The sequence below is a fragment of the Corylus avellana genome, chromosome ca7 (genome assembly GCF_901000735.1).
Source record: "Corylus avellana chromosome ca7, CavTom2PMs-1.0".
In the NCBI taxonomy this organism is placed as follows: domain Eukaryota; kingdom Viridiplantae; phylum Streptophyta; class Magnoliopsida; order Fagales; family Betulaceae; genus Corylus; species Corylus avellana.
In genome coordinates this window covers 15,825,968-15,898,056 of record NC_081547.1, presented here as the reverse complement: position 1 = coordinate 15,898,056, position 72,089 = coordinate 15,825,968, and the positions used below count along the sequence as shown (strand labels likewise).

At 38.9% G+C, this 72,089-nt stretch overlaps 3 protein-coding genes across 4 annotated transcripts; 2 read left to right on the top strand and 1 right to left on the bottom strand.

The window, feature by feature from the left end:
* The first annotated feature begins 7,196 nt into the window (after positions 1-7,196).
* LOC132188728 (uncharacterized) lies at positions 7,197-20,480 on the top strand. Its single transcript, XM_059603260.1, has 9 exons — positions 7,197-7,499; positions 8,913-9,122; positions 9,377-9,479; positions 9,819-9,898; positions 9,986-10,063; positions 10,570-10,661; positions 19,229-19,340; positions 19,779-19,904; positions 19,999-20,480. Exons 1-9 carry the CDS (start codon positions 7,248-7,250, stop codon positions 20,113-20,115), a joined length of 1,170 nt encoding a protein of 389 aa, XP_059459243.1. The 5' UTR covers positions 7,197-7,247; the 3' UTR covers positions 20,116-20,480.
* A 1,864-nt stretch (positions 20,481-22,344) lies between these two features.
* On the top strand, positions 22,345-30,585 carry LOC132186936 (F-box/kelch-repeat protein At1g51550). Its single transcript, XM_059601058.1, has 2 exons — positions 22,345-22,879; positions 29,396-30,585. Exons 1-2 carry the CDS (start codon positions 22,459-22,461, stop codon positions 30,367-30,369), a joined length of 1,395 nt encoding a protein of 464 aa, XP_059457041.1. The 5' UTR covers positions 22,345-22,458; the 3' UTR covers positions 30,370-30,585.
* Positions 30,586-31,582: 997 nt separating this feature from the next.
* On the bottom strand, positions 31,583-55,475 carry LOC132188502 (kelch repeat-containing protein At3g27220). 2 transcript variants are annotated; one of them, XR_009440892.1, is made up of 8 exons: positions 55,046-55,475; positions 48,836-49,021; positions 46,434-46,663; positions 44,848-45,018; positions 41,687-41,792; positions 33,281-33,487; positions 32,729-32,890; positions 31,937-32,028 (listed from the first exon to the last, which is right to left on the bottom strand). XR_009440892.1 is itself a non-coding variant. In XM_059602978.1 (7 exons), the coding sequence occupies exons 1-7, from the start codon at positions 55,271-55,273 to the stop codon at positions 31,858-31,860; spliced, it is 1,299 nt and encodes a 432-aa protein (XP_059458961.1). In that variant the 5' UTR covers positions 55,274-55,471; the 3' UTR covers positions 31,583-31,857. The 2 variants fall into 2 exon arrangements, 1 of the variants encoding a protein (XP_059458961.1); XM_059602978.1 differs by lacking the exon at positions 32,729-32,890 and having other exon boundaries at positions 31,583-32,028; positions 55,046-55,471.
* Between the last annotated feature and the right edge of the window lie 16,614 nt (positions 55,476-72,089).

Here is a 72,089-nt window from a genome sequence, read left to right as displayed (position 1 = left end):
GATGCCGGGCGAGAATGGAACACGCCAGAGGAAATCGAAAAGGCATTTACCGACTTCTATCAAACACTATTCACTACAGGCGGTGTGACCGACTTGAATGAATGTCTGATGGGGCTGGAGGGTCGGGTAACGGAAGAAATGAACTGTCAATTGCTTAAAGCCTTCTCCATGGCGGAAGTAGACGAGGCACTGAAGCAGATGCACCCGTTAAAGTCCCCCGGGCCTGATGGGATGTCTGCATGCTTTTATCAAAAATTTTGGGCATTGGTGCGGAATGAGGTATGTACGGCAATTTTTGATTTTTTGAATAATGGAGCATTTGATCAGTCTATTAATGCAACGTATATTACTCTGATCCCAAAAGTTAAGTCTCCTTCTAGAATCACTGAATACAGGCCTATCAGTCTCTACAATGTAATATACAAATTAATCGCAAAGGTGTTAGCCAATAGACTGAAAAAAGGTCCTACCCCACATTGTTTCGGCCAATCAAAGTGCGTTTATCCTGGGACGTCTACTAACGGATAATATTTTGGTAGCATTTGAGGCCCTACATACGATGGATGTGAGAATGAAGGGGAAAAATGGGTTCATGGGTGGTTCATGGCACTCAAACTCGACATGAGAAAGGCTTATGATCGAGTTGAGTGGGATTTCTTAGAGGCCATAATGGTGAAGTTGAGATTTGCAAGAAGCTGGGTAGACAAGGTGATGGTATGTGTTTGTACTATTTCCTATTCTATTTTGATTAATGGCCAACCGCATGGAAAAATTGTTCCATCAAGGGGAATCAGACAAGGAGATCTGCTGTCTCCCTATTTCTTCATTTTATGTGCGGAAGGGCTTAACACTCTATTGCGGAGGGCCGAACAAGAAGGGAGAATAACAGGTTTGCCCATCGCCAGGGGAGGTACAAAAATCAACCACTTATTTTTTGCGGATGATAGCTTGTTGTTTTGCAGAGTTAGCATACTGGAGTGGGTTAGATTCCAAGAGGCTCTGAAAATTTATAAGCGAGCTTCCGGGCAGAAAATTAATCGGGATAAAACGTCCATTTTCTTTAGCAAAAACACAAAGAGAGAAGCGAAGGAACTCATCTTGTCGGCAGCAGGGGTCTCCTCTACCACTAGGTATGAGAAATACCTAGGTCTCCCGGCTTTGGTTGGAAGAGCAAAGGTGAGTTCATTTTCCTCTTTGAAAGGCCGAGTTTGGGAACGTATGAATGGATGGAAAGAAAATTTTCTTTCACAAGCTGGGAAGGAAGTACTCTTGAAGGCGGTGGTACAGGCGATTCCAACTTACACGATGAGTGTGTTCCAGTTGCCCAAAATGCTTTGTCAAGAAATTAGCTCAATGATGTCCAAGTTTTGGTGGGGGCATAAGGGGAATGATGCTCGAATAGCTTGGATGAGTTGGAGCAAAATGGGGAGGGCTAAGGAGCGAGGAGGGTTGGGTTTTCGAGACCTTGAGATGTTTAACATGGCTCTCCTTGGGAAACAAGGGTGGCGGTTGTTACAAAGACCGGATACTTTGGCGGCAAAAATTTTCCGGGAAAAGTATTACCCGAATGGATCGTTTATGGACTCCAATTTAGGCCGGAAGCCGTCATATGTTTGGCGCAGCATTTGGAATGCGAAACCTCTACTCAAAGAAGGTCTTGTATGGAGAGTAGGGAATGGGGCATCCATAAGGATTTGGGAAGATAAATGGCTCCCAACGATGGTGTCACATTTAGTCCAATCACCGGTGAGAATTCTGCCACCGGAAGCTAAGGTATGTGAGCTACTTGACTTGGAAACAAATTGGTGGAATACGGCCTTGGTTAATGAAATTTTTGGCGAAGAGGAAGCACGGCTAATTTGTAGCATAGCTGTATGTCCTAGAAGCAGAATGGACCAGCTTGTATGGGCGGCTACTAAGCATGGCGATTACACTGTCGGGAGTGCATATCACCTGGGAAAGGAGAATTACCTTAGTAAGGAGGGCAGCAGCTCAAATTCTCACCAGCTAGCTGAAATCTGGAAGAGAATCTGGCGGATCAAAGGGGCTCGAGTGGTTAAAACCTTCCTCTGGCAAGCATGTAGCAATATCTTGCCCACTAAGGAGTTGCTGTTCACACGGCATGTTTCCTCTGACCCTCTATGCCCGGTGTGTGGTAGGGAGACCGAAACTGTTGGACATATTTTGTGGAGCTGTTTTTCAGCTAAAGATGTGTGGCTGGAGTGTGACCCCCGGATTTAGAAATGCACAAGTGATGAAACTGAGTTTATCAACATTCTGGAAAAATTGATGGACAAATTGAATGAGGATCAGATGCAACTAGTGGCTACTGTGGCGAGACAAATCTGGTTCAGGAGGAACTCACTTGTGCATGGGGGTGATGTGGTGGGGCCGTCGGTTCTGATTCGCAAGGCAAAGGAGCAGGTGGCAGCTTTTAACAATGCTACACAACGAAGCATCAGCATGGTCGTGGCTCCCCCCCTCAACTCCAGTACCTCTTGGGTCCCACCTCCAGTGGGATATGTCAAGATCAATTGGGACTCTTCGATAAAGCAAAGTTGAAACCAAATGGGGGTCGGAGTGATCGTACGTGACCACACAGGGAAGGTTTTTGCAATACAGTGTGCTACGAAGTGCTCCATTACTCACGCTCCCACTGCTGAGGCGATCGGTGCATGGACTGCGGTAAATTATGCTTGGCGTATGGACTACCAAAATGTAGTTTTTGAGGGGGATGCGCTGGAGATAGTTAGAGCTCTAAACAACGAAGGCGATTGCTGGACAACCTATGGGCAGATTGTGAATGCTGCTAAAGCAGAGATTGCCCAACATACGGGGTGGGTGGTTCAGTATGTTAGCAGATTAGCCAATGGGGTAGCGCACCATATAGCAAAAGCCGCATTTATGTATGGGGAGGGCAGAGAGTGGAAAGAGGATTTTCCTTTTAATGTGCAGGAGCCAAGTCCTAATAATGTATAATCTGTTTTGGCCAAAAAAATTAAAGCGTATATATTGACAACAAATATGTATTTATTTATTTATTTTATTTTTTATAGAAATTGTTTTATTATGATTTATTAATTGGAGCCTTTTTTTTTTTTTTTTTTTGGGAAGGAAAATCATTCTTATCTCATTAATAGAGGAATCAAGAGCATTAAAACTCTTATAATCACAGAACATAACGTTCTGAAAGATCCCAGCCGAAGCTAAAAGATCAGAGTCGTAACTAAAAGATTACACATCAAAGACGCCAAACATCCGCTAACCTATAACTAATCTTCAGTTGGAATAACAGATCTGCGCTAGGCAGACACAAACTAATGCATAGGTAGCTCTTATTCCTCGACCCTGGGATCAAAAGGACGCCATGCCGACACACATCCTCCTGAACCTGAAAGCCAGGATATCGTTCACATCCACAACCCCAGGGGTCTGGACCAAAATAACAAGCGAGGAGATCAAGAAAGAGGACATGGCCTTATTACAAGCAGCAAGAAAAACAAGAAAAATACAGGGAAAATCAAAGCAATACAACTAAAAATTTAAAAATAGGAGCACACTAGGCGGATGACAGCAATCGGAAGAAAAGCCGATCGCGTGCTTGCCGGAAACTGATGCGTAGATGGCGTTGGAAGCACATCGCGGTGGGGGACGCGTGAAAAGACCCAGCAGAAGACAGTAAACGGCAAAGCTGGCGCGGAGGAGATCGGCGGCACACTCAAAGAAATTGGGGGGAAGTTTGAGTGAATCCCCCATGAGCGGCACCCACAAAGTGTGCCCAAACAAACACCTAGCAAGAAAAAATAAACAAGCAAACAAAGAACAACAACAAGGAAAAGAAAGCGAAATCCAAAAACAAACACAAAATAGAAAAGAAACACAGATCGGGGAAGAGAGGGGGAAACAGATTAAGGAAAGAGAGGGGGAAAGAGAAGGGAAGGGGGGGGGGGGGGGAGAAACCCCCCCCCCCCAGCTGTACGGCACTTCCTTAAGCAATTGGAGCCTTATTAAATTGGAGGCATTTTCCATGATTAGGAGTCTTAATTAAAGAATATGGACTGTAAGAATGACATGAAATTTTTTTATTGAATATTTTTTAATTGGGGGCCCTAGGTGGCGGCCTAACCCGGCTAAGGGTTGGGCCGACCTTGAGGCTAGACATATAGTATTAATTTATGGATAAAGTTTTCTTTCAAATTGGGTTGAAAAAATTTTCTTTAACGTAATCTATAAAAGTGACATGTGTCCCTTGAACATGTGAGATGCACATAGTTTTTTAATAGCATGGACAAAGTTGAAATAAATTTTATTGAAAACTCATGTGTATATCACATGTTATTAGAAAAAAGTAACACACATCACTTTTATAGATAATGTTAAAATAGGGGTGTCAATACGGTTACGATTAGCGGTTACTGGCAATAAACGCTAACGATAACCGTCTTAGCGGTTAGTAGATTTTACTAACTGCAACCGGTTAGCGGTTAGTAAAATAGGTAATCGTCCGCTAACCGCTTTTTCAAAATTGAGCTTTTTTTTTTTTTTTGGCTTTTTGGGCTTTTTTATTACTATAGTATTTTTTATCCTCATTTGTTTTTTGTATTTTTAGTGTCTTCTTATACCCAATTTTTATAAAAAGAGTCCATATTGAAAAATCAAAAATATTTGACCTCAAATTTACATTAACTTGTACTTTTTTTAAAAAAATCCTTAAATATTAAGATCGTCTTTATTCTAGAGTATAAATTTCGGAGTATTACAAATTTAATTAGTGAATAATGACTTATATTATTACAAACTTGAATGTTAAACATATATGGAATTTAGGACACAATCCCCAACATAAGGAAAATCAAAATGAAGTTTTTGGATTAAAGGGTAGTTATATGGTCATCCAATGCATGAGCAAAATGGTAGAAATGTCTAATTTAATTGCATGTAAGTTATGTAACTGCCTATGGAAAGTTTCTTGCCTAGATTTGCATTTAATGAGCAATGGTGGCATCCATTGTTTGGTAATTAGAAAATTCTAGAAATTTTAAAGTCTTTTAACCATTTGTGTGAAACATATGAACATGGTACAATTGTATTCATAATTAACGATAATTTTTATTAAAACATATAAAAATATCCCTGTGTGGTAATCATGTAATTATTTTTAAAATAATTATCACATAAGTATGAGGAGTGTTACAAACCACCCCTTGGGATTGTTGGAATGCAACCTGTTTTAGGTTTTTTGTTTTATTTTATTTTTTAATTTTGGGTTTGAAAAAATGTAAAAAGGATTTTTTATTTTTTATAAAAACACAGTCTATTCCTCTTTGTAAGAGAAAAAATATTCTTTTGGAATAGCAATTCTTAAGAATAGGTCCATACCAAATAAAATAATAATTGTTTCATTAAACGGGTCTTTAGTGTGCAACTTAACAAAGAAATCATTATTCATAAATTATTCTAATTTAATTGCATTTAACTACCTGTTGAATGTCTGTTACCTTAGGATTTGCATCGAAGGAAGGATTGATGGTGGCATCCATCGTTCAGTCCTAAGAAAATTCTAAGAATTTTAAAGTCTTTTAACGCCATGTGTGAAGCATATTAACATGGTGTAATTGTATGCAGAGTGTTATAGACCACCCCTTGGGATGGTCAGCCACCCTCAGGATGCAACACGTTTTACTTTCTTTTTTTTGTTCTTTCTTTTGTTTTTTTTTGGGAAAACACAATCTATTCCTCAATTTAAGGTATGAAAATGACTATTCTAAAACTTCGGGTAGAATTGGTACGTGGAATGGTTATTCAATTAAAAAAATAATAATAATAATTTTTATTGAAAATGAAAGAAGATGAAATAGAATAACATTGAAATAACCATTTTTCATGGAATGATTATCCAGTACCAAACATACTCCAAACAAACTAGAGAAGTGTTACACATTCTAAATTTTTTTTTTCTAAAAGTTGATTCTCAAATGTTGTGTCATCATCTTATGAGATTTATTATTTTGGAAAATGTGTTATCAACTCATGGGATGGGAACACATTATTTAGGAATCAACTTTTTGAAGAAAAAAAATGGTTAATTACCTTTAGTACCTAGGTTTTAACTTTTTTGTTTTTCTCTACTTAGGTTTCAAATCGTATACAGATGGAACCTGACTTATGGGTAAAAATCAGTTTAATTCATCTGTCATATTCCGTTAGCCCAAATTAAGGGATTTCCACATCTCGTAATATAAAATGCTACGTGTCCTAACAAAATAAAATATATATATTAAAAAAAAACTAAACACTTAAAAAAACAAGGGTGGCCCTGCCACCCCATTTTTGCCAATGGGGGGATGCCGACCACCCCAATGGCCAAAAGAGAGTGGCCGAAACTACCCTCAAAGGCCTTGGGGGTGGCCAAGCCACTCCCATTGGCCAAAATGGGATAGCCGGGTCACCCTATTTTTTTTTTAAAGGGTTTAGTTTTTTTTTTTTTAATATTTTTAAATTTTTTTAGGACATGTGGCATATTTATATTACGACACGTGACAATCCGTTAATTTGGACTAACGGAATGTGATGGAGGTACTAAACTGGTTTTTATCCATAAGTTATGTATCATTTGTGATACGATTTGAAACTTAAATGAGAAAAAATAAAAAAGTCAAAACTTAAGTACTAAAAAAGTAATTAATCCGAAAAAAAATTTGGGATCTTCTAGCATTTCTCAACAAAAAAATCAATATTCAAAAAAAAAAAAAAAACTATTTTAAAATTGTAAACCCACACGACCCTAAATATGGGATTCATAAACTAAACCGGTTACCAAACATATCCCCCCTTGACTTTGGAGTGTGTGCGTGCAGGTCATTTTTAATTCCAAGTATTACCAAACCCGACGCACGAAGGGCATGTTTGCCAAAGGACCGGACTGGATTGAACCTATAAACTCAAAAAATTTATTTCAAAATTAATTCTAATATTCATATTTTTTACATCACATCATATAAATTACTTTTTATTACTATTTAAATAAAAAATTATTACAAAATAATTTTTTTTTACTTTTCTGTACAAAATATTTTTATTTTTTTCTTGTATCAATCAAATGTGCTAAATTTCCGGTCCAATGTAAATTTTGCCTCCACACGTCCATATCTCACTTCTCAAACAATTTATGATTAAAAGCTTCTTTTTGCTCCCAATTCTCTTTTTTCCACTCTCACTCTGTCTCTCTCTCTCTCCGACACACACACATGGAAGCCCTTGCGCGCCCTCTGTTCATCCCCAAGTTCTCAGAGACGTACCCGCCTCTCAGTAGCCCGTCGTCTTCGATCAGAGCACCGAATAAGCGAATTGGGTCTCTCAAAATCTGCGATAATCCTCAGTTTCCTGGGCTTCGTGCTCTCGCTCTCGCACGCGAGGTTTCTGGTGATGAAGGTGAAGATAGTAGGCCTTTGGATAATGGGTTTGGCTTTGTTTCTGAAGATAGTTTGTCTTTGTCTCAGGTAATTTATATAATAGCCCTGCGTGAATGACCGACCTATATGGTGTTTGCAGTCTGCGATTTTGGGTTTTCTGATGTGTTGATTTTCGGTTTTGTTGCCGAGGAAAAAATGGTCAGATATAAGTTTGAATATTATTCTTTTGATGTGACAACAATAGGCATTGCCGAGATATTAAGTAGCCATTGAAGTTATATGAAAAATAGGGAGTTACAGTGGACGATTTCATGTATGTTCGACCCCTTCTTTTTCGATGGCCTTTATAAAATAACAAATATTACGAGTGAAAAATAAACGAAAATTAGTGAATTTTTAAAACTTACTACAATTTGAATTTCATTGGATAATAGAGCATGCCCATATATGCATGTATTGCTTATACTACTACTTTTCCAGGCAGTTGCTGATAGGTATCAGATGATATGTTATACTCTATAGATATTGTATGTATGGCTATCATTTTGGAGCTACTTTTCTTTCTCTGATCAGGCACATACCCCCTTTTAGATATCACCAAGTGATATCGTGGCCTGTGATTCAAGTTTATTAAGATTATATGGATGAGGGAAATGTTGGACTGTCATATGTTAAATATTTCTGGTTCATGTTCATTCATATTATTTCAAAATGCATTTAAACTTCCAGTGTAGGCCAAGGTAGACTGCATATTTTTATTTTTATTTTTTCCCCTTTATGTTCTATTTTAATGTGGACAACAAGTGTAAGTTGCAGCATCAGCTATTTACATTTTTATTTGGGAAAGCATATAGTATATGAAAGTTTAAGTTTGAAATTTAGGCATTCTGAATGGTAGCATGAATTCTTTGTAATTCTTTATCTGCATTGCAGCCAAGATCACCTCATATTGCATACTTTATGACTATAACTCATTTCTTTGGAGTATTAACTTATGAAATATTGAGGAATTGCCTTTGATGTTACACTGTATTTCTTTGTACTTACTACTTATGAGCTAATTCTTTTGAACTATTCAGCAGGTATCTGTGTGACTGACCAACAGATATGGTATATTCTCATATAGCATGAAGGGATAAATAATACTACAACTTGATTTTATCTTTTTTTTTTTTTTTTTTTAAATTTCGAAATTTATATTTTTTCACCAGTTTTACTTTCAAAGACCACAGAAGAAATATACTTTCTTTAAACTTTATTTCCCTTCATTGTATGCTTGTCATTTGTGATTATAGGATATTATTTAGGAAATGTGGGAAGCTTGTTTTTCCATATTTCCCAAAATAGGGTAAAGGATTTTGGAGGATGTCTATCTATGATGAGCTTATAACTCTGCTATGTGTCTACATGATAGTTGAAGCATCTTATTAAACATAAAATTGACTTAGAATGAGATCATATGGGAATTGTAGTTGTAATGATCTTTCTTGGGTTGTGAAGGTTAATTTAGGTCACACTCAAAGTAGTGGGAAGGAGGCGGATGAGGCACTAAAAGTGGACATGCCTCTTCCAGCCCCAGGTGGAAGTGTAGCAGGAGGGGGAACCCGAGCTGGGCTTTTTAGGACCCCAATTTCTGGTGGAGTGCAGAGTGCAACCTCTGCTCATGGTTTACCTCGACCAGCCTTAGCAGTTCGCAACCTGATGGAGCAGGTAAATGCTGTTATTTTGTCGCAAGATATTATTAGTTCTTGTAATTTGTTTCTTACTCTTTTCAGTGTTTACTTTGGATCAAATGATAGCAGTGACTTCCCCCTGTTATTATTATTTCTAGTAATTTGTCTCTTACTCTTTTCAGTCTCAACTTTGGATCACGTAATAATAGTGACTCCCAATATTCTGGTTGTGTTGTTATTTGTCAACATCTGAATGCGTTTTTTTTTTTTTTTTTTTTTTTGTGATTAAAGGCCAGATTTGCTCATTTGTGCACTGTGATGTCTCGGATGCACCACAGACGAGAAGGGTATCCGTTTGGTTCTTTGGTAGATTTTGCACCTGATTCAATGGGTCGTAAGTCCTTTTTTTTGCTATAAAAGTTAGTCTACGGTTTTGCATCTATAGTTCAACTTTTTGTCTCCTACAAATGTTTGGCAGGAAAGTATAAAGTGACTCCCTATTTTATGTACTTGTCCATCATAAGGTTCAGCCTGTTTGATTTGAAGTTTCAGAACTGTTTAATGTATGGTCTTTGTTGTATTGGGATAGAAATGGCCTATAATTCTATATATTAGATCATTTAATTTCTTATGGTCCTTGTCTTGGACTGTTGATAGTCATATATTCATTTAATAATGATCATTCATGTGGTGATTGTGTTCATTTGTTTTTTGTGATGTATTTTGTTTGCAGATCCATTATTTTCATTTTCACCATTAGCCATCCACACACGGAATTTGTTAGCCGACCCAAGATGCACACTTGTTGTGCAGGTTAGTTAATTCTTCTTTTCTCTCGCTAGTTGTACTTGGGCTAGTTGTTTTCCATTTATGGATTTTATTGACAGTTAGGTTTCGTAGATACCTGGATGGAGTGGCTTGTCAAATGCAAGGGTAACTATTTTTGGTGATGTCTACCCACTTCCAGAGAATCAACAGGTGATTTCTCTAATTGAGACATTAAGAAGGGTGCATTGGGGTATATCTGAAAACAGTTGGAACTTCTTGTTTTTCTTCTTTGGCCATAAGAATGATGTGGAAAACTAAGCATGGGACCCATTGTGCATTTTGTCCTTACAGTTATTTCGCATTATAACCTGGCATGCAACTGATTTTTGGAATTTTTAGTTCACATGTTTTACATTTAATTTTTTGCTTTCTAATAGATTTAGTAGATAATATTTCTGTAGTTATTTTTTGTTGCAATATTTGAGGAATATTTTTTTTCTTATGAAGCACAGATATTCCTATCCCACAAGTCTTGTAATGAATAATTGCGAGTTTGAAAAATGAGACATCCCAAAAGTAGTACTTAAGTGATTACAGAATTATACATCTGCCCATTGATGCAGCAGCTACTGCTGTTCTCAATTTTTTTTTTTTTTTTTTCTAGAATGGAAGAAAATGCTGCTTTAGCACTGGACTGATTTTGATTGTGTTGCTAGGAATGGGCTCATAAGCAATACATAGCAAAGCATCAACAAGGGCCTTCTCAACAGTGGGGGAACTTCTACTATTTCAGGATGCAGAACATAAGGTTTGTCTTTAGTATATTGTGGCTTTCTTTATTTTTATTTTTTTCTGTGCACAGTATATTGTGGATTGATTTATGGATGCACTATATGCTTTTTCTGTAACTAGACAAGGTCTCTTTCTCAGATTCCCTTGTCTGGTGTTTTGTGACTGTAAGTTTTTGAAACCACAGAATTATCTTTGACTATGTAAGTTTAGCTTATGTTTTTTTATTATTTTTTTATTTTTTTTTTTATATAATAAACCAATCTCATTGAAAGCGTAAGGCGCCTTTAAGTACACAAGAAGTATACAAAATGAACCACATAACTAGAAATAACAAAATGAACAAGGAAGTCGCTATAACTAATCAACAAAGGAGACACAAATACCGATGTCCATAGATACAATGTTTCGTAGAACAAAGATAAAATTTCCTCCAGCGTACTCTCCCTGTCCTCAAAGTTTCTATCACTCATTTTCCCCTATAAGCACCAAAAGAGGCACGTAGCCACATTTTTCCACACCGCGGCACTCCTTGGCTTGCCAGAAGACCACCAACAGTCATACAAATCAACATGTCTAGGCATAACCCAGGACATCCCAAATGACTAAAAAAGAACTCCAAATGGCAGAAGCCACATCACAGTGAAGAAGAAGGTGGTCTACATACTCCCCATTCCTCTTGCACATGTAAGATCTGTCCATCACGATGACGTGCCTTCTCCTAAGATTATCGAAGGTGAGGATCCTGCCTAGAGCAGCTGACCACGCAAAAAAGGTCACCCTCAGAGGAGCATGAGTCCCCCAAAAACTCTTCTAGGGGAAGCAACTATCTTCAGAAGAAGGCAGAGAGCAATAGAAAGATTTGACCTTGAACAATCCTCTTTTGGAAGTTCACCAGAGCTAATCTTCACATCCTCTTCTAACTTTAACTGAATACAACACCTAGAGAAAAGAAGCAAAGACATCTACCTCCCAATCATGTGCTGCTTTAGCAAAACTCACATTCTACTGGTGGAGCCGCCCAAAAACTCCAAATTAGCCACAAGAGAGGCATCCTTCACACAAGCGAGACCATATAAAACTGATAAAAGCTACCTTTAGAGCCACTTCTCCACACTATTGGTCATGCCAAAACCTGATATTGGAACCCCACCTCAAAGGCTCCTGCAAGCTCAAGAGAACACCGCCCTCCTCATAAACTGCCATATTTAGAGTCCACTGCTACTGTCCACCATGTCTCTCTCTCAAGCCCATAGCGCCATAAGCATTTACCTAAGAGAGCGCGATTAAACACCATCAAATTCATGATACCCAGCCTTCCCTCAAAGATTGGTGAACAAACCTTGGACCTTTACCAGGTGATGTTTGAACTCTTCACCTAACGCACCTCACAAAAAATCACATTGGATCTTCTCAATGCGGTTAGCAACACTCGATGGAAGAGGGAAGAGAGACATGTAATTCATAGGCAGATTAGGAGGGTACTCTTGATGAGGGTAGCCCTACCACCTTTGGACAAATACATCATTTTTAAACTCGCCAACCGACATTCGAGCTTGTCAATAATGTCGTCCTAGATATGCTTAGCCTTGTAGGAGGCCCCTAACGTTAAACCAAGATACCTGACCAGCAGAGTGGAAACCCCACACCCTAGAATACGGGCCAACCTTCCCACTTATGTAACACTCCCCTTTGGAACCAATTCTGACAGGCCAAATTTACCTTTAAGCCCAACTCAGCTTCAAAGCACAGGAATGAGCTCCACAAATGACTCAAATGAATAGGAAGAGCATCACAAAATATCAGAGTATCATCAGCAAATAGAAGATGGGAGAAAGCAGCATTGCCCACTGAGAAACCATCCAGCGCTCCCCACTAATCACAGTAGATAACAGTCTACCTAGAGCCTCCATCACAGAAACAAACTGTAGGGGGGATAAGGGCTCTCCTTGTCTCAACCCACGGGAGCTACTAAAGAAGCTTGTAGGAGTACCGCTCACCAAGACCGAGAAGCACACTGAGGAAATACAATGGCTATCCACGAGCACCATTTTTCTCCAAAGCCACACCGCCTCTGCATATACAACAGAAAATCCCAATTCACATGAATCTGCCTACCTCTTATGAAGACACCCTGAGACTTGGAGATGATCTTCTCCATTACCAACCTAAGCATGTTAGCTAAGATCTTAGCAATAATGTTGTATATATCCCTCACAAGACTAATTGGTCAGAAGTCCTTGAGGTCAATAGCACCTGGAAGCTTTGGAATGAGTGTAATAAACGAAGCATTGAGGCTCTTCTCAAACTTACCTCTAGCATGGAAGTCATTAAAAACCTTCATGATATCCACATTCAGCACATCCCAACAAGCTTGAAAGAACGCTATAGAGAAATCGTAAGGGCTTGGTGCCTTGTCACCAACCATAGTCTAGCTTATGTTATAACATTCTATACACAGACAAACCACCATGTTGGCATGGGGAACTTGTCATTGATTAAGGTCTCTTAGAGCTTTCCACTTGGGGCCCCCAGCAGCGGTTAAATCTTAATATTCTTCAGGCTATTAGGGATGATGGATTGAAGGCAATGGAGAGGAAATTTCTTCTAAGAAGATGAACAAGATGAAGTGACAATGAAACTATGTGCAAGTCAAAATAGTGTATTTATAGAGGGTTTCTGACCATTCCAAAGGGAAATTATTTTTAGATGAAATATTCCAGCTTAGAAGCTCCTTGTATGGTGTAAGAAATTAGCCTCTAGGTATGCTTTTATAGGAGAGCTAGTTTTGTTGCAAGGAGACCAAGTTAGTCAGAGTCTTTATATTTAGCTCCCCTGGGTCTAAGAAGAGTGATTATATATAATTCATTACAACCACTTCAATCTAAAGGAATGAATGAAAATGGAAGCAATACTATTGGTGATGTCTCGTCATATATTTTTGTGTGTGTCGCACACACACATACATGACTATATCATTAACGAAAAGAAAAAAGAGGAAGGATCAAGCAGAGTACACAAGACAAAAGATATAGAATTTATAAAGTCCAAGGGTTCCTCTGGTATTGGTACTACTGGGTTTGTCGTGGGTGTTTTGGGAGATTGCAGTTGACGATGTCCTAGGGTGGTTGATGCATGGTTCCCTGGCCCTCGAAGACTGCTAGTGTATTGAAGGCATTGTGTGCAGGTTTTTCTTTGTTGAATTGAAATCTTTTGAGTTTGTTATCAACTTAGGGGGTAAATCACTCTGTATACGAATTGTCGAGTGTGGAAAGGACTATCTCCGGTCGGTTCCTTTGGGAAGAGGAGTTTTTTTTTGGCTATTGTCGACGGTGGATGAGGTTGTTTGGCTGGATAACAGTTTGGGGTTTATTCAAAATGTTAGAGACTCACAAAGAGCGTTCCTTTGCCTAAGATGCTTCAATTCCTATGGTACATGTTTTGCTATTGAGTTATGTGGTGGCGTGCGACGCTGTCATTTTCCTCCTTGAAGGTAAGCAAAAGTGGGGTTGGAGTGGCTTTGTAGAGGTGTTGCGTTTTCTGTTGTTGCCATTCATCTCCATGAACCATGCATCTCAGGCCGCTGCTCTCCCACCGCCGGCTCAGCTCTGTGCAACTGTTTGTCAATTGTTCGTTCAGGTAGTCTCTGAAGAAAGAGTTTTGACCATTTCAAAATCATACAGTAGCGCTCAAGGAACCTATGCTCCATTGTGCTCGTCTCCCTCTCTCCCCCTACGGTAGTGTAGTACTCCAGGATAGCCCGTGGTATTGTAGCAAAATCGTATTGAGCTGACGTGGTTGTCCTTCCTAACGAACATAAAGGGACAAAATGAGCCACTCTTGTGTTGATTAAGCCAGTATCTTGGGTCTTTTCTTGATAGCAAAGAAGGTGCTCTCTGTTTGGCTTCTATGGCCTTTGTCTTCTCAAACCCCTAAATGAGTCAGGTGGTGATTTCAGACTGGGTTTAAACGACCCTTTAGTCTAGAAAAATTCTTGTGGGTTTCTTATGAAGGTTTTGTGCAGGAGGTTTCAAAGTTATTTTCCACTATTGAATCTAGTGGCAAAGACCACTTCGTTCCTTTGAGACCTCTCAAAAAGAATCAAGGAGCAGGGTAAAAAGGGTAAGAGAACTCATCAACTTTTCAAGCTCAGTGAACTGTGACTCTAATAGAAACCTGCCGAAAACCTGTCCTCTTCGGTTCCATGGTGAGGCTTCCACCCCACTATGAATTTAAAAATAATTTGCTGGAATGTTAAGAGGTCTTAACAATGCAGAGAAAAGACTCAGTATCAGCAATTTTTTGAAAATTTGGAAGCATGATGTATTGTGTCTTCAAGAAACGAAGATGGAGAGAATTATAGTTGGAATTGTTCAGAGCTTGTGGGGTGGCTCTACCAGCCTCCTGAGCCTTTGGTGGTATCCTATTAGTGTGGGATAAACGTGTTGTGTAGTGCATAGAAGATGCAGTGGGCACTTTCTCTATATCCTGCACTTTCTTACCAGTTCTCTTATCAATTGGAATCCAAGCTTCATTAGGGCTACCCAAGATTGGAGCTGGAATATATGGACTCAATTCTCAGCCTATTATACTAATCAAAAACTCATCTGAGGGAAGTGGATAGGCAGAATGTTGGGACACCAGCTAGCAGCCATGGCTTCCCAATGAAGAGCTACTATAAAATATTACAGTCAGGTGAGCATTGTTCACTCCCCTGTAAAAGTATTTTGAAGGTTAAGGCCCCTCCTTGTGTTGCTTCCTTCTTATGGATAGCAGCAAAGGGTAGAATCGTCACAGTTGATAAACCTCAGAAGATGTGGAGACTTAATCATCTTCTCATCCATTGCGAGTATACTATTGATCTTTGACACTTGGCTCTTAACATATTTGGGGTTTCTTGGGTGATACCTTGTAACATCTGAGAGCTACTTCATTGCTGGAAATTTCAAGGGTGGGGACATTCTAAAGAGGCAATCTAGAAAGTTATTCCTGCTTTCTTAATGTAAAGCATTAGAGAGAAAGAAGTCGGCGCCACTTTGAGGAATGTGAATCCAATGTGCTTTTTAAAAAATCATCTCTCATGAGATCTTTTTTGGATTGTTGTACACGTTCTTAATTTTTCTTTAGTGGATTTGGTAGATCTGATTAGTTTTTTAGATTGTAGAAGCCTATAGGGTGTTTGGCTCTCTTGTATATTGAGGGCTTTGCCCATTTCTTTCAATAAAATTATTATTCATAAAAAAAAATAATAATAATAAAAAAAAAAAAAAAAAAAAATCAAGTCAAAGAAAAGATGAATGTCTTTTCCACAGCAGACGTCCAGTGAGACAAGGGTCTCAGAAGTTAAAAGTTTCAGCAAATCAAGAAACAGCTCTCCCCTTGGAAAGTCCACTGACTTCTTTCACTCCATATAGTCCACATAAGAACAATGGAACCATGTTATGAGCCATATTGCTTGTATGCCGTCCAAGCCTTCCTCTCTAACAATGAAAAAAATCAATCACTTTCAAAGATTTACTCCAAACAAGAAGAGTGCTTGACCACAACTCCCTTGTCATAAAACAGTGTAATGTCTCCCCACTCGGCTTATAGCCCCAATTCACTATGATTTGGTATATGTTAATCAGGTTGCTACAGAATGGTCTAATTGCCTACATCTGCACCAACTTATGGCTATTGTCTTCTTTTCACTCACAACTTTGTGGCTGTTTTATGGAAGAAAATTTTGCATTTTCTTTACTTTTTACTAAGCTTAAAATTGATCTCAAGGCTTAGGACTCCTCTAGCATTACTCTCTATTGGAATTTGAGTTTTACAAGGGCAATCCAGTATTTGGAGCTGGAATCTCTAGAATGTTGTGGAACCCCCCATCTAGTAATCACGGCTTTGAAGGCAATCCAGTATTTGGAGCTGGAATCTCTAGAATGTTGTGGAACCCCCCATCTAGTAATCACAGCTTTGAAGTGAAGAGCTATTATAAAACTTTATAGGCTGGAGCGCCTGGTCATTTTCCTTGGAAAAGCGTTTGCAAGGTTAAGGCCCCGCTCCATGATGCAACACAGAAAGCATGGATAGAAGAAAAGAAGTTTCTATATCTTCTTTTCTATAAAAACATAAGCTACAAATAACTTAGAAACCAGAAACCCAGAAAATTTCACTAATTCTCAAAGTTGTTGTTCTCATTACATCCAGTCCTCTTTTATACCAGAGATTGCATAGCTGCAAAAAGAAATAAATAAATACTAGAATCAATCTAAACTTGTGCATTCTCCCAACTATGGAAGCCTGACCATTCTAAAAATGGGAAATCTCTAAAGAAGGCAATGCAAATTAAACTTGATAATTTCCTAGAACACAGGAATAAACAGTAATTTTGACTAAAATTGGGAATGATAATCTGTTGGGGTCTTGAAATTATGTGCAAATTCTTTCTTTTTGTACTTCAATTGTCTAAGATCGAATAGAAATCTGCTCAAACGGCGCTGCTCTAATATTATTTTTGTTATTTTCCTTATTTTGCTTGCACCCAAAATAGGGGAGGTTTGGTTTCCTACATCACTCCGCATAGCTTTCTTTACATGGATGACAACTTTGGGTAAAATCCTAACAGTTGATAATTTTGGAAGGCAAGTTTTTTCTCTTGTCAATTGGTGTTGCCTATGCTAAATGAATGAGGAGGCCATGAATCACCTCCTCATCCACTATGGGTACACCAATAATCTCTCTCACTTGATTCTCAACTTATTCAGTGTTTCATGGACTATGCTTAGCAACATCCTACAACTACTACATTGTTGGAAGTCTCAAGGGCGGCAGCATTCCAAAGAGGCTATATGGGAAGTTATTCATGCGTTTTTAATGTGGTGCATTTGGAGATAAAGAATTTGGCGCCTCTTTGATGAATGGAAGACCTTCTTGCTATGTTTAAAACCCTCTTTTTTAAGATCTTTCTTAGATTGGGCTGTAGTCTATGTTTCTACTTTCTCCTCTTTCAATTTTTTAGACTCTGATAACTTTTTTAGATTTTAGACGCCTTTAGTGTGGTTGTGACGTAGACCAGACTTCATAAAGAGGGACGGGACACTCCCAAGAAGTCACCATAGTAATTCCCGAGACATGAAGCTGACTTCTCGAGAGCTTCGTCTGCAGCCGTCCAGACGAGATGACTGAAGTGACTTCCCGAGAGCTTCGTCTACAACCTTGTCTACAGCTGTCTAGACGAGATTAATCATAGAAATCTAAACCGACTTATTTTCTATTTACTACTAGGGTTAGGAGTTTGGGGGCTATAAATACATGCTTATAACCCGAGAACGTAGCTTTTGATTATATTTGAGTTTTTATCAATAAAAAGTCTCAGAGTTAAGTTTCTTTATTATTTTTCTTCAAACCCTAGATAAACTCTAGCGTTTTGAGAAGATTTCTTAGATCTTTGATAGACTTAAGATCTAAGTTATATTTATCCCTTCTTCTTCTTGTTCTACTTTGCATCCCACGACGTCGTGCTGCATCAGGTTGTTTCTCTTGTATACTTTTGTGTACAAGGCTTTGCCTTTTTCTTTTCAATAAATTTATTGCCTATGCAAAAAGAATGAGACCGTGAATCACCTCCTCATCCGCTGTGAGTATACCAATGAGCTTTGGCACTTGGTTCTCAACTTATTCGGACTTTCATGGACTATGCCTTGCAACATTCTAGAGCAGCTACATTGTTGGAAGTCTCCAAGGCGGTGAGCATTCCCAAGAGGGTATATGGAAAGCTATTCCCATGTTACTAAAGTGGTGCATTTAGAGATAAAGGATTCGGCGCCTCATTGAGGAATGCGAGACACGTTGCTTTGTTTAAAACACTCCTTTTTTGAGATTTTGGGCTGCAGTTTGTTTCTACTTACTCCTCGTCGAATTTTTTAGACCTTGTTAACTTTATAGATTTTAGACGCCTTTTGGTTTGGTTGTCTCTCTTGTATATTTCTCGTGTAGGATTATGCATTTTTCTTTTCAATAAATTATTATTCAAAGAAAAAAAAAAGTTATGGCTAATCTAATATAAGAAGAGTACTTATTCGAGCAGATGAAAACAGGAACGTTTGAAGAATTCTTCTTCAAGAGTTCAATAAGGATAGAGACACCCTGGAATCCAGGATTTAATCTTGCCAAATATATCAGTCGTTCAGGATTTTAGCTGTGACCTACAACTGGGAGGATTTTTTTGTCTCTCTGTCCCTATTTTGAAGGTAATCTTTTACAAATGTACAATACCGCTGTCATACATGTAAGGCATTGATGGAGGGGTAGGTTCAAGTAAATTATCTTTGCCCGAATTATGCCACTTCCTTTGGTAAGGCCTGGGTGGAGGGTGTGCTCATAGGTTCAATGCCTAATGGGTGTGTGTCTAACTTATTTAATAAAATAAAAAAATAAAACATTAATGGTGGGGTGGATTTAAAGATCAGTGACCTGTGCTCTAAGTTTTATTTTCTCTATGGCACTTGCTTGTGATTGTTTTTTATGAAAATTTTCAATTGAATTTGTAGCACTAAATGCCTGAGCAAGGGGAACTTATAAATATTTACTTCTTGCTCCCAGTGATATATACTTCATTGGAGGCTTTGGCACTGTTGCTTGGGTAGATGTCAATGAATATGAGGCCCTTCAGCCTGACAAGATTGCAGTTGATGGGGGCGAGCAAAACCTAAAGGTAAACTTTTTTGAGTTCTTGCAAACTACCCAAAGAAAAAAAGAAGGGGATGAGTTGCTGTCTATTTTTTGTCATATATTGATGTAGACGTCTATCTTTTCCCCCTTATATTCTATATGTTAATTTGTTGTTAGTAATGTTGTTATCCTTTTATTTTTCTTGCTTATCACTACTGCAAAGATGTCATTCTCCTCTCAACAGTGAAATGTTGTGTATTTTTTAATATGCCCGGGATGGATCTTGCTCCTTTTTGAGTACATTGAATTTCTCCTGGTTACATTTATGCTCTCTATACTGATCATCAGCGTGTATGGGATCCCGATCTTCAATCAGATATTTGGTTCACCTTGTAGATTTTGCTTGATGCTTTATCAGCAAATGTAATTCAATATTTGATGTGTTTTTTGGCTCTTAATTGGTTTTAGTTTGCTCGTTTAGGAACTGAATGCAATCTTCTCAAAGCCCCTGAAAGAGCTTTTGTCCACCGAAACTGAGGTAGATGATGCTGCTCTCATATCAATAGACAGCAAAGGAACTGATATTCGGGTCCGTCAAGGCGCGCAGGTACACCTTTAAAGCAACAACCTTTCCAAGATTTACCAATTTTTTTTTTTCTGCTTTAACTCTAGACATGTTTGTTTGCTTTATTTATTTCCAGTTCAACATACAGAGGATATCATTTGAAGAAGGGCATGCTGTTGAAACATTAGAGGAAGCCAAGGAGGCTCTTTGGAAACTAATAAACAGAGGCCGAGTATGCAATTTGCAGAAATAAAAGTTGGATTGTATTTAGCGCATCCAAGTTCTTCCCTATGAGAGATGAGATGAGTCAAGATGATTGAGAATGAGTCTCACATTTGAGAAATCATCAATTCTACTATTTTCTTTTTGGATTTACAATCTGACTTAGTAAAACTTGTAGGCCTTGTGAGATTTTGGTCTATGTGGAACGTTATTTATACTAGAGAATTCATAGAATTTTGGGTTGAAGTATATGTTCAAATTTCTCTTTTAGGACAAGCTGGACATGCCTTGAGCATTTTGTAAGAAAATAACTGAAGACTATATATATAATAATTATAATAATATATGGGAAAGCCACATGGAATTTCTAGCTGGCCTGAAATTTTTGCTGCAATACATACCAAGTGTAGCTTTGCTTCAATCTCTCATTCTACTGGAAGGAAGGTATGGGATATGAAACAGGCTGTGAGAGACGTTCAATTCCAACAATTGAAATTTGATTGTCATCTGTCAGTGTGATGTGGTGTGGAGTTTTGAGGGATGGGATTGAAACTTTCATTAGGAAAATGGGGGACCAACAAGTGTTTTGTTTTAACTTTCTTCTTCCAGAATACAATTTCTTCCGTTTTATGGAAAATAACTATTTTCTTAGAACCTTGTTTTTTTTTTAATTAAAAAATTTTAAAAAATAATAATCAAGTGGGAGAGAAGGCCTATATTTCAAGGGACTTTTCGACTTACAAATAGAGGGGCACCTTATACCTAAAGTCAGCTCATTTCGATCCCTAGTTTACACCATGTTTCTTTGCCTTTTTTTAACTGACTTAAGCAGCAGAGGTGGTCCTCGTTAGTCCCCCAATGAGCCTCTTTGACTCTCATTGTCTTTCTTGCAACACTCTTGGGCTGAATATTGGTGTGTGGTCATTGTATCAACAATTGACATTGTCTATGGGAATCATCATTGCAGTCCCTCTAGACAAAGAAGGCCAACGGGATTGGCTAGTGAATGTTGTGATGGTAAAGAAGGCCAACATAAAATAGCATACGCGCGTTGATTTCACAGATCTCAACAGGACAAGTCCTAATGATAGTTTATGTAATGACTCACCTTTAAATAACAAGGCATAAGTTGAAATATCTAATTTCACACGACATCATTACATTAGAGATAATAAATCTCGTAGCAGAATATTTTTTTCTTTTCAAAAAGTAACGCTTACATAACACTTCAAAACTTCTACAGCTGGGGGAGGGGGAGAAATTTTGAATATGGATCCTGAATAGTTTATGTAATGCATATGGATCCTAAATGTTATGGTTCTCTTTTTCAATGCCTGCATAATCATCAATGTGATTGTGGAATTACAACAACTACATGGATGGATGGGTGGAATCCACATTGTTAGAATATATTGTGAGATTTAATTTTATATTATGGGATTTGATTTCATCATTGATTGTAATAAAATCAAATCAGATTCCAATGCATTCAAATCTGATTTGATTTGATATTGCTACCATTTTATATTCTCTTCGCCTCAATATAAATAGGGATCATTTGTATTGTAAATTCATCAAGTCAATAAGAGCAAAATGTAATTCTTAGAGCTTTATTCTATGGACGTAGGTCATAGACCGGACCACATAAAATTATTTATCTCTATTTTATTATTCCGCCGTTTTCCTTTTAATTACCATAGCCTTATGTTTTCTTTCGGCTAACACTAGTTTTCAACCATGTGGCTCGCAATTATAATTTTGTTGTGTCAATGTCACAATTGTTAGCATGATAGTGTACCTCCTTTATTTTCTGTTCTTGATTTCCATTTTCATTTGGGATTTATAATTTTGATTTTATGTTTATTAAATATAATATTTTATTTATATTATAGGATTTGATTTAAGTATTGATTGTAATAAATTCAAATCATATTCGAATGCATTCAAATCTAATTTGATTTGATCTTTCATACTACTTTGTATTCTCTCTATCTCACTATAAATAAATAGTGACCATTTGTATTGTAAATCTATCAAGTGTTTTAATTAATTGAAAGAGATTTGAGAATTATTTATTTTGAGTTCCTTGTTCCAATAAATAAAGAGATGCAAAACTTAAAAGAAAAAGAAAAGAAAAAAGGAAGAGAGAGAGAGTTTTTGAAGTGTAGATATTGATTAATGCAGAGGGGGAGGGAGGGAAGACTCTGATAATAATTCGATGAGATGCAAGACAGCAGAATATCATCAGCCAAAAACAAAGGAAAAAACAAAAACAAAGGAAAAACCCCATTTACCCTTTTGTCTTTTGATATTCGTAAGGAAACAAGAGGAACCCATTTTGGAGCTCTCTAGTCTCTCGACGACCCCCCATCCAATGGCAGAAAGCAGTAGCAGGAGCTGCAGAAATGGATCACCAATAACCAGCATAACCCAGGACCACCTCTTCACAATCCTCCTCCTCCTCCCCATAGATTCAATTCTTTCCTTTGCCATCACATGCAAGAGATTCAGGGCTCTTGCCTCGTCTGACGCTCTTTGGGAATCCATATGCAGGAGGGACTGGGGTCCCAACTCTGTTGATGCTCTCAACTCTTCCAATCTTCATTTTCACCACCACCACCACCAGCAGCTGCCATGGATGAGGCTCTACAAGCAAGTCTCTCAGCTTGATTCTCTTTCTATCCATAATCTTACTTACCCAGATACTGAATTGGCGCTCCCATGCCCCAGAGCTTCTCACTCTCTCAACTTTGTGTCTGACTATCTCGTCTTGTTTGGTGGTGGGTGTGAAGGAGGTCAGTGTTTTTCGTCAATACCCATCTCTGCTCTTTATACCATTTCTACTCATACATGCTTCTAATTATCTTTATGTCTTCATATTTCTGCTTCAACTCATTCTTCTTTAACACGACCACAGTGATTACTGTGTATATCAGCTTACTTGCTATTGTATCTCATCCCTTGGTTTTTTATATTCCTTTGGGGGCTTTCCTTTGTTCTATTCCAGTCTATATGAATCTTTGATTCACTGGGTGACTGCTTTTTTTCGCTTGTATTAACCATTTTGCTAGTGTAGCCTGTTGACTACTTCTGTTTTGTATCTTTCATTTTGAGATTTGAATTTCTTTAACCTAAAATCATATATTATTCTTAGGCTATTGATGCATAATCATTGAAATCAGCACTAAATCTTCAAATCTACTAAAAGCCTAAAGATCATGATTTGAGCATCACAATATCAAAAATTACCACAAAACCTAGAAGTTAATTGCCTTACATCCTAATGGTAACTGTCCTCCTTTTAAAAGGTAAAGATATGATGTTCAACCCATCGTGAGTGTGGGATTTGTGGGGTGTCCTGTTATTCCATTTTTTAGTTTGTGGGAAAAGAAAAAAAAAAAAAAAAAAATGGGGATGCGAAGATGGACACTTAAGGGAGGAGGGTTTTGTAACCAGAATTGACCAGAATCTCTGCATGCTCAAAAGAAACTCTGTAATCCCATGACGGGGATACACTAGTTCTCTCTCTTGATAATGCCATGTACAAGCCAGGCTAATTTGATAAACGGAGCCTGTAAACCTGGGGCAGCACAAATGGTGCACTGGGGAGTTAGACGATCTGTAGTTTGAGCAAGCTAGCAAGTAGCAAGACCATCATGCAGTTTTATTTTACACTGCATAGGTCCTCTTTGGCAGGCAGGGTAGCCTCTTTAATATTCCAAATTGGACCACCCTATTGTTGATTATTACCTTTGTATATTAACAGATTGGCAATAGATTGAAATCTATTGTACATTTAATTGTTTATTTATTATTTACCATCCCTTCTTGGTAAAGTTGATCCAACCAGCCTTTGTTTTGACCTTGTTCATGACATTGGATTTGAAGCTTGCATTGCTTCTCACTGACTTGCTCCATTCTCAGGTTCTCAAGCCTTCCGTAGTTTGCTCCCAGTTCATCAGCCGAAATCACCACCTTAGCTTTGACCTCCTAAAGGATATTAATCTTACTATATGGAATGAGGAGTTGATTTTCTCTATCCAGCCCTCTGCTATTCATTCCATATATATATAGGGGAAATGATTACAATAGAGTGAGAAATATTCCTGAGACTGACGGCATGTTCTAGGACACCTATTCTAGACACTTCATCTAAGTTTTCTTCTAGAATAGTACAACTTATTACAGCATGCATTCTAACAGTACTTAATCTTACCCATCAGTTATCACTATGTCTAACTAAAATCACAATCTGCCTCCATGTATTATTTTTTTTCATTACCCGCAAATACACAAAGTATCAAGGTAATTGTCATATTCATAGTGATCTAATAGAGAGTTTCATTTCCTGACAGATAGACCTTCCTCGTCTGTCATGTAATATAGGAATATGTGACCTAATACATTCCAACATTGTGCTTCTGCCCAAAATAATGTCTGGTACAAGAAAAACTTCAAAGAAATAGTTAATGTCTTTTTCTTTCATTCAACTTTTTTCCTTTTCGTCAATGAAAAAGTAAAATCCATTACCTTTTCTTTTTTTGGCAACACCCATAAGCACATCAACCTGATATTGTATGTTGACCTTTTCGGGCATGTATTTAGGCTTAAAATTAGCAAGTTAACTCTAGGGTACAAGCTTCTGGATTAAATCTATTACACTTTTCTTTTTCTTTTTATTGTATGAGAACTTTACAAAAGTTGAAGGCCTAAGATATGGTTAAGGGTTATTTCTATTGATTAGCATTATCTTTGAAGATAATCAAACCCATGAACCCGTTCAGTTGCTTGCCCCAAACCATTTCTTTGAACCCCATAGATGGACTTTAAGCTTTAAGAGAATGCAAGAATTGAGCTAGCTTAGGCTTGAAGACTTTAAGCCCTAAGTTCATAAATTTCATGTATGCTACCATGCCACCACATCTTACCTCACCCTTAATATTTGATGTGGTCTTTTCGTTGTGCAAAAATTATCAATAACAAATAACCACTCGCAATAGAACGAATCCTTGTAGGATAGGGCTATTGAGGGTGTCGAACCTCAAGGACTGCGTTGGTATTGTTATCAAGTTTATCAAGATTAAATCTAACTCAATTTAAAGAAGATTGATTTGTTTTTTATTGTAAAACTAAATGTATAAAAGTAAAAGTAAGATAAATTGTACTGGGAAAAAGAATAGGGGGGTTGACTTCACTACTAACCACATAACAATGGTTAATCATAAATTAACAATGGAAATTCATTCTATGCACGATAAGCTCGTGCCACTCGAGTAGTCAAGAAAATACAATTATTAATAAATAAGTATAATCCATCTTCGGTTGGCACAAACTATTTGCCTAAAATCTAGATGTGGTACGGTCCTTCTTCCCTAGGTATGGACTATCAAATCTCTTAATTAGTTACACACATGGTAAGCATAATTCATCTTCGGTTAGTACAAATCGTCTACCTAAATTACATTAAACTAGAGTGTAGATCGATTCGTTTTCCCTAGGCATCGCCTATCAAACCCTCTTGATCATGTGTCAGTTAAAACCGTTGCATAACCATCATTCTTATAATCACGGAAAATAAGAATGATTGAGTTCAATTAAGATAAAAAGCTTTTTAAGACAAGATAAGAATTCTAAGATAAAAATCAGTTCTCTTAGTTATACAACCATCATGCATATAGAAAAACCCTAAATTAAAATACAATCAACCATTGTTACTTGGAAAGGGTTACATCCAACCATTGTTACGAATTTAGCTCCTCATGGTGGTGTTGGAATGGCCTTTTGCCATGTTCATCTTCTCTTCAACTCTTCAAGCCTCCAAGAAGATGTTTTATGTGAAATTTCTCTATGCTAAGCACCCCCTTCTATTGAGAAGTTTATGGCGTATTTATAGGGTTTAAAATAAACCCTAGGAGCCCTTGGAATCCTAGAAACGCTGGATTTCCGTCCCCTAATCGAATTAGGAGACCTAAACTTGTTTCCATATCAATTATGCGTTTCTGTCCAGTAGGTTGGTGCGAGTGCGCTCGATCCCATTTGGTGTGCTCGAGCGGAGGTGCGCTTGAGCCTTGTGGAGGAGGCGCTCGAGCCTAAGGATGCTAAGCTCAATTCCAAAAACTTCAACAGCTCCGTAAAGTGCCTTTTAAGCCCAAAATTAATGAAATTTATTGCATCTTTATTTAAAACCTGAAAACACTAAAACAACACAAAATCAAATAGATAACGATGCTAAAGAATTAACATATGCAAGTTAGGGGCTTGAATGTGCAACATTTGGCACTTATCAATATTCCCTTCCACCCCTAAGATATATATATATGCTACCATGCTACCATGCTCGCACATCTTACACCATCCCATCGAAGATAATTAAACCTGCTGATTACTAGACAATGATGTTACTTCTTCATAATTTGTATCAAAATTCTCGCTATGGAGAAAGTTAGTGTGTAAGGTGTCTATGTAATCATCATTTAACCTGTGTCCCGAGTCCTGAAAAATATAAGCTATGCATGTTGAGCTATCTCATTCTGGAAGATTTGGTTTGTAAGTTTTGTAGTTCAGCTAATCAAATAGCCAGATCCATAAAAACTTGGCTCTCTTAGGCCAAATGAAGAGGTCTATTTTAACTTCACGAGAAAATCATTAGTGAGTACATCATTAAAAGAAGAATGGTCTTTGCATGGTATTTTGGCACATCTTTTCACATTCTATTTAAAACCCTTCTGTCATGATTGAAAGGCTGGAATTATCCAAATGGAGAGGATCCCAACCTGTCAAAAAATATGAAAGACATTGAAATTTGAAGGTCATAGTAACTACATTCTTTCCCCTATCACCTTCTGTTTTTCTGTTAAATTAGTCTTCTTCACTTGTATTTCTCTATGTCAAACTTACTTCCTTCAACATGAGAATTGATATAAATGTGTTTTTCTATCCTTTCATGTGTTGTGAATCTAAATCTCATCACTTTGAAAAGCAATTGTTATTAGAATATACATTTGCACGATGTATTGGACAAAACTACGGTAGCTATTACTTTGTGTAAACAAGGAGCTACAAAATATTCCCATAATATTCTAACATCCCTTGTCAAACTCAAGGTTTGGAAGAAAGTGGTTAGGTCGGATTAGTTAGATCGAACAAGCTTCCGGGTTAGAGCACACGTTTGATCATATTGATTGGGTAGGATCTGACAATTAGCAAAGTCCCAAACTGAAGTGATCAAACTTCGATTCGAGGTGTGCTACGTGGTTGTGTTGGTTGAGCGAGCCTTAAAGGTTGACAAGGTGAAACATCCCAAACTAGAATTGGAACAACCTCTAGGTTAGAGCATGAGATTTGGATCGATTCAAAATAATCATTGAGCCGCTCTGACCTGACCTATGCTAGTGGCAAGGTGTGCCAGAAGAGTTGTTGCTTTTTTATCCTTATATTTCTTAAGTGGTTAAAACCAGGTCGACTATACCGATTCGGTTCGTTCCAAATCGGATAAGTGTATCAGGGTCACAGGTAGTGGTCATGGGTTAGAGCTGCAAGCTCAGGTTTGTGTGTTAGAACTGTGAGGTAGTCACAGGTTGCACACAGATTCAGGTTTCAGGCACGAGTTGTGCAAGTTGGGTAGGCATTGATGACACGGTCGATAAAGGAACAGGATCACAGACAGGGCATATTGGTCGGATTTGACTGTACGAGCTAGATCTGTACAGATGGGCTGAGCCAGGACAAAATGGTCAAAACTGATCCCGAATCATGCGAAAGGCACTTGACGTATGTAGGCCAAGCAGGAGATATGGGCTTGTGTCAGTTGGGGGCATGTGCCTGCACATGGCATATATTGGGTGATATGCACGTGAAGTGTTGTGTGGGAGTGCATGAAGGCTCACACCGGCTACGGCGTATGAAGAAACAAGTGAGGGCACATGGGTCAAGTTGGTGTGTGCCGACTGGGGCACGTCCTGCACATGATGTGTGCAGGGTAAAGACATGCTTGAAGAAGCGCATGAGAGCAAGTGTAAGAGCATGTGAATGCTTAGATCGAAGGCAGCACGTGAGATGCGCTTTAGAGCACATGACAGTAGATGGCAGCAGCAAATTTCTTGATTCGGTAGATTGGTGATCTTTGGTCCTGAATGTGGTGTTGGTCAATTGAGAAAAAGCTTGCATGGTGACTCTTGAGATGTGTAAAACTAAGCAGAACCTATCACGCATTCAGGATTACTGGAGGTGGATGCTTACACGGTTTGGTAGATCAGCATCATTTGAACCCGAATCTGGCAATGGTTTGTGGAGAAAATGATCCGGGAATGATGGTTCAGTTATGGTGCATGGAGTGGAGAGGCAAAAGAAATTGTCAGAAGCCACAAGAATGGGGCTCTAATGCCAAGATGAAGTATAAAGAGTAACAAAATAGAGAAAATTTGCAGAAGAATGTTTTGGAGAAAAGAGAGAGAGAGAGAACTTAAGAGGTTCAGTCTTAAAGGTCTGCGTCCATTATATACAAAGTCCAAAAGGGCTGCATCTTGATTGTATATAAGAATATGGTAAGATAAATATGGAATCTTATAGAACCACTCTTACACATTGTATTACACAAAACAATTGTAGCCGGTTGTTTTGTATGAACTATAGGCTAAAGAATATTCTCACAATATTCTAACATGATGCACGATTATCATACCTTAAATCCTCTGTAGAAATTGGCATTTGGCTTCTCCTCATGTTGGAGGTTGTGAAGTTGATGGAAGTGGAGAAAAGATAGGGATGTCCTATTTGTATCAATGGCTTAGCATTTGGGATGGATCTAAGATTTTCTTAGAAATCCTAGTCTTCCTTGCGCACTCAGCTTTAATGACAACCTTCATTCTTGCTCACAAGTATTTGGTTGATAGAGATGTTTAAAAAGCTTCGCTACATGATTTATGAAACATGGACTGTTCTACGCTGAACTTTCTGGTTCAATTTTATATATTTCTTCATATTTTACTGACCAAGAGTGCTTTCAACAAAAAGTGTCTTCCAAGAACTCATTTTGATTGAAAGGGAGTATTCCACCTTCTGCCAACCGCAGGTAGAAATTTTTGCAATCACTTTTGTGAAATGATGAATAAATCTGAATCCCTTATTTGTTGCTGGAAGAAAAAGAGAAATCTGCCAGCATTTATTGGCAACTGGAGATATAAGTTAAATTAATGTACCCAATCATTTTATAGTACAAATTTTCAACTACTGATTTAAACTAAACAACTTCTTGCTTGTTTAGAGTGAATGTGTGATTTTTCTTCTGATTATTTACTGATGTTTCTTTTTAGGACGACATCTCGATGACACATGGGTGGCTTATATTGGTAAAGAATTTCAGAAGATTCTCAACTGGCAGAAGGTTAATTCAGGCATTCCAAGTGGGAGATTTGGGCATACGTGTGTTGTAATTTGTGATTTCCTTGTTCTCTTTGGAGGAATCAATGACAACGGGAGCCGTCAAAACGATACATGGGTGGGACAACTGACATGCCATGAGACCTTGGGCATTTCATTATCATGGAGGCTGCTTGATGTGGGATCCGTTGCACCACCTGCCCGTGGGGCCCATGCTGCATGTTCTATTGATAATAGGTTGATGCTTATCCACGGAGGGATAGGGCTGAATGGCCAGAGATTGGGTGACACATGGGTTCTAGAACTCAAAGAAAATTTGTGCTCTGGAAAATGGCGTGAAATTTTGACAAATCCATCACCCGCAGCTCGTTCAGGACACTCATTGACTTGCATTGAGGGCACCAGGATAGTTTTATTTGGAGGAAGAGGATTGGGTTATGAGGTGCTGAATGATGTTTGGGTCTTAGATATTTCTGAAAGCTATCTGAATTGGGTACAAATACTATACGAACTACCAAATATACCTGGGGGAGTTTCCCTCCCACGAGTTGGTCACTCAGCTACACTGATTTTGGGAGGCCGAGTGCTGATATATGGAGGGGAAGATTCACAAAGACACAAGAGAGATGATTTTTGGGTGTTAGACATTAGTGCAATCCCTTCCATTACTATGCAGCAGCCATCCACGCTGAACTCTGCGAGACTATTGGCAAAAATGTGGAGAAGGTTGAAGGCAACCGGTCATAAACCTAACCGTCGGTCATTTCATCGTGCCTGCGCAGATCATTCTGGGCGTTATTTGTATGTTTTTGGTGGAATGGTGGATGGCTTAGTTCAGCCTGCTGAATTAACGGGACTGGGGTTTGATGGGGAGCTTTTTCTTGTGGAGCTTTTGCTTCAGCTGTAAAACGGATATATAGAAGTTCAGGTGTGCCGAGTCTTGTATATAGTAGCTTCCTTGTTCACTAGCTGCTACTGTCTGTATCTTTTATGAGTTGATATTATCAGAATATGTTGAATGAAGCATTGTTGTAGAGAGTTAAGGATATGGTGGAAGAACCAATTCATTGTGGCCTTCTACTAATGATCTTTAGTTTGATTTAATCGTACACTTTTCAATTCATTATTTGCAGAAATTTGTAAGAAAAAGTAACAAAGTAGAATTGTACTAATTTAAGTGGTGCAATATGAACACATGAATGCACTCACCATAATCTGTAAGACTCTCCCATTGCTGCAACAAAGGCCTTGAACATAATTGGCTAAGCTACACCATGGATTATGATTTAGCAAAACCAACACACTCAATCTGGTTAATGTTGTTGAATGTTACTTTTCGTTGGCCGAGGAAAATGCCCAATCTAAGTAACTGACACTAATCAGAATTAGGATGGTTCTCACGGCGTATGACAATAAACAGAAACTAAAGATTGAAAGCTATAAAAGGAACTTAAGAAGAAAAGAACAATAAATAAATAAAATAACGATTATGAAACCCTAGTTACCCCCAGAGAAAACTAGAAAGTAACTATAAAGGACTGAAATTTTATTGATGCTCCAAAACTGAATTAAGAAACAACATAGCCGATATACCTTTTATATAGGCCAAGTATTGAGTGCTCTCCAAGCAAAATACCAGGAGGAAAAAAAAATACAAAAATACAAAAATAACCTTAGAACTTGAAGAGAAAGCAAAATATAGTTGTAGACAATAGTCTCTTTTATCGCACCCATTTTATATAGGCCTATATTTTTATCAACCATTAGATCTCTTATTAATTATTATTTAACAAGATTTAATCCATGGGATAATTCGGAGCGTCACATTAGCCTTGATAATTATTAATATCTAGCATTTCTGGAACCACTATTATAAACAACCTGTACCTGCATTGACATTAAATTCAACAAAAAAGAAACTCCTATTCACCTAAGCTATAGGTGTGGCGTTTCTTGATTGAAAGACGCCCATAGTCATCCTTGTAATTCTACAATGGAGATGACCACCAAAGTGCTCTTTGGCTGGGAATACGGGGATGATAGCGTTTTAAATTGGTAAATACATCAACGTGCTGTAGATTTAAAAATAAGAGAAATAAATAAATAAGAGGCACCAAGAAAGTACCAAATCTCTCTGGATTTATGGGTGTGGGAAGTTTGATTCTGAACCTCCACCCCAAATATACATTCAAAGTTGTACACCATTTACAAGCCTACAAATGAGAGAGCCTCATAAACTCCCTTAATTCTCTTAATTACTTGGTTTAAAACAAGTGGGGCTTCTTTAAATTTCCTTATCGCTTTCACTATACCTACCGGTGGGAAAGAATTTTGATGGCTAGTTTACAAGATGGGAAATGGCTGAAAAGAAAAGGAATGAAAAAGGGAAAATGGTTCAGAAGACGAATTTCAATTTGGTTCTCCACATATCTGCAAGGACCTTCTTTGGTGCTGGGTCATCTGGTCCTTTGTCTCTCTGCCCTGAGGTGAAGTGCAACCATCCATTCCAGAATCCAACAAGTGTAGTTTTCACGCGGTAAGGAAGCTTTCCAATAACTGACCACTTCTGCAAACATCAATAAAAATAAATCTTTTAAGTTTAAGAGTTACAATCAGATAAATTATGTGTTCCCCAGGAGTTATGTCTACCAGAAGATTTCTTGTATCCATCCAAGAAAGAGTTTTCACTACCATGACCAAATTATGAGACAGGCAAAGCAGAGTTAAAAGTAAACGTACAACTCTCCATATGGTACAATTTTAAAGAGGAGATTGGATTGAAACAGAGAGTGTTTGGAAAATATAATGAATGCACAGTGATTAACAATTCTTAATTATTGTGAAACTCAACATCAAAAATTGTCTGGCACATTTCCATCTGTTACCACGAAAATGGCTGGTGAAGATGCCTTGCAAAGGGTGCCATTGCAAACTTCTCCGAAAACAGATATGATGTTACCACAAAAGGACTCCATCATTGATGAGGCTCTCAGGATTCTATGGACATTGGACTCCAAATTGATCAAGCCATATGTTACATGCATTAATGTCCTACGGCTCTTCTCTGAAAGTTAAAACCGATAATTTTGTCTCCCATAAAAGGGGTTCACATTCAAAGCCAGACATCACTACAAGCAAATCCAGACAGGGAAGTCTACCCACAACAGTAAGATAGGAACACAAAAGATGTGATCTATATATCAGGATACTTAAAAGAACTTGCTGCAATGAAGTCCACAATCTCATAGTGAGAATTAAAAACTCACAGGTTGGGAAACCATTTAGCTCAAGGTCTTGTCCTACTCATCCCTTCAAGGGTCAACCCAGTCAGCATGGGAAGAAAATCGCCCTCAAGCTTCTGAACTCCTGAGGGAGAAAAACAGAATCCAATTGCAGCTCCATTTTCACCAGCCATTTTGAGTTACAAGCTGAAAAACCATCAGCTGTCAACATCTATTGTTCCCAAAAGCCCTCAATATTTTGGTAATAATAAGGGGCTTTGGGATTTTCCCCCCAAAATGCCAACATTTGTTACCCACTCGACACACATAAATTAAAGCCGAACTTAACCGCAGAAAAAGGAGATTCTACCAATAATCAAAGACTAACTTGACCTTCTTATGTCACACCAAAGACATGCATAAAGGAACCATAAAGTCAAAGGATGTCAATCAGAGGCTTGGATATTCAAAGGAAATAAGGCAATGGCAACTTCTTTCGCATGTTGTGCATGTTCTTCAGTATGTGTACACATGCAAGTACCTTTATATAAAACAAAATGACAAACATATGATAAGCAAGGGGGCGAAAGTCAATACCAGAGTGTCCAAGTTAAGCCTGAATACTTCTCCATTTAGAACCATTTTCTTGGTCACAGGGTGCTTCTCTGTTGTGCCCCCAACGATAACAATAGAATTGTTAACAACAACCCAAGCAAATTCAATATGGGAATCAGGCTTTGGCATTGGAGGTAACTCTTTCCATTTCATCTCGTCATCCAGCATGTAAACATTACCATATACCACCTGAAACAATCGAGAATACGAAGCAATAAAGAAACGGAATTTACTTGACAAAGGGAGGGAAGGGGATGGGTTTGGCAAAAATATTATCAAAATTCTAACAAAATAAACTTTAGCTTGACCAATTGTTCCAAATCAGATGCAGAAACCATTACATGGTTCAACAAAGCTTTTTCATTTTTGAGACCAAAGGGCCACTCTTGATATTACGGAAGTAATAATCATACTCTCGCATTTTGCTACCCATTAAAGGTTTAACTAATCAAGAAATTAATAATGATAAACTTAATTAAGCAGAAACTTTCCAAATATATATTTTTAATCTAATCATGGCATAATAGATAATTCAAAAGGAGCCCAAGATAATGATAAAACTTAAAAATGATATTTAGCATCCACTTCATTTATTTATTTATATGTAATCCTAATATTAAAAGCAAAAAGGGCATAACCCAAGTACAAGGGAAGCCTACAAGAGGAACACCTAACAAAAGAAGACAAAAGATCAAGAAAAATTAGAAAGATGTAAACAATTATAGGCCGTTGTTCATTGCCAAATTTTTGAAGGACTTTAGCTCTACCACCCTCTTCCAATCTAAAAAATCTTTGATCATTTATTTCTCTCTAGATACACCACTTTAAACAAGGCGGGATCCAGGGGCGGAACCAGGATTTTCGACTTGGGGGGACGAACTTAAATAAATACATGATCACATAGAAATGTATAATCTGTCTTTATATATGCCAAGTGGGTTCCCTATATATGCAGAGTGGGGTACTCAAAAGTTGCAAAATATTTGATTAAATATATAAAAGAACAAACCAAAAAAAAAAAAAAATCGAAAATGCTTAAAAATCTTGTCTCCATTTTCTTTGACAATTAGTAGGAGGCAAACATGAAAAAAGTACAGTCCAATATGGCAAGCCAATAAATACCCGAGTAATGCTAGGAACCATCTTTTTATCCTTTTTTTATCCTCCTAAAGTTGATGTGACTTTTAAAATCACCATTAATTTTAGATGAATCATACTTGAATTTTGATCCAATAGTGATTTTTATGCCCAATGTACTGTGTGGTCTCAGACTTTCAGTTACCCAAGCCAAGCTGACTACTCTACTCTAAAACATTCTATCTGCAATCTGTAGAAAAATAAGCACACTCCTATACTCTGTTTTTCTATACATCCGAATACAAAAACTCACATTTACAATTCACTCAGCAATCAACTATATTCTATACTATACACCAACTATAGTATCTAGCAAATATTGTAGCTGATTGGACGTTTCCTTATTAAATTTCAGACTTGGTCTCAAGCAAATGAAAAACAAAAAAAAAAAACACAAAAAATGTAAAATGTAAAATTAGTCATTGTGATTTTTCTGATTTACAATTAGCTTCCTATGATACTAAAATGAACTCAAAGGTCCCTGAAGTATGCCAAAAAAATAATTTAGTCCCTACAATCAAATTTCGTCCACTAATTTAACATATTCTGTTAGTGTGACACTGATTTAAATAGGACAAGTATCACAATTTTATTGATTATAATGTTTTACGCTATCAAAATCTATTAAGTCAGTCAACGAAATTTGACTGTAGGAACTAAATTATTATTTTTTGGATATCTTAAGGACCTTTGGATTCATTTCGATACCACATAGAGTTAATTGCAAATCAAGTAAACCATAACAACTAATTTTGCTTTTGGGACTTGAACTATATCATTGGATTGGATCCCTCAAAAATCAGCTGTGAGATTGGTGTCAACATGACTATGGTAGGTTCAGTTTTGAACAAAAAATAAATCACCTGAAATAGCAAATCCAGTGTATTGGACCCAACAAAGAAATGCTATTTCTTGAGCGTAATGACTTGATGCCTTGACAAGTTGACATGATACTATGCAGATTGCAGAACTCAAAGTCCCACAAAAAAGTAGTTTCAAGTATCAAATCAGGTCTGGAGTTTGGTCAGAAGCCAACGGGAAGAAACTAATTGGATGGGGGTATTTCCGGTTTTCTATGTTGCAAGAGGGGGGAAAATGTGAAAAGAAAAATTATGGGGGGACAAATATAGCATTTTGGAGGGACAATTTTTTAAAAATGTAATATTCTACGAAGAATTTTAAAACTTTTGGGGGGACGAATGGTATATGTGGGTCCGCCCCTGGCGGGATCATCTTCCCTGCCCATATCGCTTCGTTCCCATGAGCAATGTCAATGGGAAATCTTCTTTCACCTCCGTAATTAGACATCTCCATAAAGAGGTTGGATTTTGCCCAATATCCTGGAGCTCTGTTTTCTTGCTGCTTGGCCCTTGCTTGTTGGGAAAGAATTACGTGATCATGATGTCTTGCTGTTATGAGCTAAACGAGTTGTAAGCCCCACGAGCATTAGCAAAGCTAGAGATACACCACCTGTCAAGGCATAACCCACTCTAACCAACAAAGACTAAAAACATAATTATGTAAGGCCCTAGCAACCTTGCAGCGAAGTAAAATGTGATCTACAGTTTTCCCACTCTTCTTGCACATGAAACACCAATCAACTGCAATGAGATTTCACTTCCGTAAGTTATCCATAATGAGGTTCTTCCCTAAAGCAACATAGAACCTTACTCCGCCAAATACTCCTCCAAGGGAAAGGAAAAAAGGAAAATGCTAGTGATGCGGGACAAAAAGACTTGGAGAATAAAGCTTAGAGAAACAAGGGAGAAGCTGAGAGGGAAGAGAATGAATCTTAGGAAGAAGCTTTAGAAAGGGAGGAGAAGCCAGAAGAAATTAGGGGAAGGGGAAGACAAATCCATGTCTCACAAATTTTCATTCATCATCAACTGCCGAATACAATAGAATCATGCGTTTAAATAGGCTAAGGCATAAAACCCTAATCCTAACCCTAGGGCAACGCCCATTGAATACACTACCATAATTAAAATAAACATAAAACATAAAACATAAAAATTAAAAAAGGACTAAACTAATCCTAATTAAAACATAAATAAAATCAAGATCCTTTACTTATCAAAAAAAAAAAAAATCAAGATCCTAAAGTTCTTGTCTAAAACAAAATTAAAAGGATCCACTAATTTATTGCTCGTCCCATTTTGCATCATTCTCCCTTGATTGGAGTCTTGGAGAAAACTTGACCTCGAGCTTTTTAAAAAAAAGAACATTGAACGCATTTTCCTCTTGACATGTAGGTAATGCAGAGTTGGGCCCACTGTTTCTCTATCTTCGCTAGGCTTGCAATTGAAATTTGAAACAAAACAGCCAAGATAACCACCACGTGCTGGGTTTGTACGCAAGAGACATAAAAAATAAGACATGTTAAAAGGAAAGCGCGTGTACACACTTGGACTTCTTTTCAATGCGTTGACCCCTTGACCAAAGCAACTTTTTCTTCCTCCTAATCAGCCAAATGAAAACAAGGCTCATCTTTATCCCTCTCACACCACAGTTGCAACGTAGATTCCATGGCTGGGCAGTGGGTTGACAGCAGAGACGGTTGACTAGGGTGTTACAGTAGTTGTTGGCACATCTGGTGTAACACCCCGGTCTCATATTGGAAAGATGAGAAGAAGCCCACATAGAATGGGTGGTTTATAAAGATAGTCATGAGTGCTAAGTCCCTTATTGCCTAGTTACTTGGTGAAACTGGGCTTTATAATGAATTCTAGGGAAGTTCCAAATTGACTAGTCCTTTTGGAGTAATAGCACAGATATGGCTAGCGCTTTTCCCTGGGTCGTTACAAGTGGTATCAAAACCACCTAGTAACACCAAGTCATGTGGTACTGGAACATTGCATGACGTGGCCCTGACTAGGATGTCAGGAATTTAAGAAGGGGAGTTTGTAACACCCCGGTCCCATATTAGGAAGATGAGAAGAAGCCCACATAGAGTGGGTGGTTTATAAAGATAGTCATGAGTGCTAAATCCCACATTGCCTAGTTACTAGGTGAAACTAGGCTTTACAATGAATTCTATGAAAGTTCTAAATTGACTAGTCATCTTGGAGTAATAGCGCAGATGTAGCTAGCGCTTTTCCTTAGATCGTTACATTTGGGATGCTGGTTTCGATGGCTTTTGGACCTGCGGCTGAAGTGGGTGGTGGGGCGGCATGTGGCTCTCTAGCTGTGTTGGCAACGAGGACTAGCGGTGGACGTATAGCGAGGAAGACTGGCAAGGTGAGACATGGCGTGGCTTGGTGGCGCTGTCTAGCCCTACAACTAGGGTGGACTGCTCGTGACCTTCTAGGTTGTGGGTTGACAGTGGAGACAACCAATTGGTGGAGGCACGGTTGCCTATGGGTGGCAGCATGTCTGGGCTACTAGTTTGTGACTGTGGCGAAGTTGTGCTGAATGGCGGCACACAATGGTGGGTTGATGCTAGGGGACTAGGTTCCTTGCAAACGGCTTGGCCGATGGGTCCCTCTTCTTTGGTTGGCTTTTCTTCTGGGTGGGTTGATTCAGGTGGCAATGATTTCTGGGGCTGATTCTTCTAGTCCTTGATCATCTACTTTTGTAGATGTGGCGTCCCACATCACTGGAAAATGGGAATGTGTTTATATGTATACTTGCACCTTTCTTAACATAACGCGTTTTATAGCCACGATGGCTATGAACCTATCAGAACTCCGCAGTTAAGTGTGCTTATGCGAGAGTAGTACCAGGATGAGTGACCTACTGGGAAGTTTGGTTCAGGTGAGCCAAAAGCGAACAATATTGTGTCATTGGGGTGGGGCATTACAAATAGTATCAGAGTCATTCCCTAACCTAAAATGGGAGGAGCATGCACAAGCCCATGATGGTCGCCAGCAAGGACGCTAGATTCTAAGAGGGGGTGATTATGGCAACCCACATTGCCTCGGGATGGGGATATTTTTATATGTATACTTGCACCCTTCTTGACATAACGCATTTTCAAGCCATAATCATAACTCAGCAGTTAAGCGTGCTTATGCGAGAGTAGTACCAGGATGGGTGACTGCCTGGAAAGTCTGGTTCAGGGAAACCAAAAGCGGACAATATTGTGTCATGGGGGTGGGGCGTTAGAGTAGATCTTCCATTCCTTTTTTGAAGTTGTCCAAAAATATTCTAATATCTTAGTCAAAAGCAGCCTTAAATTGGGTGACGGCAACCTCAAATTGGAAGGGATCCATGATTGGGCTTTAGAGATTGTTGACTATTAGGAAACAATCAAAATATTAGCTCTGATACCAAAGCTAATGCAGATTGGGAAGAGCAATAAATTAGTGGATCCTTTTAATTTTGTTTTAGACAATATTTTTAGGATCTTAATTTTATTTAGGCTTTAATTAGGATTAATTTAGTCCTTTTTAAATTTTCATGTTTTATGTTTATTTTAATTACAGTATTGTATTAAATGGGTGCTACCCTAGGGTTAGGATCAAGGTTTTATGCCTTAAGTCTATTTAAATGCATTATTCTATTGTATTCGACAGTTGATGATGAATGAAAATTTATGCCCTTCCCCTAATTTCTTGTGGCTTCTCCCCCCTTTCTAAAGCTACTTCCTAGGCTTCATTCTCTTCCCTCTCAGCTTCCCCCTCATTTCTCTAAGCTTTACTCTCTAAGTCAGGTGCAATCCCCCCGTCATCCCAAAATGAAAGGGGTGATCTCGTAGTTGTCTGTGAAGTTTTGTCCCGTGTCAACTTTGGTATTAGAGCTAAGATTTTGATTGTTTCCTCACAATTAACGGTCTCTAAAGCCCAATCATGGATCCCATCCAATTTGAGGTTGCAGTCACCCAATTTAAGGCTGCTTTTGATGAAGATATTAGAATATTTTTGGGCAACTTCAAAAAAGAAATGGAAGATCTACGAAAGCAGAGTATCAAGGACCTAGAAGATCATCAACCCGAGAAATCACTTCCACTGGAATCAACCCACCCAGAATAAAAGCCAACCAAAGAAGAGAGATCCATTGGCCAACCCGTTTGCAAGGAACCCAGTCCCCCGGCATCCACCCACCACCGTGTGCCGCCATTCAACACAACACCACCACAGCCACACAACCAGTAGCCTAGACATGCCGCCACCCACAGGCAACCGTGCCTCCAATTGGTCGTCTCCACCGCCAGCCCACAACCCAGAAGGCCACAAGCAATCCACCCCAGGCGTAGGGCTAGACAGCGCCACCAAGTCACGCCTCACCCGCCAAACTTCCTCACCATATGTCCAATGCTAGTTGCTACCACACAGCCAAACAACCACACGCCACCCCACCAACCACTCCGACCGCAAGTCTAGAAGCGACTGGAACCAACATCCCAAACGCGCCGGCAACTACCCCTGTCGACCGTCTCTACCGTCAACCCACTGCCCAGCCAAAGAATTTACGTTGATACTGTGGTGTGAGAGGGACGAAGATGAGCCTTGTTTTCATTTGGCTGATTAGGAGGAAGAAAAAGAAAAAGTTGCATTGGTCAATGGGCCGACGCATTGAAAAGAAGTCCAAGTGACAATGTACACATGCTTTCCTTTTAACATGTCTTATTTTTTGTCTCTTGCCTAAGGACGCAGCACATGACCTCCACCTTGGTGCGTTATCTTGGCTGTTTTGTTTCAAATTTCATATGCAAGCCTAACGGAGACAGCAAAACAGTGGGCCCAATTCTGCATTACCTATGTGTCAAGAGGAGCATTCAAGGTTCTTTTTCAAATAAAAACTCGAGGTCGCGTTTTTGCCAACTAAGGGAGAATGATGCAGAATGGGAAGAGCAATAAATTAGTGGATCCTTTTAATTTTGTTTTAGACAAGATTTTTAGGATCTTGATTTTATTTAGGTTTTAATTAGGATTAATTAAGTCATTTTTTAATTTTTATGTTTTATGTTTATTTTAATTACGAAAGTGTATTAAATGGGTGCTGCCCTAGGGTTAGGATTAGGGTTTTATGCCTTAGTCTATATAAACACATTATTCTATTGTATTCGGCAGTTGATGATGAATGAAAATTTGTGAGACATTGATTTGTCTTCCCCTTCCCTAATTTCTTCTGGCTTCTCCCCCCTTTCTAAAGCTTCTTCCTAGGCTTCATTATCTTCCCTCTTGGCATCTCCCTCGTTTCTCTAAGCTTTATTCTCTACGTCTTTTTGTCCCACATCAAAAAAGTTGATGCGGGATAATAAGCGTTGAGAAGAAAGCTTGAAGAAGAAAGATGAGAAGCAAAAAGAAAAAACAGAAAAGCTAGAGAAGGAAGAGAAAGAAGCTCGGGGAGAGAGGGAAACTTAGGGGGAAGAAAACGACAAATCCATGGCAATCATATTATTCATCAAAAGTGCCAAATACAATAGAATAATGCGTTTAAATAGACTAAGGCATAAAACCCTAATCTTAACCGAGGGCAACGCCCATTTAATACACTACCGTAATTAAAATAAACATAAAACATAAAATAAAAAAGGACTAAATTAATCCTAATTAAAACCTAAATAAAATCAAGATTCTAAAAATCTTGTCTAAAACAAAATTAAAAGGATCCAATAAAACTAATTTATTGCTCTTCCCATTCTGCATCAGTTAGCTTCCACTTCAATTTACTTCAAGTGGTAAAAGGAAAAAAGGTAACATGGCCTCACATTTTTCGATTTGGGGCATGGATGATTCCAGCACTCAGATATACAACACTAAGACGCGCACTCAGATATACGGACAATATCAACTTCCAGTTCTAATGAATCTCAGTCCTAATGCTAAGATCTGCAGGTTCCCTTTAAACTAGAACTTTTTTTGGCGGGAAAAGTCTCTAGTGAAATGTTTCCCCAAAAAAGAACAAAAAAAAAAATCAGAGATTAAAAGCAGTTTTAATGCAAAGAAAATTAAAGAGAAAATTCAAAGCAAAACACCAACTCTAAACAAAATACCCATAAAGACAAATTAAATATGGATGTAAAAAAAACTTTCAATTCTTTTTTGTTTTCTGTAGCAGGGAATTGCTCGACCCCATAAACATATATTCAAAACTGAGAAAAGATTGACCATTAATACATTTCATTCCAACCATTATAAGAGAAACAATCAAGAAAATTATCTTGCAAACGACCAGTCTCATTGAAAGCTTCTTATCGTTCGCAAAAATAACAAGAAGAAATCGAAGAAACCTCTCTATATATATGTTGAAACAGCTAAATATATAAATATTAAATTTTAAAACCCATAATCATACTAATTGGCTTACCTCATTCCTACGAGAGCACTTGAAAATTGGTGATCCAGGTTTTGCCATAAAATCGCCTTCTTGACCACCAATAACATAAAGCCGATCTTCAACCACAATACAAGCCCTACCAAAAATATGACAGTAAAAGAATACTTGAGCTTTGTGTGATGGGGTGTAATTTGAGAATGCTTATTTCATTTTACCAAATAGAAGTCACATTAATTTGAGACCTGCACAACATGTTATCATAGATGACCTCCGGTTTCCTACAATTTCTTTGTTTAGAGATGCTCTTTCATTTCTATTACTTTTATATGTCACAGAAGTTTCATGCTGCTCATGGCATATGCCAATTTATCCCTTAAAGAAGTCCCAAAACCCTTCGCACCTCTTTATGAAAATGGATTACTTAAAAAAAAAAAAAAAAAAGAAGAAGAAATTCCAAAACAACTAAAAAGAACATGGAGGACAAAACTTAACATTATTATGAGAAGTTCATAGCTTATTGCAAAAATAACCATGCCCTTAAATATGCATGAGATGATCACTCTCATCTCATGCATTGTGTTTTAAACTCTTGAAGGGTGAGAAAGCGCACTATCCAATGCCTCTTTATGTTTTTTTTTTTTTTAACATCAGACAATAAGATGTCCTAGAATACTATTCTCATGGATTACAGATGCTTCTACTCTACTCACTTCATTTAAAATACGAAATTTGAGTACTGATTATATTGTTTCTTTTCCATCATTGATAAAAGCTAAAAAGTCTATTGACTCCAACTAATCACTTTGGCAGATTGTTTTTCAAGTAAGGTAGGGCAGCCCCTTCAATAATTAATGTGTTTCTGAATAATTCACTGCTCTCAAACACATAAGTAATAGGAGAGAACAAAACTCCACCAGTGAATTTGATTGCATAACACGCCTTTAAATTCTAATGAAGTGAAAAACAAAAAAACAAAAACAAAAAAAAAAAAAAAAAAAAAAAACTGTGTACTTATTATATAACTTTACTCCATCATGGGGAACAAAACTCAGCACCATCATATGACGTTTATGTGCATAAGCCTTGCAACTTCAGCATGGGCGAGAGAGAGCGAGAGATACTGCAACAGGCCATGGGTGTATTGGCCAACGTGAAACAGAAGCATGGTATGTAAAGTTTGCCCATGAGAAGGGGCAAACCTTGGAGTCTATTGTGGGGAACGAGGTCATGTTAAAGCTGTGTCACAATAACAAACAACAACGCAAAAAAAGGGTCCCTCTGTCTCAAACCACAAGAACTACCAAAAAAGGCAGTGGGAGTACAGTTCACCAGAACAAAAAAGCATACCGAAGAGATACAATGAGTTATCTGAGTACACCATTCCTCCCCAAAACCGCACCTCCTCAGCAAGTACAACAAAAAAGTCCAAAGTGAGTGATCATAAGCTTTTTCTAAGTCTAATTTGCGGAGCACACCCAGCACCCCTAATCTGCTCTGTTATCAAGGTGTTCATTTGTGCTGAGCACAAAATCTAAAATTTGCTTTTCCCTGATGAAAGCATTTTGAGACTTGGAAATAATCTTCTTCAACACCATTTTCAACCTGTTAGCAACAACTTTGGCAATAAATGTCACACTAGACTAATCGGAAGAAATTCCTTAAGATCATCAACCCCTGAAATTGGAATGAGAGCAATGAAAGTCGCATCAAGACTTCTTCCAAACTTGCCTCCAGCACAAATTCAAGGTAGACCTTCATAATATCCTCTTATATCACATGTTAGCAAGCTTAGAAAAATGCCACAATATCCTCTTTTAACTGTCAAGACTCGGGGCCTAGTCACTATTCATGGCCTTCACCACCTCCAAAACCTCCGCTTCCTCAAACACTCTCTCCAACCAATTGGCCTCAACCTCCCCAATAGACTCAACAGAAAAGTCGTTCAACTTAGGCCACCAACTAAACTGCTCGATATACATATTATTATAAAACTACACAATATGATCATTGATCTCAAACTAATCAGTAGAAACTGTACCACCAACAATTAAAGAATCAATGGATTCATTTCTTAACCACAAGGCCTTAGATTTCTTCCTCCAACTCACCTCCTCCATGAGAATTAACCTCTCTAAACTCATTAATAACTTTACCCTTCCTCACTCTCTCCTCATCACATAAGGCACTCTCTTCTTCAACAACTTCTAGACCTCGTAGTTCTTCCTAAAGAAGCTTCTTTTGCCTGCCTATATTGCTAAACACCTCCTCATTCCAAACTTTACGTCCGCTTTCAAAGCCTTAAGCTTGCGAGCCAAAATGAAACTCACGGACCCTTGAAATTGATAAGAAGTTCACTACTGTTTCACCCTATCCACAAAACCCTCGGATTTTAACCACATATTCTCGAATTTGAAGTACCTTATACCTCTATGAAAATCTTCACAATCAAGTAGAATAGGGAAGTGGTACACGCAAAGTCTAGGCATCCTCCTCTGGGACACACCAAAAAACTAAGCCTTTGAATCAAGAGGGACAAGAAATCTGTCAATTCTAGACTAGGAAGATCTCGGTTATTCAACCAAGTGAATGTTCCCCACACAAAAGAAGGTGCATAAGACCCTGATAAAAAATGAATTCCCCATAGGACTGACAAAATTCACTAACAAACAACTAGGAGCACTATTGCCGCTAAAAAAGCACACCAACTAAAATGACTGTCAAGACACACCTATCTCGTCGACGAGAAGCCTTAACTGCTATACTATAGCATGATGGACATTTCACATAACATAGCAAAAGAGAAAATATAGACAAGAATAGATAGAAAAATTGGGAAAGTTCAGAGAGATGCCTCCTTAAATGAAAATCAGTATGTCTATGAAACTGTAACAGTGATTACAATGATGTTCAAATCGTCATAATCACCAGACTGAAGACCTTCCATTGAAAATTATGGTCTTAGAAATTGTAATCCTAGAAAACTATCCACATACTAATACAAACGTATCACCCGAAAATTTTTCTTCCTTTAGCAAATGATGATTACTGTTTCAAAGAGTTGTACAGCTTATAAATGACATTAAAAAACATCATTTTCTACAGAAAACAACAGTCTTAAATGCCTAGAATCCTAAATTCAGTAACAACTAATTATCATAATTCGTTCATGTAACATAAGATGACACACAGACCTGTGAGGCCCTCCACGGGGAATGGATATTTCGGTCCTCCACTCTTTTTCTAATGCATTTCCATCCTTTACAGCAAGACTCCAATGCTCTAATCCAGGTGTGTGTCGGTTCTCCTTGCTGCCACCCATCACATGGAGTCTACCTCTCCAAAGTTGAGTTGCTGGTGCATACCTGGTAATTATCATGTAGAACCTTTCACTCAAAAGTGTGAAATGTGAAAAAAGATTTACATAGCATGAATTACAAAGACTTTATTTACTTAGAGCCACCAACAAAATTCCAACACTATCGCACTTGCGAGCTTGTTCACTCTCACAAAGATAAAAACTTCCAAGATAGTAACAACCAGCGGACACAACAACAGGAAATTTAATAGAAACTATCAGACACTGCTAACTATAGTGTGAATCCATAATAACTCCTTTAAGGCTATGCAATCACTAATGAAACTAATTCAAGAAAATTTTTAAGTGGTCTAGTGAAACAAAGTTAAGTTGTCCATACATCCTAGTAATTTGACAAAAACAGCAATATTTAGCAGACACAATGCAAAATAAGATTATTGCAGGATTTGTTACCAGCAGCAAAAGCTATAAAAAGTCCAAAAGGTATATTCTTCAAACTATCCACACTGACATATCAAAAAAGTAACATATAATAGATGCAGTCATCACTAATGAAGGTGCATCAGACATTATATCTTGAAATGGTAAGGTCAATATAGATCAACAGAGATATAAATTCAAGTAAAAATGAAATATAACAAGTTGTCCACAAATATGCATGTAAGCAAGGATTGAAGTAAGAATAATCAAAAATATATATCCACAAGATGAGAACCTTTGAATTCATATACGCCATATCCATATACATGAATTTCATGAAGGGCCATGAAGATAGATAGCTAACACCTGATATTTTCTTTATTTCAAAAAAACAAAAACAAAAAGTAGATAGTTAACAAATGATGAAACTTCTAGAGGGGAAAATCCTGATGAAAATCTATCATTTTCACAAATGATGAAACTGAGATTACAAGGCAAAGATGATATGCTTTAGATAAGAAGAAACATACACATGCACACATCTAACTTTATTGTCCCTTTCAAACATATCAAATTGTCTAATAACAGCTACAATGCCCGATGTGATAACCATTTGTAGTAACTTACTAAAAAGATATGTTTTCTTGTAATTGAACTATGTATGCAGGAAAATGCAGAGTTCAGTATATCTTTGTCTTTTCATTTCCTAAACTACAATATTGACTTGTCAAGCAGTAAAATACAAGATTCAACCCCATGATATCTCACTTCATAACAGTCACTAGTAACCATCTGGAAGGTATTCAGCAATTAGAAACAACAGCTTTTAGCATTTGAAAAAACACAAACAACAATAGGTTTCATTTTCGAAATAACACACTTGTTACAGCAAGCAAAAAAAAATCGAAGAGGTAAATATTAGCACAGAGGTGTTTTGATTCTCGGAAACCAAAAAACAAAACAAGTCAGATGCACAAGACTAACAAATGTTCTTCAACAATAGTCTTAAATTTTTTTATAAGTCTTCATAAAGGAAAATACCGAGGCACGGGTAAAGGGGGCAAGTCCCTCCATTGCTTTGTCTCAGTATCAAGTACAAATGTACGAGCAGTAGGCCCTCTGCACTGTGGACCATATTGTCCTGTAACTACATAAATGTATCTCCCATCCGTTGCCATTCCCAAATGTGAGTGTGCCATCTCTTTCGGCATATCAAATCTTCCTCCCCATGTATTATCAGTAAAATTGTATACATCAACATGTGAATGTACCTATTGGAAAGTCAACATAAACAATAGGCAGAAACATTAAGGCCTACGGCTCTGTAGTACAAACACGTAACATAATAAATATTAAAAAAATATCACTTTCTGCCAATAAGCTCCAGCTCAAATGAACCTCTTCCCCCATGAGAATGGTGTGGAGAGCACGGTTGTCAATTCAAGATTACACAAGGTGCTTGTATAACATATCAATCACCAATTAAAAAAAAAAAAAAAAACAGTTTTTGACGAACAAACAGATTGTAATTAAAATAAATCTCCAATAGTTCTACAGAAGTGTAAAGAGTGAGTAGGCTACCCCAAGAACAGGAGTTCTTGATGCCAATCTAGATATGCTCAATCAATCTCATATTTTATCTTCAGCATTTAGGGGTTACAATGGGTCATGCAACGTCGGGTGGTGGATCTCTCCGCAAGTTGAAGAGGGCAGTGTAGTTCTTCTCAAAGTGTAGAAGATTGGAAGATGACACCATCTTGCTTAATGTGGTGTATTTGGAGAGAGAAATTATTGTAGTTTGGAGGACTGCAAGAGAACAGTAGTGGAACTAAAGACCTTCAACAAAATCCTATAAAACTGGACCGCCACCTTTGATTGTCTCCATATTACTAGCTTTTATGATTTTCTTGATCTTTTTTCTTTTTTTCTTTAAGTATCTCTCTTGTATACTTATTGTGTACTTGGGTTACGCTCCTTCGCTTTTTAATAAAATTAGATTACTTACAAAAAATCTCAGTCATCAAGCAGTTTGTAATATAGCCAGTAATAACATATAGCATGCAATAGTGGACTTTAATTTTGGTGTGTTCGAATGTAAGTCAAACGTTAGTATTCTTTTGATTGACCAGGAGTGTTGATTCAGCTCAAAAGGTTGCTTATCTGATTGACGAGGCTGCGACGGCGATCAATGCTCCGATGGTGCCGTTTTTTGGTGCTTCATCTCAGGCCTTGGTTGGAACCATGGTCCAATCCTCGCCGGAGCCAGATGAGGGACCGGTCAGAAAGTCTCCTTCGGCTAGCCTTTTTCGGCAAGGCTATCTTCTCCTGAGCGTTTTTTCTGGTGTGATCCAGTCTGTTGCGATCTCTTACGGGGGACGCAAAGAGGTTTTTGGCATTCATGGCTCAAGTTGATGAGAGGCAGTGCCAAGAGGTTTTAGTCTCCACTCCTAAGTCTAAAGGGAGAAGGGAGAAGGGAGCTGAAGAATTTGGAATCCTCGATCACCTTTGATGCAAGGAGTGTTGATTTTAGCTGGGACAGAGGTAAGAGGGCTCTTGCTGCGATGTAATTTAGCCTAGGGTTTTTGGGGTTAGTTTCTGTAGGGGCTTTTGGGGTTTCTCCTGTTTTTGGGTTTTTGCGGGTGTTTTTCCTTCTTTCTTTTGTTTTTGCTTTTTCTTTTTCTTTTTTGGTGTCCTTTTCATATACTTCATGCATGCTTAGGGGCGCCTTAAAATTTTTATAATATTTCTCTGTTTACCTATCAAAAGAAAAGTATTCTTTTGATTGACAAAGTACTCAAGTACCTAGTGGGTTTTGAACCCATGACCTTCTTACTCTACACATTGTTGTTATGCGAAAAAAGGGTGCCCTTATGAATGGAAAAAAGGGTGCCTTTTAAGCTAGCGATTTTCAGCTAATTCAATCTTAGTATCTAACACCAACAAAAACCAACAATAATGTTTACAGCTACATATAATATACCTTAGAAATAATGCAACTACATAACATTTACAAAATGAAATTATTTTTTTACAAGTAAATATGAATGGAAATTTTTCTTTTTTTTTGATAAGTAATGTTGCATACCAAAAGCATGAATGGGAATTAATGGGGCAAAAAAAGAGACTGTAACCCTAGTACATCAGCGATATACATGTCCCAACACCACGCAGAGAAAATCAAAACAGAATACCATCCCAAATGACATTAGCTAGACAAGGATTAACAAATTGGACAAGCAGTCCACAAAATTCTTCACTGCAACAATGTTGAATAATCCTAAGCTACCCACTAACTTGTTCAGTATTCATATTTGTATAGAATTGGCCATTGAGATCACAAAGACGAAAACATAGTCCGAAGGATCAAAAGATAATTAGCTTCTGGATTTACAGGAAGCTTTTGAATGTAAAGAGAACTCAATTACTCAAGGAGCTATTCTTACATAGTCAATTGTGCCATATCCAGCGAAAACATAGAGAAGATTCTTAATCTGTATTGCAGCCCCATCTAGACGAGGCACAGGTGCAGCTGCCATCTTTTCCCATTTTAATTCTGGTGCAGGTAAATCAGCAAAAGTTGCTGATAAGAGTCTTCCAGTAGCAGCTTGTTTGTCCTTAACAGCATCTTCCTGTGTTACAATTAGCCATCAACTTTTCAGACTTAAGAAAATTAAGAAAGCACAGCATTTAGAACTTTCTTCCCTATTTTATAAGTGGACTTTCCCATGTGGTACAATTAATCAAAATAAAAGTTAACACTAAAACAGTAAACAAACCAACAATGCTTAGTTTTTTTCTTTATAAGTAATCAAAATATCATTGAAAACGAAAGCACAACCCAAGTATATATACATGAGGAACACTTAAATAGGAGAAAAAACGAACAAGAAAATCATGAAAACTAATCTCTAAAGGAGCTACAAAACCAGTTGTCCAGATAAAAAGAGAATAAAAGAAAAAGGACTTAGAGCCTGTTTAGGATTGCGTTTGAGATACCTAAAAGTGCTTTTAACACTCAAAAAGCCCGTTTGAAAGAAAAAAAAAAAAAAAGTACTAGTTTGATAAAAAAATTAAAAATGCTTTTAAGGGTCCAAAAAGCCTAAAAATGGCTAAAACGCACTTTTGGCAAAAACTTAAAAATGAGCTTTTGCCCAAAAGCTTTTTTTGACTTAAAATCTCTATTTCTCAAACGCAATCCCAAACAGGCTCTTAAGCTCCTCCAACTTCCTCTCATGATCCTCAAAGATTCTATTATACTATGCTTTAGGTACCAAAATTTTAAAAAAGAAAATTATCCAAAAAAGCCAGTAAGTTGTATTAAACTCCAATTAGAGGACCTTTTTTACCAGAACTACTAGAGTAATTCTAATTCAGGGTTAACATTCAAGTAGAGGCAACATTTCAGTTCCCTAAAACAAAAAATCAATTCAATCAAGCAAAATATTATGACACACTTATGAATTCAAATTCTTTCTCCTTGCCAAGTCATTCTAGTCAACACATTAAAACATAATCAATACTAAAAAAATATTTGACAGACTGAACTTTTCAAGGATTCCTGCTTTAAACTAAGAGCCAAAATTTTCCTTCTTCCAACATTTTCTCATAAACAAAAAGTCAAATCCAACAGCAAACAATTAAACTGACAACAATGTGAGTGACAAAACAAACCCAATTCCTTTTCTTTGTACTCATTCCTCGTCTATGGTTGGACTAAGCTCAATCCAATAAACAGTTTTTGCTTAAAGAACTCAAAAATCCAAACTTTCACTTTCTTATCAATTCTTTCCCACATTTTCCCAGCAATCAAAACCCGCAGCATAAAATTGAACCAGCAACAATGGGATTCAATAAGCAAGAAATCAAAGAGAAGCATGCGGGACTAAAACAAGCTTCACCCGATCTTTCACTAGGAAAGTGGGAGAAGTTGAAGTCTCCTCCAATGCACCACAGCAGATTCCACCAACTAAGCAAGACAGCAAACTCCTCGCATAAGTACCTTCTATTGCAATTGCAATTGGGCCCATAAACCCTGCAAAACCCCAAGAGAAACCATCTTCAACATTTTTAAAGAGCAAGCAACAATAAATTCCCCAACACACTCTTCAATCTTATCCACCACCCTTCTATCCCACATAAGCAATATTCCACCAGAAGCCCCTATGAAGTTGAATAGCACCAGCCCCACAAGCTTCACACAACACTGCTGGAAATGAGCTCCAATTTGAACTCCTGCAAACAAATTATATCTGCCTTCCAATGTTTAAGAATATTTTTGAGTCTCAAACGTTTGTCACTCTCATCCAACCCTCTCACATTCCAAGATATCAACTCGGACTTCATACAAAACACTAGCAACCCTCTCCTTGACTCTACTGCGGCTTGCCACTGTTCACATCATAGTTTATGGAACAAAATAACCTTCTTAATTATTTATTACTTTTTTTCCCCAAACTTTAGCAAGATGCCGACACCTACTCAGAGTGGCTCACTTCAATGGCTGCAAACAAGGGCAGAGCCCCTACTTTTTTCTTATTAGAAACTGTTGAAGACCTCCAACCAACTTAGCAAGATCAAAACCTTTATCCTTTTCTACACTCACACTACCCTGCAACACCTCTTTGGAAGGAGAAGAGATAAAAGACTAGCAATGGGACCTGCTTACCTTAGAAGGACTACCCCTCAAATCCACTTTATCTAAGCAGACATAATCAGTCACAAAGCCTTCGTGAAGGCCTACTTGGCCAACCAAACTAGGCATACCTCCAGGTCTCCAATCAGTGCCACCAAACTTGTAATAGAGAGCCCAGGAAGAAGAAGAACCAGCTCAGCCACATCACCAGCAAAATCTGAGGGAGGACAATGTTTTTCGACCGAAGCACCAAAGGTTCCATCTGCACAACACACTCAACATCCATCTTAATGAAGATTGTCGACAAGTCCATTGGAGGGCCACAAAGCTAGTGTAACGATCTAAGGAAAAGCACTACTCACATATCTGCTATCATCACCCCAAAAGGACTAGTCAATTTAGAGCTTCCCTAGAATTCCTTGTAAAGCGCAATTTCACCTAGTAACTAAACAACGTGGGACTTAGCATTCATGACTATCTTTATAAACCACACACTCTCTGTGGGCTACTCTCCATCTTCCCAATATGGGACCGGGGTATTACAAACTCCCCCTCTTAAACGCTTGTCGTCCTCATCAAAGCCACATCATGCAGTGATCCAATACCACATGATCAGGCGTTACTAGGTGGCTCTAATACCATTTCTAACGACCCAAGAAAAAGCGCTAGCCACATCTACACTATCACTATCACCTTAAAATGACTAGTCAATTTGGCACTTTCCTAGAATTTCTTATAAAGCTCAGTTTCACCTAGTAACTAGACAAGTGAGACTTAGCACTTATGACTATTTGTATAAACCAATTGCTCTATGTAAGCTACTCTTCATCTTTCCAATATAGGACCAGGGTGTTACTGCTAGGTAGAGCACCTACCCACCACCGGATTCTCAAAACCCATTACTCTTGGGCCCTTACCTAAAGCCTTCATGAAGGCCTACTTGCCCAACAAAACAAGGCATACCTCCAAGTATCCAATCAGTGCCACCAAACTTGTAACAGAGAGCCCAAGAAGAAGAGGAACTAGCTCATCCACATCACCAGCAAAATGTGCGGGAGGACAATGTTTTTTTACTGAAGCACCAAAGGTTCCATCTGCACAACACACTCAACATCCATCTTAATGAAGATTGGCGACAAGTCCATTGGAGGGCCAAAAGGCTGGTGTAACGACCCAGGAAAAGCGCTACCCACATATGTGCTATCATCACTCTAAAAGTACTAGTCAATTTAGAGCTTCCTTAGAATTTCTTTTTCTTTTTTAAACATTCTCTAAAATTTATTATAAAGCCTAGTTTCACCTAGTAACTTGACAACGTGAGACTTAGTACTCATGACTATCTTTATAAGCCACTCACTCTATGTGAACCTACTCTTTATCTTTTCAATATGGGACCGGAGTGTTACAAACTCCTCCTCTTAAACTCTTGACGTCGTCAGGGCCACATCATGCAGTAATTCAATACCACATGGCCTAGCGTTATTAGGTGGCTCTAATATCATTTGTAACGGCCCAAAGAAAAGCTCTAGCCACATCTATGCTATCACCCCAAAATGACTAGTCAATTTAGAGCTTCCTTAGAATTCCTTATAAAGCCATATTTCACCTACTAACTAGACAATGTGAGACCTAGTACTCATAACTATCTTTATAAACCACTTACTCTATGTGGGCTACTCTTCATCTCTTCAATATGGGACCGGAGTGTTACCGCTGGGCAAAGCACCTACCCACAACCGGATTCTCAAGACCCATTACTCCAGGGTCCTTACCTAAAGTAGATGCCTCCCCAACCTGTATGTTCAGAACCCACTAAAAACTAGGCATGAGATGGACCGCATACTTCATAGTCTTAGACCACAACCTGTCTTTATTCTTTTTAACCACAACTTTCTCCTCCAAAACTACGCTATGTCTTAGACATTCTAAAACACGATGGGCTATAGGACCCTCCAGCCCAACATAATTAAGCCCCTCAACTACAATCACTAAAGCCTAGTCCACCTCCCCTTTCAATGTTTCCAACTAGCTTCTCCAATTTCAAAGGTTCCCATAGATGTCCACCACATCAGCCCTACACTCAACCTCGTCTTCAACTATAGCGCAAAATAAGGGAATGGACAAGTCTACAAACATACCTCGAGCAGCATTCTCCGTACCCAGAGGTACAAAGGTAGCAGTCCAAGCATGGCGCTCGGTCCTTACATGACCCTGAGGTGCCGAGGAATGAAGTGCTCACTCTGCCTCCACTATTGGCGCTGAAAGGCATCCCTGCAACTGCCTCATCCTACCCATCACCTCCAAATGCGTTCTTCCACCACCTCCTAACAAGGGATCCTTACCCATTGAGACCAAGGAGAGCCTCCCTCACCGACTGAGAGCCACCACTGGGCTAGCGCAAAAGCAAAACCCTACTCCCTTGCCAAGAGGAGAATCAAAGACAGCCGTCACATTTCTCAATTCAGCAGCAAAACCTCTCCAACCCCGCATATGCTTTTAGGGTATTTGTGGCTTTGCCCTTTTTCTTTCAATAAAATTATTATTCATAAAAATGAATAAAAAATCACTTAACCCTTCTAAACTTTCGTCATTTTTGCAATCACCATCCTAAAGTTCAAAAACTCTCAATTTAGTGTAGCCAACTTTAAAAACTTTCCAATGTAACTCCTCTGTTAAGACCTTCTGTTAAATCCTAACCAAAGAAGCCAAAATACCTAAAATACCCATATTTAAAAATTAAAAAAATTAAAAATTTGTTGTCAAGCTTACCCATGGTTGAGCCATGGCCAAGCCATGGGTTCATACAGGGGTATAAGGGACATTTTGGCTATACTCTATCTGATTAAACCGGAAATCTAATGGCATTGATGATATTGCAAATTTTTTAAAATTTGATACACTAAATTGAGACTTCTTGAACATTAAGGGGTGATTGCAAAAGCAATAAAAGTTCATAGGAATTAAGTGAAGTTTCCCAACAAAAAAAAAAAGTATTCTCTCATCAACCAAACCCACAGCAAATGCTCTCATCAATAAAAGTTCAAACGTATTCTCTCACCAACTAAACCCACAGCAAATGCTCAAGTTTCAACAATAATGTGATTATATAGAGCTACAAACTCCACCTAAAGAGCAAAGACCCAAATTTTCTTTTTCTTTTCTCTTTCTCAACAACCAGACAAACCCACAATCAAATTTCCAAATACATTAAAATTAGCAAAACCATGATTTAGGAAATCTGTTAGATTTGATTTGCTTTTTAGATTGTACTAGCCTCTAGGGTCTTGGCTCTCTTGTATACTTTTCGTGTACGCGGGCTTTGCCCCTTTTTTCTATAAAATTTTTATTACTCATAAAAAAAAATTAAAAAAAAATGCTGTCACTTTTATACTAAGTGAAGCATTACCACATTATTCCTTTTAGGGTCCATTTGAGATTGCAGTTTCAATAAGTGCGATTTTCAAAATTACGTTTTTAAAAATTGCTTTTTTGAAATCGCTACTTTTTAAAATTGCAAAGATGTTTAGTAAAAACATGTTAAAAAGTTTTTTTTTATCAAATATTTGTTATGTGAAATTATGATTTGAGTTTAAAATCGTGCTTTTTCAAATAAAGCATCATTACCTTGCTTATATAAATCGCAGATTTTTTCCTATTTTAAATTAAGTACTTTTAAATCGCAATATCAAATACTTTATATTTTGTGTTATCTTTTAAAAACGCAAAAAGTAATAGCACCCTTACTCTAGGAGGAGTGAGGGGAGGGACTCCTAGCTCTCTCCCCGAAGTCCTCAAAAGCGTGCAAATCCAGAGAAAAAAAAAAAAAAACTACCTCAAGTACTGCAAATCTCCCAGTTCTCTCTTGTCATTTCACGCATCTTATAAGAAACCAAACAAACCCACAATTGAAATTCACAGATTCATAGATACATACATACATACATACATACATACAGAAATACATTAACGCAGACGCGCGCATAAAATAGAGACAGCACGATAGTAATTTGGGAAAGCTAACCTCTATGCGGGATTTTGTAGGTTGATCCTTGTTGGGAAAAATTACGGGGTTTGGGGAGGTATGACGAGAAGCCCAATTGGAGGCAATGGAGGAGGAGTAAGAAGAAGAAGCGAAGCGTGAAGACGAGGCCCAGAGGAAATCGGCGACGAGAGCAAATCCTAACAGCCCCACGCACGTCAGAACAATTTTCGCGGATCCGTGCTTTGCTGAGCCTGAGAGCCTAACCATATCTCACATGCACTCGGATATAGATAGAGAGAAATGTAGCGCAGCAGAGCCCTCTCTCTCTCTCTTTCTCTCTCTCTGAAGATCTTGAGTGTGTGTTTGTGTGTGAGAGAGAGACTACGAATTGAGATCTCATCACAGAGACAGACAGGACACCGACGTAATGGAATGTAGGCTTTTTCACTATTACCAAATTAATCCGTAAGTTAACGTGCGAAAACAAATAGAGAAATGATAGGAACCATCCTTTTAGAGTCGTGATATACGATAGACATGGGTCATCCTAGAGTCTGGCCACGTCAGAATTTTGTTATTAAAAAAAAAAAAATTGTTAGGTTAGACATGGCCGCCTCCTCCTTTCTCTCTTCCCCATCATCCCCGCCTCCCCCTTACATTTCTGTCATTCACTCAAACCAAATTCCTAAAATGTCCCCCTCTCCCTCCCTCGCTTACTCTCTCTCTCTCTCTCACTCCGGCGATGGCGAAGAAGAACCAACAATCTCCAGTTTTTCCAAGTAGGCTTTTTGGTGACCAATAATTGCTAATGCCTCATAACTCATTTCTAGATTTAAAACCAAAACTTAAGGGTAGAAGGTGAATCCTTTTAGGGATGGTATCACCTTTGGTGCTAATGTCGTCACCAAAATTTGGAAATTTTGACTGATGTAACTCGTCGCCGGAGATGTGGATGGCTCGCCTTCGTGGTCTCCGAAGGCCAGCTGTCGATAAGGGGAGAGGGAACAGGAAAGATGAGAAAGAGAGGGGGAGAGATTCGGCGGTGAGGAGAGAGAGGAAGAGAGAGATGAAGAGGGGGCAGGGGTGAAATGGGGGAAGAGAGAAGATATTCTAACCTAATTTTTTAAAAAAAAGTTTATTTTTTATTTTTTAAAGTCTGAAATGGCCAAGGCCACGTCAGACTTTGGCAGACACTGGGATGACCCATATCTGCCGAAAATCTCCACTCATCTTTTTATCTTCCTAAAGTTGATGTGGCTTTCAAAATTATCATTTGATCAAAATTCAAGTATGATTCATCTAAAATTTAATAGTGATTTTAAAAGCTACATCAGCTTTAGAGCATTCTCTGCAGCTTTCTCGTCATTTTTCCTACATTTAAGGATTTAAATTACTTTTTGCTTCCCTATGTCAAAATACACCTCAATAGCTTCCCTTAATTATTCCCTATATCATTAAAATATTTATTTTTTTAATTATATTATATATGTGAGAAGAGAGATGAGAGAGAATTGTGAGACATGAGAGGAGAGAGGAGAGAAGAGAGAGAATTATTTTTTTATATTTTAATAATCAAAAGGATTGCAATAGTGGAACCTAAAACATTTGGTTCCACTGTAGCAATCCTAATGTTTATAGTTCATTTAGGGAGTCTGTTTTGGGATATTTTTTTACGATTTTTTTGGATATATTCCCTAAACTTAGGGAACAGACTCCCTTATAGGGAGTCTGCTGAGAATGCTCTACGGAGAATAAAAAAAATGATAAAAAGATAGTCATTAGCATTACTCAAGCAAATAACACTTCAAAAAACAAATTTCACTTTTAATAATTTAAGTTTATTGAAAATGTGCAATAAATCTTTGGGTAAATATATCAGAAGTCCCTGAGTCAACACACTAAAATTAAATAGTCCTTAAGGTTTTTTTTTTTCGAAAATTTACTCCCTGGTAAATCGAAATGCCAATAAAACCCCTACCGTCAAAATTTTTTAACCCCATTAATTCCAATCAAAACGCACAGTTTTGCCACGTCAACATATTAATTTTTTTACTAATTTAATTTAAAAATTAAATCTAAAATTAATTATAAAAAAAAAAAATTCCAAAGAGAGGGAGCGTCGCGCCGTCGATGGTGGGTATGTGTGAAAATGCCACCCCTGGGATTTTTTCCGACAAGGTTTGTGAAACGCTTAATTCAGAGGCCGTTGGTGAACTAAAAATAGAGGAATCTGTTCAAAGCTTTTGTTGATACACAGTTTTCCAAGGTGGTGATGTGGCACGCCTGGATGTGGTGCTGCCAACTTCAGGAATGCTTCAGGAAAGAACAAACAGGATCAGAACCCCCGGTGGTGTCCCGACGAGGAGCTCTGATGCCTAAGTTAGAATTTGAGGACAGAATAGCTAAGCAACCAAAATTTTTAGTCCAGATTGCGCTTACCTTCGATGGAAATTGGGACCTGTATTTATAGGCATGGAGTGGAATTTGTTCCCCGCATGTCTCGGGATTCCTATCCCTAAATATCTGTTTTGCAGTTGTTTGATAAGGGTAGGAATCCTGGGACAAGGCGATAAGGTTTTGTTTTGAGTTAAACAACCTTTTGAATTTGATTAACAGCTTATCCCGCTTGTGTAGGGATTGTTCGTAGGTGGACAATCTTCTACGCTGTAGAAAGCTTTTTTGAATGTGAGATAATGTTCATTGGGACTAGTTTGAATTTTTCCATATCCTTAATTGTAAAATGACTGTTTCACCCTTGGCATCTGACTATTTGCTTTTGAGTTGCGTCTCGGACTTTGCATCAGATACCTCTCGAGGAGTGGTCTCAGATTTGTGTCCGAGTCCTCATTGGGGAAAGCTTGTCCGAGGCCTTGTCGGGTATTCCATTTAGTTTAGATCGGGTTTGAAACCCGTTGGGCTTTTAGAATTGATCCATGGCCCAACAGTTACCCCCCAATTTCCTGATCTGAAAGATTATGGAAATTTTTGTCCATCAATGGATCGGCGTTTTGAAATTACACCCAAGTAAAAATCTGAGACCTTTGAGGCGGGAATTTTGAATTTCAAATTTTGTCGCGAAACCTGAAACCAAATTTTGCTGAGACGGTTGACCTGACCGAGGGTGTATCAGTTGCCCCACATGTCAGTGCCGGGACAGACGTCCTTTCAATTGCCGATTGCCAGCTGTCATGCGGGATTTACAGAGGTGCCTTTTTTGCCGCATTTATTGCGAGCGTGTCTCGGAGAATCCTTTGGTATTCTACGCTCTTATCCTTACTTTATAAAACCTTTCTCTTTTTTTGTTTTCTCTTTTATTCGCACCAAGTCATTGCACCGTTTGTTCTTTTCTGATCTGCTCTTTCTTTTCTACTCTGCTTTTCCTCTTTCGCTCTTTTCCGACCATGTCTCAAAAAGAAGGATCAGGGTCTGATGGTGGTTTGGGCAAAACTTACCCAGCTTTATGGAAGCCAGATCTAACCTCGGCTGACGAGCGACGAATTAGATTGGACTGCTATATCCCAAAAATGGTGAAACTCGGTTTTGATGACGAGAGGAAGGGCGCCATCGTGGATGCTGGGAGCCACGAGGTCTGCCTTTATGAAGAAATGTTTCGTGCAGGCCTCAAGCTTCCTTTCCCCAAGGTTGTCTGTGAGCTACTCTGTCGCCTGAATCTGGCTCCCTACCAATTGGTTCCTAATGGCTGGAGGATGTTTTTCGCCTCTGTGGTTGTTTGGCCCATGGCCCTTGGAGAAGGAAAGTACTTGACGGTTTCGGAATTTCTCTGGATGTACCGACTCCAGAAGAATCCCAACAGTGATGGGCTATATAACTTCAATCAAGACGGGGAAAACTCTTTTTTATGGATAAGACCTTCACCAGTAACTACGGATGGAAAAACAAATACTTCTTTGCACAGGGGCAATGGGAATTTGCTCCTAGAGAGAAAGCAGAGGGGCCTCGAGTGCCCTGGGAGACGACTACCCCCCATTTGGGTCTCCACAAGAATCTGTGTTTGTCAGAGGATGAGACGGTCTGAGTTAACACGGTTTTGTCTTGGGTTCAGAGGCATGAGTCTGTTATGACCTTCAAGCAATTGATTACGACTAGTCCACTGAACCTGTAACGACCCAGGGAAAACAGAACCGCTGCTTATATGCCGGCAGAGAGGATGCCGGTGGGTCTCGGATGAGACCATCTCGTCCAGCCTTTTATTTGGGTTCTCTGGCGGCCAATACCTGAGGCGCTACCCCTCGGAAGCCTATGCTTCATAAAGGCAAGAAGAATGTAGATGAGTCTTAGGTAGAAAAGGCTTTGCACTCAATTGACAAGCTCGAGGAGCGCGAGGCTCCTCAACCGAAGAAAAGGCGGCTAGTGAAGAGCAAGGGTCCTACTATCGAGGTTGAGAAGGGGAAATCCCTTTTTGCCAACCTCTTGGCCGCTCAGAGGAAGGCTAATCCAGAGCCTGATGTGGCTTCGATATCGACCTACCAGAATATTCTCACAAAACATCTTATTGCTGTAACTCCTCTGGCAGCAACCCCCTTGGAACCTCCTGGAGCTGCTCCTACTACTGCTATCCCGATGGGGTCAACATCACCGGTCCATTCGGACCCCAACATTCAACATCTCTTAATAGACCCATTCTCAGATAGCTTGGTAAGGATGGAGCCGAAAAAGAATGGATCGCGGGCTGAGGTGGAAGAAGTGAGGCCTCAGGTCTTGTCCCCGATAGTCGAGGAGCGGCCTGTGGTTCAGACTTCGGTGGCTGAGGCCGCGTCTCGGGCCCCGACCCCGATTCCCGAGGCTGAGGCTGGTACTGGTTCTGAGTCTGCCTCTCACTATTCCTTGGTGAAACCTCATAACGTCGAATGGACTATGGAGAAGCTCCTGTCTCGGTTCGGTGGACAATTATTAGGAACCCATTTCAAGCTTTGGTGGAGCTGGTTCCCCAAAACAGCTTGATAGGTGAACGAGACATCTCTACTAGGGGTATGGCAGAGTCAATGTTATTCAATCAGTTGTGTGTAAGTATCACTCTTCATAGGGCTCTCTTTTTGCCTGAGTTGTATTCTGTTTGATTAACTTTGTTTGTTGCAGAGAGTTATGAAGTCAGTGGTTTTATACTGCTACTTCAGGAAATTTTTTCAGGAGTCCGCCTCAGAATCCGAGAGCCTCCAAAGCAGGCTCGCAGCCTCTGAAGTGAAGCCGAGAATGCAAAACTGAAGGATATGCTAGCTCAACATGACAAAGAACTACTCCTTCTTGGCCAACAGCAGTCGGCAACTCAAGCTGAGTTTGCACAAGCCTAATCCCGGGTTTCGGCTATCTTATAAGTTGCAGACCCTTCGTGCTGATCACTTGAAGCTCCAAGAGGATCATTCCATTGTAAAGGAAGATCTGCACCAACTCGAGGAGAAGCATGCAGAGGTTTTGGAGCAACTAAAGGCTTCTCAGGCGGAGGCTGCCGGCCAAAATACTAAACTTGAAGAGGTTATCAAAAGGCCAGGCAATTGCTGATGAGCGACTTAAATTTTTTCGGAGAAAGCTCGAAGAAAAGAAGCTACGAATCAAAGAAGCCGAGGCCCGATCTTCCAACTATTTGCAGCAACTATCGTATGCTTCCTGGACTCGGGATAGTGCCTGGGCGGATGGGATCATTCTTGGTTTCGAGACCTTTCGGTCTTGGGCTAAGGATCCTACTCGCACTATTGACCTCGACACGGTGAAACCAGAGACCATTCCTGTTTCTGGCAAGGCTTGAAAACAGCTTATCAGTCTAGGGTCAGATCTGATGCTGATGCCGAGGGGATCGACAGGTTTGCTCATCAGCTGTTCTCGGGTGACGAAGGAACAACTTCTGGACATGGTGCAGAGACCCCATCTGCTACCAAGGCTCCATCTGCAAACCCCAAGGAAGGCTAAACTTTTCCTTTTGACTTGTAATCAGTAGTTAGTACATTTGATTCTTTTGTAAATGACAAACTTGAGTCTTTAATGAGATGTTTTTTATTTATTTCTTGGAGTGAACTAGCAATATTTTCCGAACACCCATTTCCTTGAATGAATTAATGTTCTTAATAGATTACTTTTCTGAAGTTTTTTTAACCTTTTTCGAGCACACCCTTTTTTTTTAAGGATTTCTGCTCTTGACAGGCTACTCGTTTGACTTTCTTTGAACACACCTTTTTCGAAGGTTTTATGTTCTTTACAAGTCACTAGTTTAGCCCTCTTCAGACACACCTTGTTCGAAGGTTTTACTTCCTTTACAGGTTACTAGTTTTAACCTTCTTTGGGCACACCTTGTTTGAAGGTTTTACATCCTTTACAGGTTGTTGGTTTTAACGTTCTTCAGACACACCTCGTTCAAAGGTTTTACGTCCTTTACAGGTTTAGTCTCGGAAAAGTTCTAAATTTTCTTGATGGCCTCTTGACCGTCTACCCTGAGGGTAATTTGATTTACTTTGCTTTTGAAATACTAGAAAGGTGATCGAAACTTTAGGAGATTCTTTTTATTTAATCAAATAAAATGTAATGAAAATTACAAGGAAAATAAGAATCGAATGAGAGTAAAACAAGAATCACCTTACTAAAATAAGCTAGATAAAATACTTTTTGAGGTGCTTGGCATTCCATGGCCTAGGGAGTGCTTTTCCTTCCATGTCCTCAAGGTAATAAGCTCCTGCCCTCCTACACTCAATCACTTTGTAGGGTCCTTCCCAGTTTGGAGCTAATTTTCCTTCAATAGGGTCTTTGGTAGCAATGGTGGTCTTGCTGAAAACCAGGTCCCCGATCTTGAAACTTTTGTGCTTGACTCCTTTATTAAAATACCGAGCTACTTTATCCTGGTATGCCGACATGGTTACTTGGGTCTGGTCCCGCTTCTCTTGTAGTAGGTCTAAATGAAGTTTGAGCCCTTCAACATTAGTCTCGGGATGGAAGGTCTCAACTCGGCAGCTTCCCTACCCTATCTTGGCTGGTATGATCGCCTCGGTCCCAAAAGCCAAGGCGTATGGGGTCTCCTCAGTGAATATTCTTTTAGTTGTTCGGTATGTCCACAAGACTTCTGGAAGATCATCTGCCCAATCTCCCTTCCGATCTCCAAGTTTCTTCTTCAGAATTTTGAAAATTGTCTTGTTAGTGGCTTCTACTTGCCCATTTGTCTGGGATGAGCTGGAGATGAGTAGTAATTTCTTACATGAAGCTTTGCACACCATTTTCGGAATGATTTGCAGTCAAATTGCTTCCCATTATCAGTTATAAACGCATGTGGAATACCATAGCGGCATACGACGTTCTTCCACAAGAACCGTTCAATGCTTTTGGCTGTAATATTCACTAGGGCTTCTACTTCTGCCCATTTAATGAAATAATCCACTGCTACAACCGCGAACCGCACACCCTCCTTTCCCCGAGGTAGTGGCCCTACTATATCCACCCCCCATTGTGATAAAGGCCATGGCAAGGAAATTGAACTCAGATCTTATAGGGGTTGTTTTGTAATGTTGGCGAAGTGTTGGCATTTCCCACAATTTCTGACAATTTGTACCGAGTCTCGACTCATATTTGGCCAGTAGAAACCGGCTCTGATTGCTTTATGCGGCAATACTCTTGCTCCCGAGTGACTACCACAGATAACTTCATAGATCTCGCGGAGGACATAATTGCCTTCTTCCTTGGAGATACACTTGAGGGGTGGTAGCATGAAGCCTCATTTGTACAGAATCCCATTAATGACGGTAAATCTGGCAGCTCTAGTTCTGACTTACGTTGCTGACTTCTTATCTAACGGGAGAATTCCCTGTTTCAAATATTCCTTTATGCTCCTCTGCCATTCCGGTACAGTCTCGGTATTCGAGACCGAGACTGTCTCGGCTACGGCAGGTCTTGTTAAAGTCTGGATTGGTTCTTCAGGCTTTTCAATGTCGCTAGCTACTGCCGATGCCCTTCGGGCTAGCTGGTCAGCTCTTTCATTCTCTTCCCCTGGGATCTTTATAATACAGAATTTCTTGAATGCATTCTGTAAATTTTGTACTTTTGATAAGTGTTGCTTCATTTTACCTTCTCTGGCTTCAAATTCTCCTCGGATGTGTCGGACGATCACCTGTGAATCGCTCCGTAATTCAACAAACCCAGCTCCCATCTCTCGGGCTAAACCGAGTCCTACTAGGACTGCTTCATACTCGGCTTCATTGTTGGTGGTCTTGAACTCCAACCTCACGGAGTTGCATAACTCTTCTCCATCCGGGGTGATTAACACAACACTGGCTCAACCATTTTTTCTTGTGGAAGATCCATCCATGTAGACTACCCATGTTTCGTCTTTCTGCCACTCTAAGGTAACAGGTAGATTGGTGAATTTTGCCAAGAAATCGGCCAATACCTGCCTTTTGATAGCGTTCTTTAGGAAGAATTCAATATCAAATTCTCCGAGCTCGATTGCCCAGTTAGCTAATCTGCCAGACAGATCTAGCTTCCTAAGCATTTTCTTCAATGGATACTTGGTCAAGACTCTTATAGTATGAGCTTGGAAATACGGACGGAGCTTCCTAGAGGCAATTGTCAGTGCGAATGCCAACTTCTCCATCTAAGGGTACCGCTCTTCTGCTCCCCTCAATGCTCGGCTAACAAAATTAACTGGCTTTTGAGTGCCGTCTTCTTCTCGGATAAAAGCACCACTATCAGCTGTTGGGGAGACAGCTAAGTATAAATACAATGCTTCCTCACACTCTTCGGACCATTCAATTGATCAAAAGCCTCCTCACACTCTTCGGACCATTCAAATGCTCTTTTCAGGATTTTGAAAAATGGTAGGCACTTGTTAATTGACCGAGAGATGAACCGGTTCAACGCTGCAATCGTACCTGTCAATTACTGAAGTTGCTTCGTATTCTTAGGTGATTGCATATCCAAGACTGCTTGGATCTTCTCAGGATTAGCTTCTATTCCTCGGTTTGACACCATGTAACCGAGAAACTTACCCGAGGCCACTCCAAATGCACACTTCGCGGGATTCAAATTCATCCTGTAATGCTTCAGTGTTCTAAACGTCTCATGCAGGTCATTTACATGGCCTTCCGGTAACACACTTTTCACCAACATGTCATCAACATATACCTCCATGTTACGCCCGATCTGGTCTCGGAACATCTTATTAACCAGTCTCTGATACGTTGCTCCCACGTTCTTCAGACCAAAAGGCATAACCTTATAGCAGTACAAGCCTCGATCAGTGATAAACGCGGTCTTCTCTCGATATTCTGGATGCATATAGATCTGGTTGTAACTAGAAAAGGAGTCCATAAAGCTTAGTAGGCCATATCCAGCTGTTGATTCTACTAACGCATCAATGCGTGGCAGAGGAAAGCTGTCTTCTGGGCATACTTTGTTGAGGTCCGTAAAGTCCACACACATCCTCAACTTTCCATTGGATTTTTTAACCAGCACCACATTGGCCAACCAGTCGGGATAATGTACCTCCTCTATAAACCGAGCCTTGAGCAATTTCTCTACTTCCTCAGCGATGGCCATATTCTGCTCGGGTGCAAACTTCCTTCGCTTCTGCCTCACTGGCTTCATGCTTGGGTCCACATTGAGTTGGTGGAGAATGTCATCGGGACTGATTCCCGGCATATCTTCATGAGTCCTTGCAAATACTTCCATGTTACCTTGAAGAAAGGTTACGAGAGCGTCTCGAATTCCCGAGGCGAGCTGTGTCCCTATCTTCACTACTTTTCCATCTCCTAGCTCCACGTCTTCTAAAGTCTCGGTAGGTTCCCCTTTTAGAGGATCTTTGCTTCGGCTACCGACAACGCTGACCATTAATGGAGCATGATCAGCTTTCTTGAGGGAAATGTTATAATATTTCCTAGCCGCGATTTAATCTCCTCTCACCTCTCCAACTCCTCCTTCAATAGGAAACTTCATCATCAGATGGTAAGTTGAAGTAACAGCCTTCAGCTTGTTGAGGGATAGTCGACCAATGATTGCATTATAAGCAGATGATCAATCGATCACCAAAAAGTCCACCATGGTTGTTGACTGCCTAGGGGCTATCCCCACGGTAACTGGGAGGGAGATGAGCCCCATTGTCTGCACTTGTTCTCCAGCAAACCCTATCAGCGGCGAATCAAACGATTGGATCCTGTCTCGGTCAACACCCATCTGTTTGAAGACCGGCCAGTATAATATATCAGCCAAGCTACCATTATCCACCAAGACTCAGTGGATTCTATGGTTGGCTACCGTTAGCGTCACTACCAACGCATCGTCGTGGGAAAATTTTACCCCCTAGCATCTTCATCAGAGAAGGATATAGTCATCACCTCCTTCTTCACAATTTTTGCAAGTCTCCCTATCGACAAAACTTCATCATCCACCTTCGTTCTTCTTTCGTAAGCTTTTCTAGATGAACTAGAACTTCCTCCGCCAGCTATTCCTCCCGAGATGGTGTGGATCTCCCTGACAACATCTTGATGCTGAGGCGGATGGGCGTCTTGGTCCCGTCTCGGTCCTGCTTGTTGGTTGTGTATCGGTTCGACATACCGATCTTCCCTCGGCCTTACTTCTCGGTTTCTGGGAGTTTCTCGGTTCCCTTCAAGAAGCGGGAACTCCTCATTCCTTCCTCGATTCCTCTCGTTTGCCAAGAATTTCACCAACTTCCCATTTCTGACGTGATTCTCAATCTCTTGCCGCAAGGTTATGCATTCCTCGGTTAAGTGACCGTGGTCACGGTGATACTCGTAGTATTTCTAGGGGTCACGCCTCTTAGGATCGCCTTTCAATTTGCTTGGCCATTTGAAGGCAGGATCCTTCCTTATCTCCATGAATACCTCAGTCATGCTAGTATTCAATGGAGTGAACTTCGAGCTCTGCAATTTATGAGGGTCCATCCTTGGGTACGATGAGACCACCTTCTCTGACTTCTTCACATTCTTCTCTTCTTTCTTTCCAACACTAGCCAGTGCTACCTTCACAATACCACTCTTGGCTTCGAGTTCTTCCCTTTGCGACTTCATGAGAGCTTTGACAGTCTCTTCTTGATTAATGTACTCATCAGCCTTCTTCATGAATTGACTGACAGTCACTAACTTAGTACTTTTCGACAGCTCGGCCATCAATGGTCCATCTGCCCTTACTCCGTGCATCAAAGCATCAAGTACTGTCTCCTCATCCGGATTTTCAATCATCAACTTCTCCTGGTTGAATCTGAGCATGAATTCTGTTAACGACTCCTCCTTCCCTGGACAAGGGACAGCAAATAAGCCAGATTCTTCTTCCTCTTTCGGGTAGCCAAGAATTGACTTAGGAAAAGACGCCCGAGAGTTTTGAAATCATCTATTGAATTGGCTGGGAGTTTTCCGAACCAATCTTTAGCTACTCCAACCAAAGTTAAGGGAAAAGCCCTACATGAAATTTCATATGGGGTACCATGGAGGATGAAATGTGCACGAAGACTCTCCATATGGTCCGTGGGATCCCCAGTGCCATCATAGGTATTAACTCGGGGCATCTTGAATTTGTCAGGGAGGGGGAAATTCATGACCCGAGGAATGAAAGGCAGATTCGTGTTCTCCATAAGTTCCCCTGCATTGGACTGATCTCTGCCATTGGCTATCAGGAGAACCACCTCTTCGTATTTTTTCTTAAGATCCTGCAAATCAACATTAACGTTACTCTCGCTATGCCGTTCAGTAAGGCGATCCTCCTGGCAGGGAGACTGCTCCGGTCGAGATCTAGTATGACGAGTCCTCTTAGGATTCGCCTGCTAACTGTCTTCTACATTCTGGACAGTTGTGTGATGGCTGGCTTGAACTGAGCTTGGATCATCCTCGTGATCAGAACCTCGAGGCCTCTTCCCCCTGCGAATTTCAGCGCGTCTCTCCTTCTCGCGCCTATCTTCGTGTCTTTTAGTCCTTCTCTCTTCCCGCTCTTGATCCCTTCAGCTATTTCGGCCTTCAGCAATCGTGAGCCTAGTGGCGAGATCTTCATTCTGCCTCTGCAAAGCCTTCATAGATTCAGTCATCTGCTTCATAAACCCAGCTAGGTCAGGGGGTACTCCAGTAGCCGCACGAGGTATGTCAAGTTGAGGCATCGATTAAGAGTGAGAGTGTGTAGTCACCATATCGGAATGATAAGAATTGATCAAATGAAAAGGAAGTATGGTTCCCACAGACGGCGCCAAACTGTTGATACACAGTTTTTCGAGGTGGTGATGTGGCATGCCTGGATGTGGTGCTGCCCCAACTAGGGGTGGGCAGATTAACCGGTTGCCGATTACCGGCCGTATACCGGTTTCGACCGAACCGATATTAACCATAACCAATATACCGATATCCTTATCGGTTAAAATTTTTATACCGGTATGCTTATCAGTTTGGTTCGTTCCAGTCCGGTTAGAAATTTCATATCGATTAACCGTTTAATCGATATAAACCTTTAAGTAGGGATGCCAAAACGATGTAATTTTGGGATTATATATATACCTATGTAACCTTATCTTAATTTGGGATTTGGTAGGTTTGACTCTTTTTTTTTAGTGATGGCATTGGATGGAATTTCTTTGCCTTTGGTGAAAGCATTTTTCATTAACTAGTTTTATTAGTCTAATTAGCATTTATTATGTTAATTAGTCCATTTGCTTTGGAAAAATGTATTTTATAATATATATATAAAAAATAAAAAAATAAAAAAAGTTGTGGTGGATCAATATAAAACAGCTTCAATTTTTAGCCCAAAAAAAAAATATTTGGGTCCCAACAAAAAGTATTTGGACCCTAAAACAACTCATTTTTAATAAGTTATTTTAGCCCAACAAAAAGTATTTGGGCTCTCAAAAGTCAAAAAAACTCATTTTTGACCCAACAAAATAGCCCACTGTTAAATTGGTTAACCGGTTTAACCGAACCGTTTAACCGTGTACCGTTATAACCGATAATTTCAGTTAAAACTCTTATTGGTTCGGTATCGGTTAATAAATCGTTTAACCGAAAATTATCGGTTAATAACCGATAAGAGCCAAAACTGGACCGTTTTGATCGATACCCAGGCCTAGCCCCAACAGCTTTGGTATTTAAAATGCCTTAGAGAAAGCAGAACAGAACACATTCGCTGAAGATGGGATTTCCGAGAAGGGAGAGATAGTTGGCTCAAAAGCAAATTTTCTAGGTAAGGATGGTTATGTGGATGAGACTGAATCAGTTTCAGAAGATTGCTCACTATGGTGTGTGAATTCATGTTTGATTCAATTGCCCACGAGCTCCAAGCTTTATCAAGAGCATCTTTAAACATTTTGAAGTTCTAGGGTTTTTTGGAGGTGAGCCAAAGAGGGCAAGATTTGGAGTTGGATCTGAATCTTGGGAAAGGGTTTATCCCAAGAGAGGCTAATGTATCTTTGGACTTTTTTCTTATGTTGGCTATGGCTGGAGAGTTATGCAGTTGGTTTCATTTTCATTTGTGTTTGATTTCTGCTGCCGAAGATTTTTGTTTTTTCAGGTTTTTGATCTGATTCTTTTGTAGATCAAAGGGAAGGAAAAAACACATCCACCACATGAATTTCTTTCTGGCCTCTCTCTGGCCTCTTCTCCTTACACAAAAACAAATAAGCCAGTCGAGATTCAGCAGAGTCATAAGGGACCCGGGTCTGGGCGTATTCCAGACCCCTCTCTCTTCTTTCCGGCACTGTTCCTTTTCTCCCTTGTTACATATATATTTCAAACTCAAACACACAAATAATAAACGGGAATTGAAGGTTTCAGAATGTTTGTATATATTCTGGAGAGAACAAATATTAATAATAAGTAATAACGATAAATAAGGTAGAAAGAAATGGGAACAGAGAGATTGAGATGAGAAGTAGCTTGGAAGGAAGTGAGACGCGGTGTTAGGAATCAGAACGCCGACACTCTCTCTCTCTCTAAAATTTTTTTAAAAAATTTTAGATTTAATTTTTAAATTAAGTTAATAAAAAAAAAATTAATATGCTGACGTGGCAAAACGATGTGTTTTGATTGGGACTAACGGGGTTAAAAAATTTTAACGGTAGGGATTTTATTGGTATTTCGATTGACCCAGGGAGTAAATTTTCGAAAAAAAAAAAAAAAAAAACTTAGGGACTACTTAATTTTGGCACGTTGACTTAGGGACTTATGATATATTTACCCTAAATCTTTTCATTACATTTCCTCCCAATTTAGTAATGTCTATCCATTCAACCCAATACACACTGTTTTGTTTATTGACATGCACTGTTTTGTGAAGTGATAATTTAGATTACATATGACACGTAGGATCAAAACACATCGTTATGTAATGTTACCGATTTAATTTTGAAAAATAGATTTTCAAATGTTTTAGAAGCACTCATTGTTTTCCTTAGTTTTTATAATATCGTGTTTCACTATGTTTGCGTGAAGTTGTCTAGAGCCTAGGGTGTAGTTTGTAACACGGTGACTTGAGAATAGAAGCCCAAGCATACATTTCGGCCTCTACCCGAACGTTCTCTTCCTATTCTGACCGAACGTTCGCCCCCGAGCTCGAACATTCGCTCCTTGGACAGAATGTTGCTACCTAGAATGTGTAGAAGTAGGGTTTTGTGACCTTTGAGCTAGACGTATTCGATTAGGACCTTATGTGTCTTTAGTAAATCATCTAGTACTGCATGTATATAACGATAGTCATGTTTCGTTATAGCAGGAATTCGGGATGTTAGAGGACTCAAGCGAGAGTACGAGGTAAGTAAATACTTACGACTTCTTTCCTTAAAACGTGTGATATGTTAGTTGACTTAGCATGCGTATGATATGAGCATACTTCAACTTGATTATTGTCTTAATTATTGATTAATAATATGCATCATATGACATGGTACACGGGTACGTGCGGTATAATAACCATTGCCTTACTATATATAATTTTATTTTTTACCCCATCGGTTTCGTTTTGTATCACAAATAGTACCTTAATAATGATTAAAGACAGAGATGGTACCTCCGTAAGCTAGAATCATAGCCAGGAACGCAAAGAATGCAGCCAATTTTGTAGGTCTTTTGGGCTTCTGATCTATTCTCTTAGGGGAATCATCTATAGAGTTGTCAATGAACTTTGGAAGTTGCAACAAGAGATTGCCGAGATAGGAATCCTTCTCAAACGTTGCAAATTGCCCAATTGCGCAAATTGTGCCAGAGATAAATGGATTGTATGAGATATTGAACTTGCTCAGCTCAGTTAAGGAGTCCAAGCTCACAGGGAACAGTTGTTCCAAGACAAATCCAGATTCTACAAGCATTTAATATCACCGATTTCCTTAGGAATTTCACCTGAGAAATTGTTCCTGGAGATGTCGAGGACTACAAGTGGCATTTGTCCAATTTAAGGAGGGAGTTTCCGGTAGAAATCATTGATACCCCAAATGCAAAATTGGGGTGGTTCAGCCACCCCCAAACTGGCCGGGGTGGCATTGAAAAAAAAAAAAAAAAATCTAAGTGTTTTTAACCATTTTAATTTTAATTTTAATTTTTAATTACGTATATGGACACGTGTCATGTTTTTAGGAGTGCTGATGTAGCTTTCCGTCAAATTTTGGACGGAAGTTAGACAGAGACGCTATCTCCGTCTTTAGCCATTATTGAGGTACCATCTGTGATACAAAACAAAACTGAATGGGCAAAAAATAAAGTTGTTAAATCACATGGGGCAAAAAAGTATTTAACCCTATATAATTGATTCTATGATCAAATGTGTACGGATGTGTTATATGGACCTTAGATCCAATAGTTGTTTTGTGACCGGCGCATTATGTTTGATTGGCAAGTTACTGTAAGACGTACATTATTAATAGTATGGACCACCTGAGGTCGGACTCAGTTGGGTTGCTAATTATGGACGATAGCGTACAATGGTCTGGGCATCGGCATTGTATACAGGTCCCTCGGGACAGCGCCAATCCTGCTGAAAATATATAATATTTCGGATAGATCATACATGATAGCTACGACCTATGAAAGCATTAATTGGCAAGTTACTGTAAGACGTACATTATTAATAGTATGGACCACCTGAGGTCGGACTCAGTTGGGTTGCTAATTATGGACGATAGCGTACAATGGTCTGGGCATCGGCATTGTATACAGGTCCCTCGGGACAGCGCCAATCCTGCTGAAAATATATAATATTTCGGATAGATCATACATGATAGCTACGACCTATGAAAGCATTAATTTTTCTGCATTAAAATTTTATAGGAATTACACCTATTCATTATCAAAATAAAATAAATAAAAATAATTAAAAAAAAAAAACTATACTTTTATAGTGTAATAACAAAGACAACACCTCATTGAATTTCTTACTCGAAAATTCACATTTTATTTCTGTTATTAATAACTGACTTATTTCATACTCAACTGCGAGATTTACTTACTATATCGTTAGACTTACGCAGTTATTACAAATTGTAGGAAACATTTTTTTGCGAAGAGGACAGTGGCACAATTGCCACATCATGTTGTTAAGATAACTCAGAGACCTACCTTGTGTAATCAGGTTTGACTAGATTATCTATATTTCGAATAGTAACTCATTGTCTTTGCTTGATGATAATACATGCTTATGTTATGATTTTAGGCTCCTCATATTTATTAATTTCACCTTCTTATGCATTTACTTTGATTGTGCTAGAGAGGGGCAGTTTCCCAGTTAGCTACTAGCTAGCTGAATTAGGATAATTGCCAATAATCCTACCAAACTAGTTGAGACTAGATTTGGAGGCGTTACAACGGATACGGATTATCATTGCATGATGCGAATGCAGATACAAATATCAAAAATCATTATTCGCATTTTGTGGATGCGAATATTACTAATAACAGCATTTGGATCCGCATTTTCACCCCTAGTCCAAGCCACTCTAGAGAAACTTTGGAGGTAGCTAAAGGGTCTGAACCACCCCCAAAGTATGTTGGGGCGTGGCTCTAACCACCCTTGGAGGAATTTTGCTATATGGGGGAAAAAATACACTTTACCTCCTTAAAGTTTAAGCCGATTTTCAATTCGACCCCTAATATTTTAATTTTTATAATGCACTTCA

What these genes read in the sequence shown, in the direction of transcription:
- LOC132188728 (XM_059603260.1), top strand. Translation starts at nt 7,248, where the DNA reads ATGGAAGCCCTTGCGCGCCCTCTGTTCATCCCCAAGTTCTCAGAGACG. An exon ending in TTCGCAACCTGATGGAGCAG is followed by an intron (nt 9,123 to 9,376) that starts GTAAATGCTGTT and finishes TTGTGATTAAAG; the next exon opens with GCCAGATTTGCTCATTTGTG. An exon ending in GGGTCCGTCAAGGCGCGCAG is followed by an intron (nt 19,905 to 19,998) that starts GTACACCTTTAA and finishes ATTTATTTCCAG; the next exon opens with TTCAACATACAGAGGATATC.
- LOC132186936 (XM_059601058.1), top strand. Translation starts at nt 22,459, where the DNA reads ATGGCAGAAAGCAGTAGCAGGAGCTGCAGAAATGGATCACCAATAACC. An exon ending in TGGTGGTGGGTGTGAAGGAG is followed by an intron (nt 22,880 to 29,395) that starts GTCAGTGTTTTT and finishes GTTTCTTTTTAG; the next exon opens with GACGACATCTCGATGACACA.
- LOC132188502 (XM_059602978.1), bottom strand. Translation starts at nt 55,273, where the DNA reads ATGGTTAGGCTCTCAGGCTCAGCAAAGCACGGATCCGCGAAAATTGTT. An exon ending in CCCCGTGGAGGGCCTCACAG is followed by an intron (nt 41,793 to 44,847) that starts GTCTGTGTGTCA and finishes TATTTTTGGTAG; the next exon opens with GGCTTGTATTGTGGTTGAAG. An exon ending in GGCTTAACTTGGACACTCTG is followed by an intron (nt 32,029 to 33,280) that starts GTATTGACTTTC and finishes TGATGTTTGCAG; the next exon opens with AAGTGGTCAGTTATTGGAAA.